Raw genomic sequence first — 72,089 nt, 5'->3', positions numbered from 1 at the left:
ATACCTTTCCAACATGTCTGCCATTCTGCCCGTATAGTCCTTGTTAGATCTGGGGGTCTCTAGTTGGCAGGGTATGTACCACTGTCCAAGTAGGGACCCATGCTTCTAGTCAGGGAAAGGGGGATACACTGTTAAGATAACCCCTGCTCACCCTCTAGGTAGCTTGGCCTGAGCAGTCTAGGCTATCAAAGGCAATGTGTAAAGTATTTGTACCAACACTCACAGTAACACAATGAGAACACCACAGATTTACTCCACACCAGTTTTAGAAAAATAAGGTATCTTTACTAAAATCTTCACAAGACCAAATACTACAGAAAAAACAACATACAATTAAAAAGGGGACGCCTTGCTGCTTTTGTTTCTGCCCGTTTGGAATCGCCTGCTGCCAGCCTACTTCTTGCGGAACCCGCTCCGCGGGTCCCGCTGCGTGAGGAGTGTTGACCGCAGCGTCTTGAAGGGGACACCGAGGGAAGTACTTGCACGGGGCTGCGAGCGAGTGCGTGAGCTCCTTGGGACTGCATTTCCCAGGAGCACCCGCCAGCCCTGATCAGCTACACCTGGGCCGCTCTCCCCGACCCCTCCTACCCTTCCACCGAGCCCTTATCATCTGCTCTCGCTGAGACGGCGAGTGGGACGCCTTGCTGCTTTTGTTTCTGCCCGTTTGGAATCGCCTGCTGCCAGCCTACTTCTTGCGGAACCCGCTCCGCGGGTCCCGCTGCGTGAGGAGTGTTGACCGCAGCGTCTTGAAGGGGACACCGAGGGAAGTACTTGCACGGGGCTGCGAGCGAGTGCGTGAGCTCCTTGGGACTGCATTTCCCAGGAGCACCCGCCAGCCCTGATCAGCTACACCTGGGCCGCTCTCCCCGACCCCTCCTACCCTTCCACCGAGCCCTTATCATTTGCTCTCGCTGAGACGGTGAGTGGGACGCCTTGCTGCTTTTGTTTCTGCCCGTTTGGAATCGCCTGCTGCCAGCCTACTTCTTGCGGAACCCGCTCCGCGGGTCCCGCTGCGTGAGGAGTGTTGACCGCAGCGTCTTGAAGGGGACACCGAGGGAAGTACTTGCACGGGGCTGCGAGCGAGTGCGTGAGCTCCTTGGGACTGCATTTCCCAGGAGCACCCGCCAGCCCTGATCAGCTACACCTGGGCCGCTCTCCCCGACCCCTCCTACCATTCCACCGAGCCCTTATCATCTGCTCTCGCTGAGACGGCGAGTGGGACGCCTTGCTGCTTTTGTTTCTGCCCGTTTGGAATCGCCTGCTGCCAGCCTACTTCTTGCGGAACCCGCTCCGCGGGTCCCGCTGCGTGAGGAGTGTTGACCGCAGCGTCTTGAAGGGGACACCGAGGGAAGTACTTGCACGGGGCTGCGAGCGAGTGCGTGAGCTCCTTGGGACTGCATTTCCCAGGAGCACCCGCCAGCCCTGATCAGCTACACCTGGGCCGCTCTCCCCGACCCCTCCTACCCTTCCACCGAGCCCTTATCATCTGCTCTCGCTGAGACGGCGAGTGGGACGCCTTGCTGCTTTTGTTTCTGCCCGTTTGGAATCGCCTGCTGCCAGCCTACTTCTTGCGGAACCCGCTCCGCGGGTCCCGCTGCGTGAGGAGTGTTGACCGCAGCGTCTTGAAGGGGACACCGAGGGAAGTACTTGCACGGGGCTGCGAGCGAGTGCGTGAGCTCCTTGGGACTGCATTTCCCAGGAGCACCCGCTTGCCCTGATCAGCTACACCTGGGCCGCTCTCCCCGACCCCTCCTACCCTTCCACCGAGCCCTTATCATCTGCTCTCGCTGAGACGGCGAGTGGGACGCCTTGCTGCTTTTGTTTCTGCCCGTTTGGAATCGCCTGCTGCCAGCCTACTTCTTGCGGAACCCGCTCCGCGGGTCCCGCTGCGTGAGGAGTGTTGACCGCAGCGTCTTGAAGGGGACACCGAGGGAAGTACTTGCACGGGGCTGCGAGCGAGTGCGTGAGCTCCTTGGGACTGCATTTCCCAGGAGCACCCGCCAGCCCTGATCAGCTACACCTGGGCCGCTCTCCCCGACCCCTCCTACCCTTCCACCGAGCCCTTATCATCTGCTCTCGCTGAGACGGCGAGTGGGACGCCTTGCTGCTTTTGTTTCTGCCCGTTTGGAATCGCCTGCTGCCAGCCTACTTCTTGCGGAACCCGCTCCGCGGGTCCCGCTGCGTGAGGAGTGTTGACCGCAGCGTCTTGAAGGGGACACCGAGGGAAGTACTTGCACGGGGCTGCGAGCGAGTGCGTGAGCTCCTTGGGACTGCATTTCCCAGGAGCACCCGCCAGCCCTGATCAGCTACACCTGGGCCGCTCTCCCCGACCCCTCCTACCCTTCCACCGAGCCCTTATCATCTGCTCTCGCTGAGACGGCGAGTGGGACGCCTTGCTGCTTTTGTTTCTGCCCGTTTGGAATCGCCTGCTGCCAGCCTACTTCTTGCGGAACCCGCTCCGCGGGTCCCGCTGCGTGAGGAGTGTTGACCGCAGCGTCTTGAAGGGGACACCGAGGGAAGTACTTGCACGGGGCTGCGAGCGAGTGCGTGAGCTCCTTGGGACTGCATTTCCCAGGAGCACCCGCCAGCCCTGATCAGCTACACCTGGGCCGCTCTCCCCGACCCCTCCTACCCTTCCACCGAGCCCTTATCATCTGCTCTCGCTGAGACGGCGAGTGGGACGCCTTGCTGCTTTTGTTTCTGCCCGTTTGGAATCGCCTGCTGCCAGCCTACTTCTTGCGGAACCCGCTCCGCGGGTCCCGCTGCGTGAGGAGTGTTGACCGCAGCGTCTTGAAGGGGACACCGAGGGAAGTACTTGCACGGGGCTGCGAGCGAGTGCGTGAGCTCCTTGGGACTGCATTTCCCAGGAGCACCCGCCAGCCCTGATCAGCTACACCTGGGCCGCTCTCCCCGACCCCTCCTACCCTTCCACCGAGCCCTTATCATCTGCTCTCGCTGAGACGGCGAGTGGGACGCCTTGCTGCTTTTGTTTCTGCCCGTTTGGAATCGCCTGCTGCCAGCCTACTTCTTGCGGAACCCGCTCCGCGGGTCCCGCTGCGTGAGGAGTGTTGACCGCAGCGTCTTGAAGGGGACACCGAGGGAAGTACTTGCACGGGGCTGCGAGCGAGTGCGTGAGCTCCTTGGCACTGCATTTCCCAGGAGCACCCGCCAGCCCTGATCAGCTACACCTGGGCCGCTCTCCCCGACCCCTCCTACCCTTCCACCGAGCCCTTATCATCTGCTCTCGCTGAGACGGCGAGTGGGACGCCTTGCTGCTTTTGTTTCTGCCCGTTTGGAATCGCCTGCTGCCAGCCTACTTCGTGCGGAACCCGCTCCGCGGGTCCCGCTGCGTGAGGAGTGTTGACCGCAGCGTCTTGAAGGGGACACCGAGGGAAGTACTTGCACGGGGCTGCGAGCGAGTGCGTGAGCTCCTTGGGACTGCATTTCCCAGGAGCACCCGCCAGCCCTGATCAGCTACACCTGGGCCGCTCTCCCCGACCCCTCCTACCCTTCCACTGAGCCCTTATCATCTGCTCTCGCTGAGACGGCGAGTGGGACGCCTTGCTGCTTTTGTTTCTGCCCGTTTGGAATCGCCTGCTGCCAGCCTACTTCTTGCGGAACCCGCTCCGCGGGTCCCGCTGCGTGAGGAGTGTTGACCGCAGCGTCTTGAAGGGGACACCGAGGGAAGTACTTGCACGGGGCTGCGAGCGAGTGCGTGAGCTCCTTGGGACTGCATTTCCCAGGAGCACCCGCCAGCCCTGATCAGCTACACCTGGGCCGCTCTCCCCGACCCCTCCTACCCTTCCACCGAGCCCTTATCATCTGCTCTCGCTGAGACAGCGAGTGGGACGCCTTGCTGCTTTTGTTTCTGCCCGTTTGGAATCGCCTGCTGCCAGCCTACTTCTTGCGGAACCCGCTCCGCGGGTCCCGCTGCGTGAGGAGTGTTGACCGCAGCGTCTTGAAGTGGACACCGAGGGAAGTACTTGCACGGGGCTGCGAGCGAGTGCGTGAGCTCCTTGGGACTGCATTTCCCAGGAGCACCCGCCAGCCCTGATCAGCTACACCTGGGCCGCTCTCCCCGACCCCTCCTACCCTTCCACCGAGCCCTTATCATCTGCTCTCGCTGAGACGGCGAGTGGGACGCCTTGCTGCTTTTGTTTCTGCCCGTTTGGAATCGCCTGCTGCCAGCCTACTTCTTGCGGAACCCGCTCCGCGGGTCCCGCTGCGTGAGGAGTGTTGACCGCAGCGTCTTGAAGGGGACACCGAGGGAAGTACTTGCACGGGGCTGCGAGCGAGTGCGTGAGCTCCTTGGGACTGCATTTCCCAGGAGCACCCGCCAGCCCTGATCAGCTACACCTGGGCCGCTCTCCCCGACCCCTCCTACCCTTCCACCGAGCCCTTATCATCTGCTCTCGCTGAGACGGCGAGTGGGACGCCTTGCTGCTTTTGTTTCTGCCCGTTTGGAATCGCCTGCTGCCAGCCTACTTCTTGCGGAACCCGCTCCGCGGGTCCCGCTGCGTGAGGAGTGTTGACCGCAGCGTCTTGAAGGGGACACCGAGGGAAGTACTTGCACGGGGCTGCGAGCGAGTGCGTGAGCTCCTTGGGACTGCATTTCCCAGGAGCACCCGCCAGCCCTGATCAGCTACACCTGGGCCGCTCTCCCCGACCCCTCCTACCCTTCCACCGAGCCCTTATCATCTGCTCTCGCTGAGACGGCGAGTGGGACGCCTTGCTGCTTTTGTTTCTGCCCGTTTGGAATCGCCTGCTGCCAGCCTACTTCTTGCGGAACCCGCTCCGCGGGTCCCGCTGCGTGAGGAGTGTTGACCGCAGCGTCTTGAAGGGGACACCGAGGGAAGTACTTGCACGGGGCTGCGAGCGAGTGCGTGAGCTCCTTGGGACTGCATTTCCCAGGAGCACCCGCCAGCCCTGATCAGCTACACCTGGGCCGCTCTCCCCGACCCCTCCTACTCCTTCCACCTATTGTGTTCATACTCCTTATTAAGCCACAAGTACTCCCGCAGCGCGGGAGAGCGCACGGGAGAAGCCCGGGACAAGGGCGGGACCGTCTGTGGCCGTCCGGGGCCGAAGGAGGCCGGGCTGGGCCACCCCCCTTACCAGTGACATATAGTATTACCTCCAGTAAGTGGCTTAGAAAAGTTGGATTTGTTTAGTGTTTAACATGGCAACGTCTACATCAACAAACTCTGTAAATAGCCATCAAATAACTCCTCCTGTAGAGTCTGGTCCACTGGCAATTGGCCCCTTAGATAAATTTTTCTTTAATCGTTCACTGGTAATAGACAAAGAGTTGACCTTGGCAGAGAAGCGCGCAGAGCGTAGGCTGTCAATCGAAATACTTAAGAATGCAACGGATAAGTTTTCAAATCTAGCTTACCCCACCCTGGTAACTCCTCTGTCATCAGTGAACCTGCCAGTTGTAAACGACCATTTTGAGGTCCAGGCCCAAAAACCAAACAAGGATGTTGTGATAGAACTAAATAATCCTTGTGGCGGCAAAATCCTACCAGCACCGCTCACTGATTCTGGCGCCCAGGTTATATTGGCCCAACCCAAAATTGGGTCCAAACGGAAACGACCAGCATCTGTAAGAAAATGTAAAAGGGTGGTCAAACCCCCTCAAAAACTCAGGAAGTTACATAAACTCGTGAACACAGGAGAGGTAGCTACTAACGAAACTCAAAGCACAGAAAGTGTTACACCTACTAATCTTGTCTCCTTGAACAGCCAGGACGGAGATGACAATCCTTGTACCGACTCCACTGTACCATGTAAAGATAAGGAGCAATCACTTGTAATTGTTCTCCCTGAACTGGAAAAATTGTTTAGATCACTACTCACCCCCATTGAGGATAGAATTGCAAAGCTTGTAGATAGGCTAAACCATTTTGAACAGACTACCTTAGACAATTTTTATTCCACAAAATCACTGATTAAAGCGAATAGGGTGGAAGTAAGCACAAACTCTCAGGTCCTAAACAACCCTGGTATTCAGGATAAGGGAAGAAATCCCTGAAATAGCTCTCCTTTACCTCCCAAACTGAGCAAACCTACAGTTAAAGCCATTACAAAATCCCCAGACAGAACAGAGAGAGCAAACGTTGGCCCTGATTTACCTCAGTCGACCATAATACACCCTACACAGCCCACAATCCCCCCGACACAAAATCCACCAATCGCAATGAGTGCTGAGGCTACAGTGCGTCACCAAGCGGGAATAGTACCAACAAACGCAAACGTAACTAATAGCACGCAGAAAGCTCAGAATATTCCGGTGGGAGGGAATAGGGCTAACACAGGTTTGTTGGTAGGTAAAACTTCAGTACCGTCCCTAATAAATAACAAACAACAGGCGCTGAAGCCTGTCCCCCAATATGTCCCCCAAGTTCCCAAATCTATCCCACCGCCCGTGGCAAAACAACCCTACAGAAAACCACCAATTAATCTCACCCCAGACTCCTTTCCCTATGTAGCAGTTCTTATAAACGTCCCACCATTACCCCCAGGACAGAGAGAAACTTTCCAGATGCTCAAAAACAAGATCATGCACTGGCTAAAGGAAAACCGTCCTCTGCCTGGTGACATCGACGGGCTAATCATAGGGGTAAGGAGAATAGATTGGATGGGATATACATCGAAAACCTTGGGTGGGGATTGCATAGTGGTCAATTTCCAAGACCCAAGGGTGGCGGGATGGATAACAAGGCAGGGATGGGGAACAAATAAGGGAGGTATCGGAATTGTAGACCTTACCTTTTTTTACCCCCGACCGACTAGTGTAACGGCTAGTTTACTCAATGAACCCCTTATTCCCCCTACTGTATCATGGCCAGTCAATCCCTTACCACCTCCTCCTGTAGGTCATAATCATACCACTTACACATATTACAACCCTCATGTAGGATGGCAGGAGCTGGGATGGGGATATTGACAAAACAGTACTGACAGTTTAGGAGGGAACACTAACGAGCCAGAAGGGCAATGTGATGTTCATGGTAATACAACTGTTACAAACTCATTGGTCAATTACATCGAGACGGGGGGTTTGGTCGAAGAAGGTGGTTTTAGACTGGGAACCCTAAATACAAATGCCAAGATAACATACCCAGCCAATACGACAGTGGATCCGACAGATGACCAAGAAAGGCAGACTAATTCTACTGAAAGCCCTATGTTAGCCCAAGTATTTCCATTGACTAACACCCGAGATGGGCTAGATGCTAGCATTGGTATGCTTTTATCTTGGAATGTCGCTGGGCTGGCAAGTAAATTGGATTCCCAATCCTGGGTGGATTTTATAAGTGGGTATGACATCTGTTGCTTCCAAGAAACCTGGGCTTGTGATCCCCTTTTCTGTCTTGGTTATTTGAACTATTGTATACCAGCATCAAAAGGGGGAAGAGGGCGGCCCAAGGGAGGCTTAACTGTTTGGGTTAGACAGGACCTGCAGGTCAACATCAAAATGTTGGACCTGGGAAATTGTGATTTGCAATTATTAAGAATCTCCGTAGCAAAGGGTCAACTAATAGATTTGTACAATGTCTACGTGAGAGGTAGCAACGTAACCAATTTACCCACCATTGAGCTGTTGTCTACTGCCATTGAGACCAAGTCCCAGGAAAGTGTAACGATAATTGTAGGGGACCTCAACAGGACTTTTGAACCTCTGGACTGTACAAATGACCTCTTGGAGAGCGAAGAGGACAATCTCTGGGGAGTACCACCTCTATGCCTAAAACCTGTAAGGAGATGGACAAAAGAGATCTTATCACTGAATGGAATTTGTATGGAACATGGCTTAAGAGCACTGAACGGGAGGACACCTGGGGACAAGGAGGGCAGCTACACTTTTGACAATGGCATCAACAGGAGCCGAATCGATTACATTTTGTGCAGTCTCCAACTGTGGAAAGGGGTTGTTGACATGACAGTTAGGCCCCGGGTTGAAAGTGACCACAACCCCCTCTGTGTGACTCATAGGTGGTGGAATACTGGTGCGGGTAACCCTCTAGTGATATACGATGAAACCCCTGTTATGAGTAATGATGAACGCAGGTTAAAATGGCCCAAGGTACTGGCAAACTAGGCCACTATGACTTACATCAATAATGCTGTTGATTGTGCAATTTCCGCGATGGAAACAGCGGTTCCAGTGGTTCCAGGGGATAGTGGAATCACCGAAATCCACAATAAGTTATTCTCCCTCCTGAGACCATGCTTCTTCATTAAAAAAAGGAAAGGGAAGAAATCTAAAGAAGTGGGAAGGTGGTTTGATAGTCATTGTAGATCAGCACGATTAGCCCTGGGACAAGCCATAAGGAATAGGGACCGCGCCGCTGTGACAAAGAATAGGGAACTGTACAAGATGGCCATCTATCGTGCAAAAAAGAATTGGGATGAAGGCCACTGGGCCGAACTAAAAGAGGCCTCTGATAGTAAAGACTCCAGGGCATTCTGGAAAATCATCAAGTGGGGTAGTGGAGCCGGTCCTGCGAAGCCAGACAACAATGTAGCAGAGGAAGCTTGGGTTGATTACTTCAGACCTCAGTACGCGGAAGTTAACCATCCTGTGGCAGCTGATAGTATAACACCGGTTTATGCAACCGATGATTTGTTCTCCCTTAGAGAAGTGGAAATTGCCATTGGTTCCGCGAAATGTGGGAGGGCGCCAGGTCCAGATGGCATTCCACCTGATATTTTTAAACACGATATGACCAGATGGGCGAGATATATCCTCCTTGTAGCGAATGCCCTAGCCAAGGGGGAAGTGGTCCCAGACCTCTGGAAAGGCGCAACCATTATCCCCATCCACAAGAAGGGAGATCGATCACTGCCTGCAAACTATAGGCCCATAAGCTTAATAGCCACCATACAGAAAGTAGTTGGGAGAATGGTAACAAACCAGCTTATGGACTGGGTTGAAGTCAACAACGCCCTTTCTCCATACCAAGCGGGATTCAGGCGAGCAACCAGTACCATCGATCAGGTCTTCCGCTTTACCATATTAAGGTGGAAGACCGTTGTACTGGGAAGGGGCTGCCTGTACGTCGCGTTCGTCGACCTGCGGACGGCGTTCGACCTAGTCCCCCGGTTTAAGTTATGGTTGGTTTTGCAAAAGTTGGGGATCCCTGCTGATCTGCTAACATTAATTATGCGACTGCACGAATCCAAATTCGCTAGAGTCCAGTGGGGTGGAAGCGGAGAGACAACAGAGGATTTCCCAGTGGAAAGGGGTGTTCGACAGGGCTGTTCCATGGCCCCTTTACTTTTCTCGTTATTCATTAACGGAATCGTTGAGAGGATGCTGAAGGCTAGTGTTGATGCCCCATCGTTAGCGGACACCAGGGTTCCGATCCTGATGTTCGCTGACGACACTCTTATCTTGTCTAAGACCCCCATGGGGCTGCAACGTGCATTAAACATTTTTGATGCTTTTTGCACTGAGCATGGGCTAGAGGTAAATGTGGGAAAAACAAAACTAATGGCTTTTTCCCCCGGACGCAGGAACTACCCCAAGGTAACCTTAAACAGCAGTAGGTTAGACATTGTCAAAGAATTTATGTACCTGGGTGTACAGATCGCAGAGGGCATTGGCTGGACGCATCATGTAGATAAAGTGGTCTTAAAGCACCAGCAGCTTTCTGGTGCTTTAAGGGGGGAACACCGCAAATCCAAAACAAAACCCATAAAACCCGCATTAATAGTGTATGACGCGAAGGGTGCCACATTATATGGTGCGGAGCTATGGGCCTGGGATGGTTTAGCGGCTCTTCAGACTTCAGAGAACAAGTTTATGCGAGGGATTACAAGACTCCCACAGAGTACCCCCTTAACCCCACTGTTTTTGGAGTTAGGTAGACGCACCATTGTAGATAGAGCCCGATTGCGCCCAGTCCTTTACTGGAGACGTCTCTGGACGACTCCAGAAATAAGACAATATGCGGAGGGTTTTCAATGGATTATCAAGGAAGATACCTTCCATAAGATAAAATGGCTAAAACATCTGAAGTCCATGTTAGTAAACTTAGGGTTTTCAAATCTTTGGAATAACCCTGAGGGAGAGATCTTCCCTAGCAAAGAAGCCCTTAAAGAACAATACTGGGATTGGGTTGGCGGTAAGATGCTGAATGACACCAGGGCCGACTCTATGACTGGTCGCTTCCTGGAGATAAAATTTTGTCCTGCCCTGGAAAATTACTGGGACAACATCACGGTACCAATGGACAGGAAACTTGTATTTCAGCTAAGATCAGGATCTATCCCCCTCAAGAAACTGACATCTGACTGGCACAGACCCACCAATAACTTATGTCCAGCATGCGAAAATGCCGAGGAGAGCATAGGCCATTTTCTTTTCGTATGCCACGCTTATGTGAATCCGAGGAGAAAATGGCTCTCGCCGGTATGCAAAAACTTGGGGACACGAGACAGCACAGTGGCTCTAAGAATCCTACGTACAACAACTCAGGATTCGATAGTCATAGGGGTAGCTAAATACCTGGGTTGGGCATGGGCAATTAGAAGACGGTCCCTGGGGGGAAGCAGGTAACAAGGTATTCCTTTCAACAATGATTAATGTAATACTATTTGTAAATATGGTTTTTATATGCAAATGTTGTATGAGCTGTACTCTATGTTTAATGAATTTTTTATTATTGTATAACTGTTGATTTTATGTGCTTTTATGAGAATTGTCTCGAATAAAGCTTAAAAAAATAAAAAAAAAAGGTTACTTTAAAGATAGTTCAAGAGTTTGCAGAAAGTACTCCAGGATGTAAAAATTAGTGTCCTGCACAATGCGACTCTCAATGCACGAAATGCAACACTCTTGTGCCCAACAGTACCTGTAGTTGCATTAAGGTTCCCAAAAGCTATAACAATGAAGATGGAAAAGGCGATGCGATACTCCTGAGACCTTGGGAAAGCTTTGCAGCAGCCCTGCTTCACACAGCAGAGGTGGATGTGCCGGCTCCGATCTGTAGGGGGAGGATGCGATGACTTTGGCTTTCGTTGCATAGGTTTCTTAGGGAAAAGCTTCACGCACAGGTACGATGCGACGATCTTCGGTGCGGCGCGATGCGCAGCGCAGCGCTGACTTCTGGTGCCGCAACCCTCAATGCATCACGGGACGGGATTCTGCGTCGACACACGCAGCGACTGGATACTTTCACGCACCGGCAGTGGTGCGGCCCGCAAACTGGTTCTGCAACGACCCTCGCAGTGTCAGGAATCTTCACGCACCGGGACAATGTTCGACGCACTCGGCGAAGGGGGGACTCCGGGTGCTGCGATGACGCTGCGATGAAATTCTCCTCGCACTCTCGCTCTTGCGACTCGCAACCGGATGATGCGTCCCTCAAATGGATGATGCGATGGGTACCAGTTACTCTTGTTCACGCTTCTGATTTCCAGCTCCCAAGCACAGCAAAACGACCTCCTGAGGCCCCAAGACTAGGCAAGCACTCCAAGGCAGGTCAGAACTCCCTCAGCAGAGTTCCAGGGGAGCTGGTGGTGAAGTCCTTTTGTTCCTGGGACTTCTTAACAGGGAGCCAGCTCTCCTCAGGCCCTTGGAGATCAGAATCAAAAGAAGCAGACACAGCAAAGTCCTTCCCCTCTCCTTGGCATCAAAGCAAAACAGCAAGCAGGCAGTCTTCTCCTCTTCAGTTCCTGCAAGCTTTCTCCTTGGCAGAGGTTCCTTCTTAGTTCCACAGTGATCTAAAGTTTAGGTGTCTGGGGTCCTCTTCTTATACCCCTCCAAGTCTTTGTCTCTCTTTGTTTCAGTGGGGGGATCCCCCTGCTCAAACCGGTTCCTGGGTGTGCTCTGCCCTGGAGCACCTGGTTCCTTTCAGAGTGAGGGGCAGGGTCGTTAGACGCTCAGCAGGAGGTGGAGCCTTCTTTGTGCTGGCAGAGGCAGAGTTCTTAGCCTGGCCAGCAGGGGGTGGAGCCGGCATTGTGCTGGCAGAGGCAGCCCTACTCAAATCCAGGGGCTACTCCTCCCACCCATTTAGAGCAGATCTCCCAATTCACCCTGCTGCTGACTCATCCAGACTCCTGGAGCCACCTAGCCCATCACATGACACCAGTCAGCCAATCTGCACACAGGCACACAGGAAGGTTAAACAGGAGAATAGCTACTTTCTAAAAAGTGCTATTCTCACAAAGTGAATTTAAAAACCATCTTGCTAAAAAGATGTATAATTAAATTCTGAACCCAAAGATACCAAACCTGGATTTTTTGACTTGCCTTTAGGGGAAGATAGGCATGTAAACAGCCTCCCCCATTCTGTCCTATAGGCAAGATAGCCTCTCAGCAGTGAAAAACGAAAATGGCTGAAATTCACTACCAGGGCATGTTACACACCTCAGTAAATGCCCTACCTTTCAGATACACTGCACCCAGCCCAGGGGGGTACCTAGGGCCACCATAGGGATGCCTGACATGTACAGAAAGGGAAGGATCAGGCCTGGTCAGTGGTTGCACTGGCCAGGTCGACATGGCAGTCCTGGACTGCACATAGGCACTGCAAGCAGGCCTAAGACATCATTTTAGCGCTACTCCTGTGGGTGGCACAATCAGTGCTGCAGCCCACTAGTAGCATTTGTACTACCAGCCCTGGCACTCTCAGTGCACTTTAGTAGGGCCTTGCAGGTAGAACAAATATGCCAAACATGTATAGCCAATTACATCACAATTTCCCTAGGGAGCACTTGCACCTTGACACTGATCAGCAGTGGCAAAGTGCCCAAAGCATCTATACCAGTAAAAACGACATCCAGCATAGCATCAAAAATACAGGAGGTAGAGGCAAAAAGTCAGGGGTAACCACGTCAAAACATGCCAGGTCTAACACGTGTCCCCTCCAGCTGAAATGTGGGGAGAACTACCCACCCTCTTGGGAGTTCTCCTCACGAAGGTGGAAAAACCTGGACAGACCGTCAGCGTTGGCGTGGTCTGTACCGGGACGGTGTTCCACCGTGAAGTCCATCCCCTGTAGGGAAATGGACCACCTCAACAGCTTAGGATTCTCACCCCTCATTTGCATCAACCATCCAAGGGGCCTGTGGTCTGTCTGAACCCGGAAGTGAGTCCCAAACAAGTAGGGTCTCAGCTTCTTCAGAGCCCAGACCACAGCAAAAGCTTCCCTCTCAATAGCACTCCACCTCTGTTCCCTGGGAAGTAGCCTCCTGCTAAGGAAAGCTACAGGTTGGTCCAAGTCCTCATCATTTAGTTGTGAGAGCACTGCTCCCACTCCATGCACAGAAGCGTCTGTCTGCACTATGAATTCCTTGGAGAAGTCAGTCGCCTTGAGTACAGGTGCTGTACACATGGCTTCCTTCAGGGCATCAAAAGCTTCTTGGCAGGCACTGGTCCAAATCACTCTTTTGGGTAACTTCTTGGAAGTTAGTTCTGTCAAGGGAGCAACAATGGTGCCATACCCCTTGACAAAACGGCGATTGTACCCGGTGAGTCTTAAGAAGGCTCTCACCTCTGTCTGGGTCTTGGTGGGTTCCCAAGCAGGGATGGTATCTATCTTGGCTTGTAGGTGCGCCACCTGGCCGCTTCCTACCTAGTGTCCCAAATACACCACCGAACCCTGCCCTATCTGGCACTTACTGGCCTTGATAGTGAGGTCTGCACTGTGCAGAGCCTTCAACACTGCGCAAAGGTGTTGCAAGTGTTCTTCCCAAGTGGAGCTGAACACAGCAATGTCATCCAGATATGCGGCGCTGAATTGCTCCAGCCCGGACAGTACCTGGTTGACCAGTCTCTGGAATGTGGCAGGGGCGTTCTTCAACCCAAAGGGCATGACACGGAACTGGAAGTGCCCCTCTGGCGTTGAAAACGCAGACCTCTCTTTGACCCCATCAGTTAAGGCAATCTGCCAGTACCCAGAAGTTAAATCAAATGTACTGAGGTAGTTGGCAGCTCCCAACTGATCCACAAGCTCATCAACTCTGGGGATGGGGTGTGCGTCAGTCTTCGTGACCGCATTGAGCCCACGGCAGTCCACACAAAACCTAAGCTCTGGAGTGGCACCTGGCGCAGCAGCTTTTGGTACAAGTACCAATGGGCTAGCCCAGGGGCTGCTGGAGGGCTCAATTACCCCTAGTTCCAACATCTTAGAAACCTCCTTCTTGATGCTGGCCCTGACCTTGTCAGCCACCCGGTAAAACTTTTGTTTCACAGGCATGCTATCTCCCGTGTCCACATCATGGACACACCAGTTGGTAATACCGGGGGTCAGGGAGAACAGAGATGCAAACAGACCCAACACATGGCGACAGTCCCTCTGCTGTTCTGGGGTCAGGGTGGGCGAGAGGACCACTCCATCCACTGACCCATCTTGCTCCCTAGCTTCCAGGAGGTCAGGAAGAGGATCGCTATCCTCCTCCATCCCTGCATCTGTAGCAAGTAGCATTGTTATTTCAGACCTCTCAAAATGGGGTTTAAGGCGGTTCACATGTAGGACCCTCATGGGGTTCCTGGGAGACCGCAAGTTGACCAGGTAGGTCACTTCACTCTTGCGCTCCACCACCTCATATGGCCCAGTCCACTTGTCTTGGAGCGCGCAAGGCTCCACTGGTGCCATCACCCACACCATCTGCCCAGGTTGAAATTCCACCAGAGTGGTATGCTGGTCATACCACCTCTTCATCTCATCCTGGCTGGCTTCCAGGTTCGCCTGAGCGAGTGTCCTGAAGCGCTGTGTCTGGTTGCGGATGGACGGCACATAGCTGAACACCTCCTGGGGGGTTTTCTCAGGGGATTTCTCCCAACCCTCATTCACCAGACTGAGAGGTCCTCTAACAGGGTGCCCGTACAAAAGCTCAAAGGGACTGAACCCTATAGACTTTTGTGGTACCTCCCTGTAGGCAAATAATAGGCATGGCAAAAAAACGTCCCACTTCCGTCTCATGGGCTCTGTCAGCCCCATGATCATGCCCTTCAGGGTCCGGTTGAACCTTTCAACCAACCCATCTCCTTGAGGGTGGTAAGGAGTGGTGAACTTACAAGTTACCCCACACTCCTCCCACAGAGACTTCATATACCTGGAGATGAAGTTGGTTCCCCCGGTCAGATACCACCTCTCTGGGGAAACCCACACGGGAAAAGATCCCCATCAACGCACGGCCAACCACCGGGGCTGTGTTTCTCCTAAGAGGGATAGCCTCTCGGTACCGGGTGGCATGATCCACCAGGACCAGGATGAACCTGTTGCCCAAGGCTGTCCTGGGGTCCAGTAGCCCCACAATATCTATCCCCACCCGCTCCAAAGGGGTGCTCACTACAGGAAAAGGCTGGAAAGCGCCTTTGCACTTCCCTCCAGCCTTGCCACTTGCCTGGCAAGTCTGGCATGATCTACAAAAGGAATCGACGTCCGTCTTCATCCCGGGCCAGTAAAAGTGGGTGGCAAGCCTTTGTCGGGTCTTGTCCTGCCCGAGATGTCCTGCAAGAGGCACGGCGTGAGCCAGACCCAGTAGGAAGTCTCTGAACCCTGCGGGTACCACCAGGGTATGTGATCCACTGGGCTCAGCAAACCTAGGCTCGCTGTACAACAAGTCATTCTCCCAGTAGAGAAAAAAGTTCTTTGGATCAGCACATGCTGCCTGGTCTGCAGCCTGGTGCCGCAGACCTTCAAGAGTAGGGCATGTCTTCTGCGCTCGGCAGAACTCCTCTCTGGAGGGACCACCCTCTTGCTGCCAATGGGTCAGCTCAGGTATGTCTCCCAGCTCAGCTACCTGTTCCCCTGTAGGCTCCAGGGCATCCCCCTCAGGGTCTGCTCCTTCCTGGACCGTGGGAACAGCGGGGGTGGACGCACCACACCCCTTGCCCTTCTTCTTTCTGGCAGGGACCTGGGCCACTGTTTCAGGCTCCAGGTCTGCTTCACAACCCTGTCTGGCTGCCATGGACTGGGTGGTCACACAGACCCACTCAGGCAAACCCAACATCTCCAAATGAGCCTGGCATTCCACCTCCTTCCATGGGGAACTCTCCAGGTCATTACCTAGCAGACAGTCTACTGGCATGGATTGACTCACAACGACTCTGAGAGGCCCTGAGACCCCCCCCCACTCAAAGGGAACATGTGCTACCTTGCAAAGGCACACGGAGTTGTCAGCTGACACTACAGGGTGAAGTACATCGGGAATGATCAGCTCCACAATGACCCACTGACACCTGACCGAAGTCACACTGGCTCCAGTGTCCCTGAGAGCCTCCACCCTCTTCCCATTGATGGTCACCCACTGCCTGTACTTCTTAGTATTACCAGGGACAGGGGTTTCCTGGACCATCTCTGTGACTCCTAAAGAGACAAGGGACATAACTGCTAATCCCTCCAAATCACTAGAAATTAAATCCCCACCAAAAGCTACACTAGCTATACCCGGTGATGGAGCACCAGAGGGTGCCTGGGATTTCTTGGGACACACAGGGGATTTGTGACCCAATTCCTGACAGTGATAACACTGAATGGGACCCCTGTTATCCGACCTGCTCTTAGGGGGCCAGGTTGGTTTGGGTTGTGACTTGAAGGGCTGGGACTAGTTACGCTGGGAACTGTTTTGGGGCCCTTGTGAGAACTCCTTTTGGTTACCCTTGTCCCCCCCACCCTTCTGCTGGGGACCCTGCCCACCTTTGGCTGTGGTACCCACAAAACCCCTATGGACCCTGGTACTGACCCAGCGGTCCACCTCCTGTGCAAGCTCAAGGGGATCAGTAAGCTTGCGGTCTAAAAGATGCGGGCGCAGCTCTGGAACACATATACTACTCAAGTGCTCCCAAATGATCAAATTCAACAACCCCTTATAATCATTCACCTTGCTGCCCTTTATCCAACCTTCCAGTGCATGTGAGAACAGATTCACACATTCCACCCAAGTCTGGGACCCCTCCCTCCTGGAGTTCCTGAACTGTACCCTGTACTGTTCTGGGGTTAACCCAAACCTGAGGCATAAGGCCTCCTTCATATGGGGATAGGTCAGGTTACCGGCTGCTTCCAAGGGCTCTAGAGCACTCCTCCCTGAGGCCTCAAGATGCTTCCACAGACCTGCACCCCAATCTTCTTCAGGCACTCTATGCATCTTACAAGAAATCTCATAGGCAGAAAACCACCCATAGATATCATCACTCACTCTGCAACTCTGAACCACATCCTTGGGGATATATACCTTACCCCCTTTCACTGGCTGTTTGCTGCCAACATTTGAGCCGGTCTCCACCTCTCTGGCTTTGATCTCCAGCTCCTGCATGCTCAACTCAAGAGCCAAAAGCAATTTTCTTTCCTCAAAAGCAAGGGCTTTCTTCTTCTCCTCCTTTGCCATTTCCATGTTCATTTTCAGTTTCATTACTTCCAGCTCATGTTCTCTGATTCTTTGATTCTCTTGTAACTCCTCTGCTGGGGAGAGACCCCTGCTGGAATGGTGGCTCCCCGCTCCGCTGGTGGGGTTGCCCACTGGCAAATCATTTGCCCCAAACCCATTCCCTTCATTATCATCATCTGCTCCCTCAGCCTCTTTAGCCTCCCATCAGGCTTTCAGAGCCTTCTGCAATTCCTCCTTTCTGAAGTTGCTTTTTATGGGACAACCAAAATCCTTGCAGAACCGCTTGAGCTCCTCCATCTTGTATGAATACAAATCCTCAATGGTGAACTCTAGCTCTCCTTCTACACTGGCTGCTTTCTCACTTGGAGCCATGATAATTCAAGAGTTACCTCAAAAATAGAACCAAAAATCAACAATCAGCAGTATGTGGCTGTGTAATGGTCTGCTCTCCTAGTGATGTACACCAATTACTGTGGGTCAAGTAAAAATACAAGTTCAATCCTCACCGCTGACCACCAATGTTAGATCTGGGGGTCTCTAGTTGGCAGGGTATGTACCACTGTCCAAGTAGGGATGCTTGCTTCTAGTCAGGGAAAGGGGGATACACTGTTAAGATAACCCCTGCTCACCCTCTAGGTAGCTTGGCCTGAGCAGTCTAGGCTATCAAAGGCAATGTGTAAAGTATTTGTACCAACACTCACAGTAACACAGTGAGAACACCACAGATTTACTCCACACCAGTTTTAGAAAAATAAGGTATCTTTACTAAAAACTTCACAAGACCAAATACTACAGAAAAACCAACATACAATTAAAAAGGTTACTTTAAAGATAGTTCAAGAGTTTGCAGAAAGTACTCCAGGATGTAAAAATCAGTGTCCTGCACAATGCGACTCTCAATGCACAAAATGCGACACTCTCGTGCCCAACAGTACCTGTAGTTGCGTTAAGGTTCCCAAAAGCTATAACAATGAAGATGGCAAAGGCGATGCGATACTCCTGAGACCTTGGGGAGGCTTTGCAGCAGCCCTGCTTCACGCAGCAGAGGTGGATGCGCTAGCTCCGATCTGTAAGGGGAGGATGCGATGACTTCGGCTTTCGTTGCGTAGGTTTCTTAGGGGGAAGCTTCACGCACAAGTACGATGCGACGATCTTCGGTGCGGCGCGATGCACGGCGCAGTGCTGACTTCTGGCGCCGCAACCATCGATGCGTCACTGGATGGGACTCTGCGTTGACACACGCAGCGACTGGATACTTTCACGCACCAGCAGTGGTGCGGCCCACAAACTGGTTTTGCGACGACCCTCGCAGCGTCAGGAATCTACACGGACCGGACGATGCTCGACGCACTCGGCGATGCGGGGACTCCACAATGAAATTCTCCTCGCACTCTCGCTCTTGCGACTCGCAACCGGATGATGCGTCCCTCAAATGGATGATGCGATGGGTACCAGCTACTCTTGTTCACGCTTCTGCTTTCCAGCTCCCAAACACAGCAAAATGACCTCCTGAGGCCCCAAAACTAGGCAAGCACTCCAAGGCAGGTCAGAAATCCCTCAGCAGAGTTCCAGGGAAGCTGGTGGTAAAGTCCTTTTGTTGCTGGGACTTCTTAACAGGGAGCCAGCTCTCCTCAGGCCTTCGGAGATCAGAATCAAAAGAAGCAGACACAGCAAAGTCCTTCCCCTCTCCTTGGCAGCAAAGCAAAACAGCAAGCAGGCAGTCTTCTCCTCTTCAGTTCCTTCCAGCTTTCTCCTTGGCAGAGGTTCCTTCTTAGTTCCACAGTGATTTAAAGCTTAGGTGTCTGGGGTCCTCTTCTTGTACCCCTCCAAGTCTTTGTCTCTCTTTGTTTCAGTGGGGGGATCCCCCTGCTCAAACCGGTTCCTGGGTGTGCTCTGCCCTGGAGCACCTGGTTCCTTTCAGAGTGAGGGGCAGGGTCGTTAGACGCTCAGCAGGAGGTGGAGCCTTCTTTGTCCTGGCAGAGGCAGAGTCCTCAGCCTAGCCAGACAGGGGTGGAGCTGGCATTGTGCTGGCAGAGGAAGCCCTACTCAAACCCAGGGGCTACTCCTTCCACCCATTTAGAGCAGCTTTCCCTTTTCACCCTGCTGCTGACTCATCCAGACTCCTGGAGCCACCTAGCCCATCACATGACACCAGTCAGCCAATCTGCACACAGGAAGGTTAAACAGGAGAATAGCTACTTTCTAAAAAGTGCTATTCTCACACAGTGAATTTAAAAACCATCTTGCTAAAAAGATGTATAATTAAATTCTGAACACAAAGATACCAAACTTGGATTTTCTATCTTGCCTTTAGGGGAAGATAGGCATGTAAACAGCCTCCCCCGTTCTGTCCTATGGGCAAAATAGCCTCTCAGCAGTGAAAAACGAAAAGACATCATTTTAGCGCTACTCCTGTGGGTGGCACAATTAGTGCTGCAGCCCACTAGTAGCATTTGTACTACCAGCACTGGCACTCTCAGTGCACTTTACTAGGGCCTTGCAGGTAGAACAAATATGCCAAACATGTATAACCAATTACATCACAATTTCCCTAGGGAGCACTTGCACCTTGACACTGATCAACAGTGGCAAAGTGCCCAAAGCATCTATACCAGTAAAAACCACATCCAGTATAGCCTCAAAAATACAGGAGGTAGAGGCAAAAAGTCAGGGGTAAACACGCCAAAAGATGCCAGGTCTAACAGTCCTCTTTGATGTGGATTACCATGACAACTATAAGTACGGCCGTCATTTGTTTCACAGGTTCACGTGATCAAGCTTTTTTGTAAGTGAAACGCGTTGTGAATAAACAGGGGTGGTGAATTATTTACACGGAGTCTTCTTTTTCTGAGAGAGCGCTTAGGAGTAACTTTGCTAAGGATTGATATGCCGGTATACTACGCCGGCGTGCGCGCCACTCTTCATGGGTCCCAAGTTGTCCGGAAGGAGTGCAAACAAGTTTGATATATATATATATATATATAACTACACAGTGGAAAAATTATATCTCTTTTTAGATTGAATAATTTTTTCCCGTCCCTTGAATATTTGTCGGATTTTGAAATGGCCATACCATCATGGTAAATACATGGCGCAAGTGTTTTGCCCCTGGCAATAAAAATCCTCAGTAATGAGGATGGGCAGTACAAAATAGAAGGGCTCCAGAGGTGCAGCCAATTTAAGGAATATTTTGCAGGTCTAAAAAGCTGCACCATTATAAGCATCATCTGAATTTAAGTGAGTGACCACATGTATATTCATAAAACATCTGTTTCCTTCTCAATGGCTGTCAGAGAGTTGATTGTTAAGTCAAGTGGGTAGATTGGCTGCAATCTTGATATGAGCTGTGGCTTAGCTTTAAGAAATCAGAACTATCTGTCCATGTTAGGCATACTTTTATGATGATGTTAAGATTATTCTGTTCTATTTATGCAACATCTTCTTGTTTCAGTGACTGACCATTCAGACTTGTTAATTTGTTAATTGGATATCATATTCACTGACAAGCTATCTCGCTGTTTCTGTATATAACGATATGGTCTTATAAGCTGAGTTTTATTATAGATGTGGTATTTTTTGTGAATTTGATACTGTTGTTTGCACTTGCACTTTATGATCATTTAGGCTTAAAAGATACAGGTTTTTTTCCAAAGCTGCTAGTAAATCAGTATTTTGCACAGCACTATTTTGCACTTTTTTCACTTTGCACTGATTTTTATGGACTATTTATCATATTCAGAGTAATTTATTTCATTAGGCTGTTTTATTATATTTGACTTTTTTAATTCAGATTGGTTTTTAGCAGCAGGTTAGAGTAAACTTGGCCTGATGAGTCCTCTTACACTTGCACTTTATTGTTGAATGATATTTCATTCTAGGACTCCTGTTTAAATTTTTTTGAACAAGCTATATTAACTGGACCAATGTCTAATATAGCATTCATGGCCCATTGGAAGACTGTTTGGTCTGGATAGCTGCTAATTGGATGTGTGGGTTATCTATAGCCCAATTTTTCTTGATCTGAATTTTTGGTTCAATATTGCTTTGGAGTTCCGATTCTTGCCTAAAGTTTGCATTTTATTTCTTAGATGCAATACGTTTTCATGATATGATTAATAGAGAGGTGTTATTCCAAGCAACAATCACTAGAGGCACTTGTCTCTTTCGTCGAGAATGCATTATTAAATGGTATCGATGTTGGTGAAGTAATGAGTGGTTGTAATACACAGAGCTCGAAAATATTGTCATTATAATAATATACTAAGAACAAGTAGGATTTATATTTTTACTTGCTTGATTTTTAACACCTCACCACAATATTTATTCGTATTAGATTAGATGCATTTATTTATATCTTTTATATGTATGTATGTTTCTATTTATTACTAGGAATATTTTATAGCCTGTTTTCTATACACTTGAGTCGGATGTTCTTGTTTCGTCAGGCAATTGTGCACATTTTTACTTTTTATTGAGTTCCCTTGGAGGAGACGCATCATGTGATCAAGCTCCCAGAGAGGAGTGAAACGCGTCATGGCAGGCATTATGCCTGTTTAATTTGTGGATTTTTAATTCAATAAAGGGACTCGTGCCTTTTTTTTCATAAGAGGAAGCTATGTGCTAAAGTGTGGTTTAGAGGGATAACCCTTGTGAGTAGGATTCTAGTAGGACCTGAGTGGGTCACTATGTTGTGGAATCGATGTGGTCAAGGGTATAGTACCCATGGCATGCATTCATTAATGAGTAGGAGTAAAGGTGGAGGATCCGCCGATAAACTCCGGTGCTCGTAATCCTATCACAGGTGTGAAGTTCAAGGTGGTTCAGTGTGGTGTCCCTGTGTAAATCAGAATACAGAATTGGTTAGCAACATAGCATATCACAATCAATATTGCAAATGTTCACAGCACTTATTCACTCTAACTAGTTACATATGATTACAGTGCTAAACGGATAACATTAAACCTGTGTGTTACTTTAAAAGAAAAAAAAAAAAATACAGTGGATTAAAATTTGAAAATGTAGAGGTGTAGGTCGGGCGTGAGTAGTCCTCCAAGGCCTTGGTATTTCTGTGGTTGGCTGTATCTAACTATAGGTGGGAATACAATTCCTCATCCTGATTCAGGCCATCTGGGAATTTAGTACCTGCTAGAAGGATGAAACGTGACTCAAGTTTGCGTAAAGCAGCTACGCAGTTACCTCCTCTCGGGTGGGGTTTGACTGTATCCAGTCCAAAGAATTTGGCTTTGGTCCAGTCAGCTCCATGTTCCCTTGAGAAGTGTCTCGCTGTGCTGTAGCTTTGGTCGCAATTTGTAATTGCTCCCCAGTGTTCTAAGATGCGTTTTTTTATTGGGAAGGTAGTAGACCCAATATACCACAACTGGCAAGGACATACTATTGCATATACCGCGAAGGCTGTGTTACATGTAATAAGTTTGGGAATTTTCCAGGTAGTTTTGGTTCTGTCTAGTGTAACTTCAAATACATTACTGTTGTTTTTACATGCTTTGCAGTTCCTGCATTTGCGGAAACCCTTAGCTTGCTTGAGCCAGCTACCTTCCTTAGTTTGGAGATGGCTATGCACTAGCATATCTCTCAAAGATGGGCTCCTCATGTATGTTACCGACGGTGTACCACCTATCTCATTTCTTAGGATTGGGTCCTGTCTCAGGATATCCCACCTGTTTCTAAGAATGCTACGTATCTGGTTCGATTGACTGCAGTATTTGGTAATGAATCTCACTGTTTTCTTGGGAGTTATCTCATTGATCTTGGCATGCTTGGCTTTATTGAGAATCTCATCCCTTGACTGGCTTTCAACTCTTTTCTCAGCCTGAGCTAATGCTTTCCTGGAGTACCTTCTTTCCCTGAATCTCATCTCATCTGAATCTCATCTTCATTTCCTTCTTTGTGCTTTCATACGCTATGGTAGTGCTGCAATTGCGTTTCGCCCTTAAAAATTCACTGTAGGGGATACCCCATCTGAAACTAGGTATTTCCTGGCATTCGTTTTTGGCACTGCCTCAGTCTTGTAAATCTGGGGCAGTGTCAAACAGCAATGGGGGCTGCGCTTGATCGCCCGCAGCAACACCCATTGCACACCCCTTTGCCACATAGGACTGAGGAGGAAAGGGGCATATTTATGAAGTGGCGTTAAGTGGCATAGCACCAACTTGCAAATATGGAACTGGGCGCTAAGCCACCAGAGTGTCCAAAAAAGTGACCCTCTGATGCCAATTGGGGTTTGTAAATATGCCCCTTTGAGTCTCACTAAGAGCTTAAATGTAGCTTGAGTGGACATCTTTCTGCGAAGCTGGGCACCGAAGTTGTAATTTTTATACAAAGACCCATGACGTATTTTCTGTTTGTGCAAACATCTTCAAATTTCCAAGAAAGCATTTGTGGACACCCAGTCCATGAGTTCAAATTGCATTCCCCACACTCCCAGAGAAGGTCCACAACAGTGGTGTGTCCAAAAAAACCCTCTTCACCTTTCAGGTGTGATGGTTTCCTCCTTTCTTAGGGGGAGCAACTCTACTACTCTGAAATATGAATCCATGCAAAACGAAATTTAGAGTTGTGGGTTACATTTGACAAGGAAATGTGACCTGTGTGTTTTCCCGTTAGCGAGTCTCTCCCTCTTTCTGCTTCCTTTCTGTGGCTGACCACTCAAGCCAGACAGATGGCCACCTCAGTCCTAGGGGAGAATAGAAGTGAAAATTAACAAGGAAGTGCAACTAGAAGAAGAACACTCGAATGTGCTACCATTGCTGCTAAGTTTCATGCAGGCAATATTGCAAACTGTATTGCATGTATAATGGTATAGATATTAGAAATCCAATGGTGCAATTGAATATTACATTACGAAAAAAGTTAGCCAATTTGATTTTACTTCAGCAATGTTGCACCTTTTAAAAATAGGCCTTTTGATCCGGGTGCAGAAACTTGAGCATTTAAGCACGTGATGTCTTGGAGAGGCAAATAGGAAAATATTTCCTTTATTCTCCCATCCCATCATTAATTCCAATTGTAGAAACATTTTGGCTAAAATACAGCTGTGTCATCAAAGTATTATTTACTGCAACATTATAGCGTACTAAATATTTTTATTTTTGAGACACAGCTTGTGTAACTTTTTCGTGTCTGATAGGCTTCAGCTAACCCATATGCTAAATATCAACTGTCCACACTAAAGAAAATGAAAGAGATGGAGTGACTTGCAATTAATTCTATAGTACCATAACTAATGATTTAACTTATCACATCAAACACTGCCATCTCCAGAGTCCCACACATGCACCTTTTCATTCTTTCAGCCTACAAGTTTATATAAAAAATTACCTAAAATTACCATGTTTGTACATGTTTCATTTATTTATCTGACAATAATCAATAATACTACTACACAAAAATAAATACAACTCCATATAATTAAGTCAAAAGTCAAAGGATAAATATATGGCAGACAGCAATGGAGTACTGGTCGGATACAAGAAGTGGATTGGGCCCAGTCTGAGCTTACCTTCGGACTTAAAATATTCTTGAGAAAACTGTTCTGAAAAGGTAAAGTTCAACAGGACAAGGCTGCAGGAGTTGTCTGAGAAAGGAGTGACTTTGTTGGATTGCCTTGGATCAAAGCCGCAGTGAAGATTTTTACATTTGGACTTAGGGCATCATTATGATGCCAGAAGGTAGGACCACCGACCTCTATTGCAGGAGTCAGGAGACAGCTAACATGCAAGTGGGTGGTCCAACTGCTGCATTATGATGAGATCATCGGGTTGGGGGTTGGAAACACTACAGAGGCATGCTGCGGACATGTAAAAGGGCTGCAGCATATGCCTCCACTGGACAAAACCTCCTGCATGTCCATGCAACATGTGCCATGCACATGCACATGACACACGGTGCACAGAGATATGTGGAGGCACTACATATGTCCCCAGGGCCACTTCTCAGCTGCCCACAATGGACTGGGGCACAGTTTGGGACCCCATGTCTGTTTCGCAAAACCTGTTCATGGCAGTGTTCCTGCCATGAAAAGCCTGTCGGAAAGGGATATTGTAATCCTGATGGGAGTGTCTACCTCTGCAATGATGCCAATCTGACATAGAACTCCGATGGCCAACCAGCGGTATCTCTAATCCTAGAGGAGGAGGCGGTCTTGCGTTGTATAGAAGTGGGTCCGACCACCAGCATCGGAATGCTGTGGTTGGACCAAAGGGATGTTGCCTGTCAGACCGCCTGTTGGTGGCTCAACCACCCAACATCCAAATTAGGTCCTTAGTTTCTAAAATGGAAGTCAATAATCACCAGTGGGATGAGGTAGAGGGCTGTAGCTGAAAACATTTCCACGGGGTCGGATAGCCCTTTTGCGGTACAGGGTCATTAACCCCTCTGTATGAAGGCAAAGCACAGGCTATTTTGTTGTAAGTGGGGCTGTGCTCATGGCCACACCCCCATCCTGACAGCAGATGGGCCTTAGAATTGAATTGAATTGAATTGAAAATCGATTTGTAGAGCGCAAATTGCTGCCCGGGGGCGTCCAAGCGCTGGGGAATAACAGAGGCACACCTAATCCCCTATTGTGTGATTGTCTGGGAGAAATCCGCAAAGTCTAACTGTAAATTACACCCAGTCATGTGACTCACGCCGGGATATAGGCACCAAAGGGCAAAGGACAGAAAAATGACAACTTTCTAAAATGTTATGGATGTAATTGATTCCCCACTAAAAGAATTTCATTCAATGTGGGGCGAGTTTGAGTTTGACGCTGCATTTCTGTTGTGAGTAAAAATATTTGACAAAACAAGATATGTTTTCATATACAGAAGATCATATACAAAGACTGATTACCACACCATCATTACTTTCCTCAGTTTCTTTTAGGTCTACTGCAAAACAACAAAGCAATTCTGAAAAACTGATTTTATTAAAAAAGAAACACATTTGGACAGAGTTACAAAGACAGTTTTTCTTAGGACATCTGAAAGCTGGTACCATACCTTGGGGATTACAGATACGTGATTTTCCCATGATTTTTAGAGAGGATCCATCATATAAAAAACGATATAGTTGCATTGGTACAAAATATATTAGGGATCTGATGGTGTTGACCATTGGAATGGCACAAAGGTTGTCCACACAACTTGAACGGATTTTGAGCCTGCAACAAGAGATTAAAGATAATCAATTGATAACTGATGCAAAATACTTGTTGAGCAAACCTGAAAAAGAGATTGCAGAGTTAAAAAATGTCACTATGAATCAAAAAATCTCTAAATTTGTAAAGGATAAAAAGAATTTCAATTTAGAAACAGTGTATCCCTACTTACAAACCAATATATACTCTCGACCTGACTCAAGAAGATTCCTGCCAGAGTATCAGGCAAGCTCAAGGAGACAATTCATTTCTTTCAGAAACTTCTTCCTCATCAACAGGGGAATCGGGCACAGGAGAAGGTATTTCGAACCAGAATCAACAGAAATGGATAAACCATCATCCTCTTCTTTTTTATGGAGAGGCCCCCCAAGGAGGACTTGGAAAACACAGGTACATAAATCGACAACAACTTCACAAAAAAACAGTAACCTCCTCCATTTTTAGTCTTTCAAACAGACCATTGTCAAAGGCTGAAGAAAGTGTTTTGGAGAAAGGCTTCTCCTTTGTACCAATGAGATATACTAATTTTGTAAAAATGAAGACAGATGTTTTAGAATTCTGCAGAAAATTTTGATTTAAAATTATTTTATGTTCACAATGATTGCCCACCTTAAAATGAAGTACCAAGCCTGAGAAATAAATCATTGTTTTTTCCGCCCTCAAGTACATTTCCCAAAGAGGTGATAACGTTTGAACATACAGGGTTATCAGCAATTCAGGGCATGGAAAAGAAAAGAAACTATGTAAAATATAATATTTCTAAAATACAAAGGGAAGTGTTGGCTTCATTAAAAAATGATTCTTCAATTGATATTAAGCCATGGGACAGAAGTGGGTCTATCATTGTTTGGTCCATAGAAGATTACAAAAGAGAAGGGGACAGACAAGTATTAAATGAGGAATTTTACAGAAAAATTCAAGCAGGCCCCTGGAAAATAATCCAGGGAGAAATTGCAGAAATTGTTAAACAAGGTTTTGATCAAGGCTTTATTGGACCAAAGGAGTAAGCGTTTTTGAAATACATAAATCCACATATATAATAGTACTATATTTACATCCTAAAGTGCACACACATCAAACAGCTCCCCCAAGACACCAAATAGTTTCAGGATGTGACTCTATGCTTGAAACAATTGCCAAGTACGTAGATGTGTTTCTTAAACCATTTTTAGAAGAAGACCCTTTATATTTAGGAGAAACCATGGATTTCCTCAACAAGTTGGAAGGCCTAGAGTTCTGTAGCAAAAACCGGAGGCTTGTCACTTTTGACGTGTTCTCTTTGTATACTCAGATACCACAAGAAGATGGCTTGGTGGCGAAATAATCTTTTTTGGACACCAGACCTAGACCACATCAGGTTCCCACATAGTTCATCATGGACTTAGCCAGATTTGCACTTAAAAAATAATTATTTTAAATTTGGAAAATACTTGCGCCAGAGCTTGCCATGTTGTACATGGCTAAATTTGATTTTTTTTTCCATGCTTCAGAATATCCTTTTCAACATCAGATTTCTAAATGGGTAAGATTCATCGATTATATTTTTTTCATTTGGACAAGAAGAGATACTCCAGCAATTTAATTGTTGGCTTAATGAGAGGGCACCTGATATTAAGTTCACTTTACATCAGAATTCCTCCAATATCACATTTTTGGATGTGGAAGTGATTACAATACATGGACAACTAAGGACTACATTACATTCCAAGCCAACTGACAGAAATAAGGCCTTACACCATTCTAGCCACCTCCATGATAATTTGCCCTTTGGCCAATTTTTAAGGATTACATGCAATTGTTCCAATAAATCAGATGTTTTTTGCCATGCCAAGGATCTGATTGAGAAGTTGAAAGATCGAGGATATCCCAAGAAATTGTTGAAGCATTCAATGAAGAGATCTTCATTGCTGACAAGAGGAATTATTATACAAAAAAGATCATCCAAAGTCAGAACGTCTAGTGTTCGTATCAACATTTTGTACTGAAACTAACCATGTTAAATGGATTGTCAATCAAACTTGGCATTTGATTTCTAATCTGGATCAATCCTTCACAAAACCAATATTTGCACTAAAAAAGGAGCACTAAAAGTCAAATGGTCCGAGCATCCATCCTGCTATGATCATTAAAAAATACTTTTGTCCAAGCTTGGAATCTTCCACCGATTGAAGGACATCACAAATGTGGAACGTGCATTTGTTGCAATCAGATGATGGGGGGCTCTAAATTTACACACAAAAATGTAATTTGGAAACACAATGGGCCTACTTACAATGTGGGTTGGTGAGCCTCCTTAACATCCCAGACTGTGCAGGGATGTTTGAAAACTTCCATTGTTCAATGACACCTTGTGCTGCTGCTGGTTTTGGCACACTGCACAAGTTCCCATTGAAAAATGTAAGCTTGCTGCTGCACTGTGTAATGTTGCATCCTAATTACGGTGTCAGAACCAACGACCTGAGGTTGATCAGTTCCCCATCCGCAGCAATGTCGGTCTGAGGCAACTCCGACCGACACGGTAATCAGGGCCAATATGTTCAAGAATTGTAAAACCAAAAATGTCATGTTCTGGGTAATTTGTCCTTGTGACAAATTATATCTTGGAAAACAAATCAAATAAAGCGCCAAGAGATAACCCAACATAAATCAAGAATTCGAAAGAAAGTGCTTACAGCTCTATTGGTTAATCATTAGATTACCCAAAAACACTCAGAAAATGAGTTACGTTGGACTGTTTTGTCATTATTTTGTCCAAATCCTGGTTGTATTTGAAATAGTATTGTTTATTCTCGTCAAAAATCAACATATGATAAGGGTCTGCCATAAAAACAAGAATGTCAGAATGCCATGAGTGAATAACAATCATATACACACCATCATATATGGATTTTTAAACACCACTTTTTTCTGTATAAATTAAAAAAAAGAAACAAAACTATAAATCCCAGAAGGCCATGCGTATGAAGTATTGTACATGGATTTATTAGCAGCACTAAATTTGAAGCAAATGCATTTTTAGTCGGTTGTTAGGATGTTCCCAACAAAGTTGCACAGACTGTGCAATGTTTAAAGATGATTAATGAATGTACATGACCTTTTTCACATTTAAGATGACCATACTCTTGTTTCCGGTGAATTGGCCAATAAGAGATACTGTTGTAGGGGGCGTGGTCACGGTGCCAACAAAGATGGCCGCCTGACTCGGGACCTCCGGCGCACCGGAGCTTTCACTTCATCCCGGTCCCGACTTCATCCGCATGCCGAGCACACTGGAGGATGGATTCCGTTAGCGGAAGGCAGCACGCTTCTGGTGAGCACTATTTTTTCTGTTTTTAGGGCCAGAATGACCCTATTTTGGCTGCGCTCGCTCTCCCCTCAGAGCGGCCGCCATTTTGTCTAGCGCGCGTTGCTCGTGTTTGCTACTGGCTTACACCACTTATTTCCTTCCTCCTCAAACTCGCCTTTTTTTTGATGCATTTTTGTTACCTGGAAACTGAGTTTTCAATCTTTTTTGCTGCTGACACACCTCTATGGCTGCCTTGTCGTTTATATTCCTCCACACTACAGGATTGAGGTAATTTTCATATTGTGGCTTTCATAATATGACTCTATGGATTTCATCCAGTTACATTCAACCATATCTTGGCTTGGACAGTCCTTAAGATGTTGACACCAATTTTTGCGGACTTCCTTTTAATATACACCTACACTTGTTTGCCCTCCAGTGGTTATTTAATTTTATTTAAGTTTTTGGACATTTTTCCTCATCAATCTTCTTCACAATAGACGTCGCCATTTCTTTTCCTAGTGTACATGGACTGCCTTGTCTGTTCTGGAGTTGTCTTTCTAGCCACTCTCACTGCTCTCCTATGGACATTGCTACTGAGTTGCATGTGAGTGGGCTCCTTCATATCCTGGACTTCCTTGCTCTACAGTCTCCTTACCTACTCCATGGTTGCAAGCATCTAGTTTTCTATGGGCAAGTTACGCAATCCAAAATTCATCTTTATTCCTTCGGGAAGCACTCCGGTGACAACAGCTTCACTTCCTTCAACAGTGGACTCTCCTCCCAAGGCAGCCCTAATGGCGGGAGTGTCTCTCCCTTGCACCTCCTCGGCACAGCCGCTTTCCAATAAATCCTCACCTCCATCAACTTCTTCTAAGCGTCTGAAACACGACTCCTCCTCACCAGACAAATCGCCATCCCCTATTTCCATGGAGATGCTTTTAGAGGGTATTTTTGCTCTTCGCCCGTTTGTAGAGGAAACAAATAATAAAATGCAGTTTCTTGAAGAGAAATGGTCGTCCATGGATAATAGACTGACGTCTGTGGAGCGACAGATTTCGGATCTTCAGTCTACATCTCAACGGGTTTCCTCTTTGGAAAAGTCTGTTTTGGCGCTCCAGCAACATACTGAGGAATTGGAAAACAGAAATAGGAGGAATAACCTACGTATTTATGGTTTGCCGGAATCTTTGGAAGGGGATGATCCTGTGCTCTTTTTCTCCTCCTTTCTTCCGAAGCTTTTGGATATGCCGTCCACCACCTCTCTTAATATTCAGAGAGCTCATAGACTCAGCGCTCGTTCATCCACATCAACCAAGCCAAGGGGAGTCATTATTCTTTTTTTGAAATTCACGGATCTTCTTTCCGTTCTTTCAGCGGCTAGATCCAAACGTCAAGTCTCCTGGTTGGGGCAGAGAGTGTTTCTTTCTCAGGATGTTTCGAATGCTACTGCCTCTCGACGGAAGGAATTTTTGTCTCTGCGATCTCTAAGATCTCTTGGTGCTAGATATGGTTTGTTTCATCCATGTACTTTCAAGGTCACTCACCAAAATCAGACATGGACTTTTCAAGACCCTGCTGAACTCAAAAACTTCATTCATATTCATTCTAATCCTGCTATGGAGACTTCCTCCTCTTCTTGTGGCTGATTGTTTGACTTTTTCTTCCTTGCAGGTTTCCTGATTATGTCTAACTTTTTCTTCCCCTACAGGTTATCTGTTTATGTTTCTATCGTTGTTTCAACATGTTCGTCTTCTAATATCAGTCTGTAAAGTCACACATTTCCCTATTTCTCGTCTCGCTATAATTTACTTCATTCCCTTGTTTAATAATAGTGTATGCTTTTTGTTCTTCATTGACCCCTTTTCGACCTCTTTGTTCCCAACTTCCTCATTTCTTTGCATTGTGTGTCGTACTTGAATTCTCATCCTTTGTTCCTCTTTGTATGTTTCTTTGATCTCAAATGTTACTTATTTATTTATCTAGATGGATGGATGTCCTCTCCATTTGGTTTTCGGACATGTCCTTTGTCCGGGTGCGGTCCGGTCTGGTCTCCCGTTTTGGGTGGTCTGTCTCGTTGAGTGTCGCCACTTCCCCGTTGTCCTATTTCGTATTCCCCTCAGGTATGTTTACTTCAGTCATCCCTCTGGGATATGTACTGTCTCTTCTTGTAACTTCTTCCCTTTTTTCCTGGTTCCTTCTTCCTTTTCTTTTCCTTTTACTTGTTGATCAAGCCCGGTTTTTCCTCATTTCTCTTTGTCCTCGATTTCTCTACTCTAGCCTATTTTCTCGATATTTTTCCTATCTTTCTCTTTCTCAGCTTTTTTTGCACATGCATCTTTTTTACTTTTTCTGTCCTATTTGATTCTATGTTCTTTGTAAATTCAAAGTTGTTACTTGGAATGTAAAAGGTTTTATTAATCCTATTAAGCGGCAGAGAGTTCTTTCCCATTTAGCTTCTTATAACCCAGATATGGTTCTTTTGCAAGAAACCCACCTTAATGATGTTGAGTCTCTTAAGTTAAAAAGGAGTTGGGTGGGTACAGTCTTATTTTCACCTTGCAACAATAAAAAGAATGGAGTTGCTATCCTTTTTCACAAAAGGCTTAAGTGTACGGTTCTGTCTCAGGAGACGGACACTGATGGACGATGGATATTAGCCAAATTATTACTTAACTCTATTCCTTTAACTGTCTTCAATGTTTATGGTCCTGTGCAACTGGATTGTTCCTTTTGGCCTCTAATTACAAAGAAATGTATCCAATATAAGGATGATTCATTTATTTTAGGTGGGGATTGTAACCAAATTGTTGACCCATTCCTCGACCGTAAATCCACAGTTCGTTTCACATCACACAAATCTCACAAACAATTTCTTAACACCATTTCACAATCACATCTTATTGATTCTTGGCGTCTTGCACACCCTGACACGCTGGACTATTCTTTCTTCTCTCCTACCCACTCATCTTTTTCTCGCCTTGACTATATCTTTCTTTCTAAACCTTTATCTCAGAATGTACTGTCTTCCTCTGTTGAACCTATTGTCATTTCTGACCATGCTCCCATTGTAACAGATCTTGATCTGCTCCCACCACGTCCCAAGCCCTCCCGTTGGCGCTTTAGCGCTCTTCTCACCGATCCCAATTTCTCCTCCTCTTTTCGTTCTTTTGTTGAGGAATTCTTTCTCCTTAACTCTGACCCTAGTATTTCTCCTCATACTCTTTGGAACTCCTTTAAAGCCACTGCGAGGGGATTCGTTATTGACTTTGTCTCTCGGAAAAAACAACTATATCTTCAAAAGCGGAAAACCTCTCTGGCACATATTAAATTTTTGGAACATCAGTTTTACACCTCCTCAGACAAATTTATGTCACCGGATCTATTGCGAGCAAAGCTGGAGTTCAATAAATTAACTACAGATAATGCCTCTTCGATTCTTCTTCGTAGTAGTGCACGGTATTATGGGGGTCGCAATAAGTCGGGTAAACTCTTAGCTAATTATCTTAATTCCCGTAAAGAACGCACTCTCATTGACTCTATCTACTCTTCTGACGGTGCTCTTCTTCATAAAGATAAAGAAATACTTGATCAATTTCAATTATTTTATCAGCAGCTCTACACCCCAGAAAGTCCTCCCACTCCTTCTCTTATTCAGAAGTATTTTGAGAAACTTCCTAAACCGTCTAACTCTCATCTTAACTTTCCGGATCTTGAACTTGACCTTTCACTGCATGAGTTTCTATAGCTTTGACCTCTCTTACTAAAGGTAAGACCCCCGGCCCTGATGGCTTTCCTTTGGAATTTTATTTGCACTTCTCAGATATTTTATTGCCTAAACTTTTAACCCTTTTTCAATCATTTTATTCATCTGGAAAAGCAGAAGTTACTTTTCAGGATGCTACCATTTGTCTGATCCCCAAAGAAGGTCGCGACCATCAACAATGTAACAATTACCGCCTGATCTCTTTAGTTAATGTGGACTATAACATTTTTGCCAAATTACTTGCGATGCGCTTAGATCCCCTTATGCCTCATCTCATTGGCAAAGAACAATGTGGCTTCGTTAAAGGTAGACTTACATCGGACAATTCTCGTCTTTTTCTTAATGTTCTAAATAAAGCTTCCTCACTTTCAACCCCTCTTGCTGCTATTTCTGTTGATGCGGAAAAAGCCTTTGACAGGGTTGATTAGTCTTTTTTGTTTGCTTCATTACATTGGCATGGCTTTGGCCCCAAATTTATATCCCTGATCTCTCTGTTATACTCTGTTCCCAAGGCCTCGGTGCTTGTGAATGGACAACTTTCTTCACCTATTACTCTTCGGAGAGGTGTCTTGACTCTTGAACCCTTTTTATCTTCATTCGCAATAACACTTCTATTTCTGGTTTCCCATACGGTAATAATCAATTGAAGCTTTCTGCCTATGCAGATGATATCTTATTGTTTATTTCTGATCCAGAATCATCTATACTCCCCTTACTATCCGAATTTAACTCCTTTTCTTTGGTATCAGGCTATAAGATTAACTCAAATAAGACTGAAATTCTCCCTCTCACCTCGTCCTGTCTCCCTCATTTTTTTTCCTCTACCGGTTTTGCTTGGAATAGTTCAAAGATTAAATATCTTGGTATTTGGTTTTCCAACTCTATTTCATCCTCAGTTAAATTAAATATGTCTGCAGTTGTTTCTAGGATTGATCAATTGTTTTCATCCTGGAATCCTCTTTTTCTCTCCTGGTGGGGTCGACTGGATTCAATTAAAATGATGATAGCTCCTATTCTAATTTACCTTCTCCATGTTACCAGTTCATATTCCGGCATTTTACTTTAAGCAAATTGATTCTCTCCTTTTGCGATTTCTCTGGAAGAATAAGAAACCCAGAATTTCTCTTGCAACTCTTCGTAACTCAAATCTAATGGTGGAGTTAACTTTCCAGACTTCCGTCTTTATCATGGGTCCTTTTCTTTACGACAAGCTTCGAGATGGATCTCATCAACTTTTTCCCCTTTTACTCCTCTTTGGCTCCTCATTGAGAACTCATTAATATTACCTTTCTCCTTCGCCAAAGTGGTACGTTTTTCTGCCAGAAATCCCTACTCCCTGTTTCCCTTATTCAAACACACCTTTTCTCTTTTAAATTCTTTGGTTCTTCCTTCTGTTAATACACGTACATCTTTTTTAAAAACCCCTATTTGGTATAATTCACTTATCCTTTTAAAGAATAGACCCATTTTTTGGAAATCTTGGAGAGTGAGGGGTGTAATGTGGGTCAACCAACTCTTTGATGGTACTTCACCTTGTTCCTTTCCCCAATTTCAACTTTTATTTCATTGCCCTCGGTCCTTTTTGCAGAAATTTACAACCCTCATGGCGATTATCCTTGACCGCTTCTATTCTCTCCCTTCTTCGTCCTCATTGATACCTCCCTCTCCTCTTCTTACTATTCTTGCTACACTCCCTAAAGCATCTCTCATCTATAAATTTTTCGTATCTCCTAATCCAAACCGTGTCAAAACTAAAGTGGAGCTTTCTTGGGAAGCAGATTATGTTGTACTTGGTCTGTTCCTCTTTGGGATAAGCTTTGGTCCAGATCTTTACAAATTTCCCGTTCTGCTTCTCTTACTCAATCCTTATTTTATCTATATCATAGACTCTATCTCTCTCCTCTTTCTTTGTCTCGATTTTCACCCTCTTCTGATCCTAAATGCTGGACTTGTGGTGCTCCTAATGCTGACCTTTTTCATCTGCTCTTTCTGTGCCCTGTAGTTTCTACCTTTTGGGGAAGGTTTGGTCATGCCTTTCTCGCATCTTCCCTCTTCCTGCTTCTTTCTCAAATTCTTTTCTCTTCTTGGATAGTCTTTCTGAATCTCTAAACTTATCCGTGCACCTAAATGGTCTCTTTGACCTGACGTTTGCTCTTGCTTTCCATCACATATCTTCTAACTGGAAATCTCTAACAAACATTTCCTTACAAGGCTGGTGGAACTCCTTATGTCATTTTCATAGACTGGATGTTTCCTTTGCCTCCGCTTGCAAACCTGTTCGTAATGTTGATCTTTTTTGGTTACCCCTCACCACGTATCTTGATCGTCTGGCCTTGAAGAAGCCTATACCTCTCAATGCAGAAAATTTAAACCCCCTTGAATGGCTTGAACTCTCTCCTTCTTGTTATCTCTTCTAGATTTATCTAAATTTTATTGTTTGTTTATGCTGGTTATTTTGTATTGCTGACTTATATAACTCGATTGTGTGCCGTAATTATCTGATAGTTTATGGTCTGTATTATTATCTTAATCCCTCCCCCTTTCTTTCCCTTCCTATCTCTTTCCTTCTCTTCTTTCCTTTAGCTTTAAAATCCTCTTAAAATGCTTTTTGGTTTTCTTGCATTGATGTTAGCAGTATTAAGATTTCTTATTGGATTTATGTATGGTTTCTGTGTATGCTAATATCTCCATTTGTTATCAAATTCTTCAATAAAGCTTTCAAACATAAAAGAGATACTGTTGTAAAGCTGTGTAGTAGCAAGCAAGCCAGCTGTGCGGAACGGAAACACTGCCGAGAACGCTGACGGCACGGAAAATTCAAGAGAAGGTACAGTCCGTTGTTGAAGGTTTTGTGTTTGTTAATGCAAAACCACTTTATATGTTTCTCACACCTGAAACTATGATAGATATTTTTGGATCGTGCTCTGATTTCTGTTTAAATTAACCAGTGGTTCAACGGTCATAAAATCTTGTATACATGAACATGTTCGGGTGTTTGATTAAGAGAGGAGCCTTTTTCGACTATGCACATTTTTTTTGATTGTTAGATCTAGATTTGGGAATAGTTTACAAACTGATAATGGTTGTTATTGGACTATTTCAGGTGGATTACAAAGGTCATTTTCGATTGGTTCTCTCTTCCCCTGTAGATGCCTCTTTGGAAGAAATTATCCTGGTAATAAAAGTGAGTTGTTTTGCAATTGATAGAGGAGCTTTTTACCCAGTGATTTTAAGTTTAACTTAATATAATTTGGTACCATTTACGTTGTTGCAGGATGAACCCTAGCTGGTCAATGGGTTTAGCATAACCTTGAGTAACTTTTTTGCCCTGCAGTGCAAGTTGGCATGCAAATGAGACAAATCACAAGAGGTAATATGATGTGTGGTTGCATGGTCTGTGTTGTTTCACATATTGGTGTGTGCAGATAAAAGTTTTATTTTAATATTTCACAGTGCTCAAATGTTCTGAGTCCTGAAACGAACCCCAAAAAAGGAAAGGGTTGAAAGGTGTAGACAGTTGTTCCAGCAAACAAGCACATAAAAAAAAAGAAACTGGTTCTTAGAGCCTCTAGAATTTTCAGTTGTTCAAGAGGATAATTGAATTAAATAATTCTGCTGGTTCACCATCTGGCCCTAGTGCATTATTTTTAGACATGCCAGCGATAGGCATCTTGACTTCATCTAACTGAAAGACCAGGGTTGCGTTACTCCCCATTAGCATCACAGTTGACCCTAGCTCTTCAACCGAGAGGCACCCATAGATGTCCTTAAAATGCTCAAACCAAGCCTCATGAGAAATACGAGATTCAGTGGAAATATTGTCAGCTTCCTAACAAAAGGGGTGATTAACTAATTTCCAGAATTGGGTACTATTTTCTAAAACATCAACGTGATGGAGTTGGGCCCATTCATCATGTTGGATCAACTTCTTCCTGGTAGATACTGCGAATGTATACAGTTTCCTACAAGGAATCACTTATTTGGTGTTGCAAGGTCTTTTTTTGAGAGATACCCACAAATCACGATGGGCTTGAGAACATGTGTGGTCAAACCATCGGAATTCCGCAGCCATACCCCCCTTCCTGGTTTAGTATTCCCTAAATTTAAATACCCCCAGATAAACTAACAAATATTATGGAATCCTTTCAAAGTACTATCAGGTGCAGAAGGAGCATCCACACAGATAAAAATATCCTGGCGACAAGTTGCATCAAGATTTGTCATGAGGTTCAAAGACCCTATTTTAGACCGCTGAGTCAACTGGCTTAAGCCCCTGCCCCACCCAACCCTTGTCAGTTTGGTTAGTCATCCGTAAATCACAAAGGTCAAACAGAGGGGGTTGTGATTGCTGAGATGACTCCCTACAGCTCCATACTGGGCAACAAAGTGAATCAAATTAGGGGAAAGCAAAATGAAATACACAGTAGAGTTAAAACCCCGCCCAACAAAGGGTGGAACAATCAAACCCAGTCTAGTGCCATCATTGAAATGATTTTAACACTTGAAAATTATCATCCAAAATATTACCCAAGAGTTAACCTGACCCATATGTTCAAAATGACAAGAACCCTCCACAGACAATTCATCATTCGTGGTACAAGACCCCAAACATAGGTGGATGTTAAAATCTCTCAGCACAATCATAACTAATGGGGCTCATTGATTAGCCAAAAAATCAGCTAAGAACCAATTAAGTGCCTTCAAGTGTTCATTCTGAGTTTTCTGGGAATGAAAGTTATACAAATGAATAACTAGAAGGCTAAGTGAAGATGTAGTAATAGAAGAACAGCGAGAAGCAACTGAGAGCTAGAATGAACCTGGGCCCTTTTACAAGGGATGTCTAAAGAAATCAAAGTGACAAGCCCACCCTTTGCTCATCCTATGACTGATGGAATAGCCGACATAAAAAAAGAGCAATATCCATCAAGATAAAGGGCCATACCGTTGTTCCACCTCTCTAGAAGACCTACAATTTGATATTCTCTTCAAACATTCAGCCACTTCTCATCTAATAGCCCACTTGCTAAAACTGCCACATTCCAAATCATGACCTAAAAGTGAGGGTCCAATAACGGAGTATGAGTGGAAGGAATTTCAGAAGTAGAGCCCACAGTTGCACCTTGCATATGAGAAGCACAAACAAAAGGACTGTGTAGTCAGTCGTTAGAATCCAAGAGATTTAGGGGGCTAAATATGTTCTGGAGCATGATAAGCTCAACCCCAGAATTACCACCACCCTGTCAATCCCGAGAAGTTACCTTCTCCCTGGTCGGCACTCTATCAGAAGCATTTGGAGGGTAAAAAAATCCCAGTGGATAAACTTCAATACCACATGAGGGGGGATAATCTGCACAGCCTGATGTAAAAACTGTCTAAGCCAATAAGGGTTCTCAAAATGAATGATAATGCAGTCCCCCTCCGAGATTTTTCCACTTGGGCCCACCCACTTCTGAATGTTATAACGTTAAAATAACCCCCCAAACTTTGCTTAGCATTCCACCAGTGAGTAGCTTTATTTCTCAATTCTGCCATGGATTCACTCATGCCCGCTAATAGCTCCAGAAATTATTAGGTCCTGACTAAACATTCGGGGTTCCAGCGATGGCTGAAATTTGTTAACCTTGATAGAGCAAGGATGATCAATAGACCTGGGAGGAGAGAGAGTTAACTGTCTAACTGGCCCTCTACCCATCTTCGTCCCTGTATTAGAGGTGGACGGGTTATGACTCTCAGGGAAATTCTTTGCCAATTTGGACTCAATCAGTGACATTTTCTTATTCATGGAATCTACATCCTCCTTCGCAATAAACTTAATTCTGACAATAAAATGTAATAACAGTACATCCACTTTTGACACAATGCTCTCAGACAGGGTACGTAGATCCTCTTAACCTGTCATCAACCAAGTATCAATGGGGCTCGAATCTTTGTCTAGCCTGGATTTCTTCCCCCCCATTCTGCTCTTTATTTGAACCTATGTCCACTTCTTCTTTTTAGTTGCGGGCTGGACAGAGTCACGGGAGATATACTAGGGTCACGGTGAACATCAATATAGTGACACTTTTATGACCAACTGGGATCGGAAGACCTTCTGAATATCCCCACTCTCGCATACCTGCACCTCTTTAGCAGGACTGGACAACCTTCTGCAGGGCGGATTTTTTGCTCAAGCCTAACTCTTTTTCGGCAGAAAAATTGTATCATTAAGAGTCCCCACCACTATCGTCAAATAGGAAATTATCGATGGGCGAGTCTGGCCCCTTGTGGGAGCACAGCCCTTGCAGATCCCTTGCAGATCAAAGGGATTTTCTTTCCATATAGAATAATGCACAAAAAAGAATGAGCCAAAGGGGTCCTGGACTAGTGAAGGTTTCCAATGTAACCTCACCACAAAAGAAGCACAACATACAACACAGCCCACAAAGCCAATACAGGACAGCAAAAACAAAAAAGCCACTTCTCACAGAAAACAATGGGAAGCAGGGTAACAGGATAACCAAACCTGCTTACACTTTAAAAGGAGAGGCTGGATAAAAGTCAGGTCACATATGACAACTTTATTGTTGGTTAATTAAAGACCCATACAGTCTAAAAGCACTAACATAATTTTCTAAAATGGATACATTTGTTAAAATTGTTAAAAACAATGATTAATTTTTTTATTAAAACTCTACTTGGCTTATTAACTGCTGGAAAAAGTCTCGCTGACCAAATTTGAATCAGCAATTTGTTTATGGACGACAAGCCGTTGATATGGCCAATGGTGGAGTTTCCCAGGGCAATAATGGGGCAGGATTGGCGGCCCGATAACTTCCAACTGGTTTAATGCTTTAATAATACATTTCGTTAACCCGATATTCAGCTTTGTATTGTCCGGGTTAAAGGCTGCTATTATGGCTTGGCGGCAGGATTGGATTCCAAGTCTTATGCATTCTTGTCGCAATAATAATCGTCTGAAAGAGAGCATTGTTGGGCATAGGCAAACTTTATGTTCAACCCCTCGATGTGGTAGCCGCACAACCTGCATTGGGTGTCGCAGTCTTTCCTGCGCCATTCAGGAAGATTTTTCAAAAAAGGACATTCACCCAGCCTCAGCGCCAGGAACTTTCATTTCAAGTAAAGTGCCTAGGTGCTTGATAAATGAAGGGATTCAACTCCTGGATTAAAGTTAGTGATTACTGCCCAGGCATGTTTTCTTTTTGACAGTGTTGCCCTGTCGGAGTGAAAGGACCACAACCTTGCACTCTTCTTGATAACTCGATTTAATGCCGACTGGGGTTTTGTTCCCCAAAATTCCTTAATACCAAGTAATTGTAGACTTTGATCCAAGTGGAGCTGATATTTGTGACTGGCTTGACTTTTCTGAATTTCTTAACAAAGTCTAGCCTCCAGTGAATCTTCTCAGGCTTGATGCAGTCTGTTACAAAGCTTTATAAATGCCCCAGCCTCTACACCATGGTGGTCAAGTAAGCCAAATTCGAGGCGTACTTGTGCCGGTGATGCTGAATTTGGCAGATGGAATGCTCGTTTAAAGATTTTGGTTGTCAGTTTGTTTAGAAGAATGTTTGTGGTTCCCTTCATAATCTCTTGGCCGTACGTCAGAGAGTTCGATGTTTTTGCCTTCATCACTTTTAACAGTGGGATAAAGCTGGGACCTAATTGTTATTTGGACAATATTGTTGCTGCAGCCTCTAAAGCCAGTGCTTTGGTCCTAAGTGCTTCTTTTTGCTTGGCAAATGAGCTTCTGGAGTCTAAAAATATTCCCAGATACCTGTAATGAGGCGTTGAGTTAATTTTTAAGTTATTAAAGTACCACCCTCCACGCAACTTCTTAGGTTTCCCAAAGGTGATTGTTTGTGTTTTTGTTAGGTTCAGCTCTAAGAGGTTGTTTTTGGTATAAGGGAGCAGTTCATCAAGTAGCCTCTGTAAGCCCACCTTCGTATGGCTGAGCAGCACCAGGTCATTGGCGTATAGGAGGTTGCTGATACGTACTCCATCTAATTGGGGGTTTGACAATTGACGCTATCAAGGATTGGCGAAAGGTCCGATATGAACAAGTTAAAAAGAAGTGGAGCCAGCACGCAACCTTGTTTTACTCCCCTGCTGGTCTCGATCTTCTTGGAAACATGGGAACCTTCACCCAGCTTGATTCTTATCCACGTTTTGGAGTGGAGTTGAACTATCGCTAGTAGCAAGGATTGAGGAACTCCCCAGCCCTTTCGTTTTTGCCACAATAGGGCCCGGGGCACCTGGTTGAAGGCAGCTATGAAATCTACAAAGCAACAGTGTAATTGAGTTTGTTGGACGGTTGCTTTCTCTGTTAAGACCGATAATGTTAGTGGATTGGTTGTTGTACCAGATTTGGCCACGAAACCTGTTTGGTTGAATGGGAGGCACTTTGTTTCATTGGCCCAGGTCAGGAGATCTTTCAATAGAGTACTGGCGTAGTATTTGGACTCCACGTCATGGAGGGCTATCATTCGATAATTACTGGGGTTGTTTCTCTTCCCACTTTTGTAAATGGGATGAATGATAGCGCCTCGCCAGGACTCGGGAACTTCGTTGTTTAATCGACATTCCCAAAACAGGGGGGTCAAATGCTCTGACTAAAGTTCAACGTCTGATTTGAACATTGCCTGGGGGAGACCATTTGGACCGGGTGAGCCATCAGCCCTGTCTTTCTTTATTAAGCATAGGATCCTGTGTTTTATTCCTTCTGGTGTAGCTGTTATCTTTTCAGTAAGTGAATCGATGTTGTTCCTACTTGTGTGTACAGGCTCTTCAAATATGCTAATGGGTAAAGGGCTGGGGCACAGCCCTGTTAGATACGTGGCCACCGGTAAGAGTATCATTGCTTTATTTATGCTTGGTGAAGTAGGGCAGTTATCTTTGTGATGAGTAATCTTAAAGTGGGAGGATAAAAAGTGAGTCCATTCGTCAGCACCGATGTTTGCACTGCCATGGCCATTTCATCCTCGCTGGCTCCTGTTCACCAGGGACCAGAATTGTTTTGAGTTTAATTTCCTGCTTTCATGGAAGATCTTCAGCCAAAATTGATCAGAGGCCTCTCGTTTTTCCCTGCGTACAGCGGACTTGAAGGCTGCTTGAGCTTGCTTATTGTTGAGAAATGTAGTTTTATTGCCTGGGCTCTTCCTTGATTGCCAAAGGACTCGATTTCTGTAAAGCTTTAGTTTTTTTGTTGCAGGTGAAGTGTATGGTTGAAATAGCTGCTGCCCAGTTTTCCTCTTTGGAGGCACTGTGTGGAACAATTGTTTGGTAAAATTTGCCCAGCTGCTAATAGCTGTGGAATCAATGTCTGGATGTTGGCTTAACGGTGCTCTACATTTTACATTAGGGAGGGGGCCTTATCAGCAGACCATTTAAATCTTTCTAAATTCACTGTGTGGGTGCCCAACGTGGGCGTAGGCTGGCTCCTGGTGGCGCGGGACTTTCTCAAGAAGTGTTATTATTTGTGGCCGATGATCGCTCTCGCCTTGTGGTGCAATGTAATAATTCTCAATCAGTGGGAGGATTTCTATGCTCCCTAGTGAAAAATCCAAAAAAGAGAAAGTTCGGCCGTCGGATCGTGTCCAAGCTGGAGGTGTATCCATGGGGAAATGACCATTCAGTACGGTGTAACCAATGCTGCTGAGCTGGGTGACTGCATACTCCCCCAGTTTAGATGGTCTGTTGTGTATGGGAATTGACTGTGTGACTAGATGTGATGGAACCATTTGCAAAGTAGTCTCTGGGTCCGCAAAAAGATTACAGTAAAGGTTGGTGTTAAAATCACCTGAGATTATAATTGATATGCTTCCTTACTCGCTAAGCAAATTACATAGGATGTTGGTCAGGCTATCCAATTTGGACTTTTTCTCTGAGGTACGCGGGGATATGCAGACGTTAAGAAGAAGCAACTGGCTTTCGATCTGTCCGCTTCCCATTAAAATCCTGTGGAGCCAATCTTCCTTGAATTTCAGCTGCTTGGTATGCAGAGATAGTTTGGTTGACACGTAAATAACTAGGCCACCGCTTGGCCTACCGAACTTGTTGCAAATGACGCAAATTCAAGATAGCCTTTTATAGGTATGTTGTCGACTGCCCAGGTTTCCTGCAGTAGAATGATATCGTGCTCCTTTAAGAAGCCACTGATAGCTGCTGATTGAATTTTTTGTCCTAGTCCATTAATGTTCCAAGAACATATTGATATGTCTGGATTGGAAGTATTTCAATCATTCTGGCTTCTAACTAGGACCCCTGGGAGCCAAGACCAATCTACTGTTGCCGAGTTTTCCTGACTTGGTTTGTATTTCTGGGTTGCTTTCGGAGAGCAGCTCCTTGCAGTTTTTAATACTGAGAAGAGGACCAGGCTTACACTGGAAACCTGGTCCTGATTGGTCTCCAAAATTGATGGGTAACAAGGGGCACTAAATGATGATATTATTATGCCCCAATTTTTGAACTGATCTGCATTTGACTGAACCAATTCTCGAATTGCTGGAGTTGCCAGTGTTAGTTGGGTTATTTCCCCCGCATTGGTTCCTAGTGATGGAATGAATTGGATAGCAATTATGCCTTTAGACTGCAGAGTGCTCAAGTCGGGAATAGATTTAAAGAGTCTTAATATGTTTCCGCAATTTAAAATGTCATGGGGGCCTCTTGAGACATACTCTGGGGTTAGCAATAGTATGGTGCCTGGGTTGGTATTTGGCTGCTTAAGAGCTTTATCGTCAGTTAGGGACTTTTTTTTCATTGAGTTTTCAATGGAAACCTGTGTGGTTGTACGTGTGGCAGTGCATAATGAAGATGACACATATTGGTTATTGATTGATGACTGAGCAAGGAATCTTCTGCTTGAAGAGGCTTGCGGGTGGCTACTGGAACTTTTAAAAAGATTTTGATGGACAGGCTGGATAACTATACGTTGCAGAGCGTGAGGGTTGTACTCCACTAATGGTGTACTATTGGGGGTGGTGTCTAAGAGCTGCGTCAAAGGATTTTGGGTTCCCGATTGCGATGTTACTGGTCATCTCCTGTTTGACATTCTTTGATACCTTTTGGTCAAAGTGCTAAAGGTGTCTCCTCACGTGTCCTTTTGATTGTTTGCTCTGCTGGAACTTTACATGTCCCACAAGATGGGCTGAATACCGTGGGTCACCGTTATTATTTTTGTTTTTCCCCATGCTCCCCTATGATTTGTTGCTTTTGATGTACTTCATATGTTCCGTATGATGTTGTACTCATGCTTTTACCTCATTCCACTTATGCTCCTTTGTACAGCGCTCTGATACCCATTTGGTTCATGTTCGCACTTTATAAAACTTTTCAAATGAATAAAAATAAATGAAGCTTACTGGAAGAAAATATTACCTTGTGAAAATCCAGTGTAATGCATTTACTAATTGCAGCTGTGTTGTAGAATATTCTCCAACAGTTTACTCCCAGTTTAATTGTTAAACCTTCAGTTTTAGGCAAATCTAATACAACCTCTCCTACTTTAGTGCAGGCTCACACTGGAGCCACAACTCTCATTCCTATCAGCCTAGTTTCAACATCCAGGGTATGGTGCATTTAGGGAGGGCCCAACACTTTTGTCACCACCCGAAAATAATCTTGTTACTAGCAGTAATACGGATCTAATGTGGCCGGTTCAGGCAAGGCATGCAGTCAGATGACCAAATGGTCAGCTTCTGGAAATGGATGGATTGGCCCAATTTACAAAGCCCCACAAAACCTATTCTACTAGCAATGGAGGTTTAACCCCCCCATAGAAGTGCCTAGTGGAACGTTTAAGGTTTTTTATATGGTCCAGGCCCCTAAACTTGCTCCAGGTGCTCACAAAGAGACAGAATCCCTAGCTAAAAAGGTCATGCATTGGGGTACAACTAAGCATAAATTCTATTGGTGATACATACTGACATTTGTAAATGGAAAACGCTGTTCGCTAGGTTGTACACAATTTGGCTATTAATCTGTGAATTTAAAGGACAAGGCATTGTTTGATGGGCTCATTAGCCTTGAGCTACAAGCTAGGATCATAAATGGGCCCCCCACTGCAGCCAATAGACTTAGGTCAAATCCCCCATTTAGTTCACAAGCATTCCATTATCCAGAATTCTGTTGGTAGTCCTTGGTCCCTGGAAGAGACTCTGGAGTGGTGGGGTCCAGTGTCAACACAAATGACTGACTGAGGGGTCAAGATGATAGATTGCTGCCTACCAGTAATGTCATACCATTTACAATTGCTAGCACAGGTCCCCCGGTAACATGACAAAGTGTTGCTCATAAGGTGGCACCAGAGGTGGGGTACTCTCTCTTAAGCTTCTTAGAGGGCCTGAAGTGCTGAACCATGTAGATCATTCCCATGCAAGTTGTACGGTAGGGGATATGATGAACCGAGAGAGTAGGATACTAAAACGGGTCTAACTATGATTGTGTGTAACTTGGCTAGATTAAATTCCAAACTTTGTGATGCCAAGTAGGGTGGGGAATTTGATATATGTGCATTCAAAGAAACACGGGCTGTGGATAATGTGTATTTCAATGGTTTCACCACTTACAATGTAGAGGCCATACCACCTCAGAAATCTGGCCATGCCTCTTCATTTTGGCTAAGAACGCTGTCCCTTGCACCCTTTTTATTGTGGATGTGGTAAAAGTCTTTTGTCATTTTTCAGCTCAGCGTGGGCGGCAATTGCTAATTCGCTTCTTAAAGACTTTGCTATATAAATGGTAAAAGGCTTAGTCATGTTTTAATCGGCGTGGATGGCACTGTGGAAAACCTACAGCGTTATCTTCTACTTTCATGTTATTCATATTTTTAACTTAATGAGTTTATAAAATGGTTACATTATTAATTTAAAGTGTATATATGTGTATGAATTTTTAAATGTTTTAGTGCAATCTAGTATCTAAAAGATCATAGCCCCAACCTTTGATATCTAGTTGCTTGAGACATGAGGGAAAGCAGAATGTTATGGTCAACCTCAATGGAGTGTGGTCCAGATACAAGAAATGGATTGGGCTTGGTTTCTGCTGATCTTTGGACTTAGAAGAAATTTTGAAGAAAAATTTCTAAAAAGGATGAATTTCAGTAAGGCAAGGCAGCCGGCAGCGTCTTGGAGGATTCTCCATCACCAGGGAGCTGCTGGACAAAGTTGTGGGGAAGATCTCTACATTTGGACTCATTCTCCTTTTTGGAAGTCTAAAATCTCCAGCGGGGTGAAGCCTCAGGTTGTAGCCAACTAGGGTTCCAAGAGGCTGGATGCCCTTCCAAAGACGAGCCACTGAACAGGAATAGCTGTTCTCGGTTCTCAGTAAAGGTTTTGGCAGGAAATGTTTTAAAGTCACAAGTTTTTGATTTAGGCTGTTGGGTGCCATTAGCACCACTTCCAAGGGACTAGGATTGGAGGGACACTATTTGGAGAGTCAGGACTCACTTCATTCTCGTTCAAGGTGCACTTTAAAAGTTATTGGAGGTTTTTGTTTCCCTGTAGCTCTGTACAGTAGCCCAGCAAATTACCCTTTGGAATCACTCTTGTGGTCCTGGGTTCAAGCAGAAAAGCAAGTCTCAAGCAGATTTCTTAGGGCACAGGGCAGGCTTCAGGCTGTAGAGCAGTCCTTTGGAGTAGCAGGACAGTCATCTGAAGTACGCAGCAGGCCCCAAACAGCAGAGGAGTCTTCTGAGAGTCCTCAACAGGTCCAGACATGGCATGAAGAGTGAGCATGAGGGTTCTAATTCTGTACCCAGTTCCAGCTTTGGTGTGGAAGAATCTTCCAGAGTCTCTCCCCAGACAGATGGTGTTGGAATTTCCTTCATCTGTGTACCCCTCCCAGATGTCTGGGGGTACACAATGCTAGTGTGAAGTTCTTTGTATGTGGGCTCAGGAAGCCTCTTTGAAGAATGTGTGGGGCTCTGCCCTGCTCCCAGAGTCCCATCATGCTAGAATGGCCTATCCTACCAACACCCTATCCCCCTTTTGTGTGCCCAGCCGAGAGAAATACAAAGTAGACATCTGCCAACTACACCTAGTCATGTGACCCAGGAAAAAGACTGCAGGCACAAAATAGTTAGGACAAGAAAATGCCAAATTTCTATAAGTGAAAATGTTCTAGTCAGGATATGCACAACCTGTGACACTCAAGAATGAATGTGTATTATCAATTCATCATATCATTTGATTGATTAACAAAACAAGCAAAACAAATTTATACATAAGCATCGTTGTTGATCCATTTCCAGATATACAAGAGAAAATGCTGTAACCAATCATAGTACTTGTTGCAGGTATGCTTCTCTTTTATTATCACATCTGATGCAAATCCGATTACAGGTGTAATTCCATCAATCCATATGGTAAATCAAAGCCAAAAGGAGATAGAGTTCATTTCTTAATCCCAATGCATTTCGGGTGATGTTATCACCCTCCTTCAGGGGATATCTATAAATAAAATGTGCAAATAAGATTTATCACAATACTGTGTTAATTAAAGCTAAAGATGTAAATTATGCTGCTCAAGCAAAAAGAGAAAGTGGCCCTTAATAGCCAGGAGGATGGGGAGCTACATAGTGAGTAGATTGAGATCAATAGTTGATAACAGGGGTACTCTAGTTATTATGGATCATAACTTTTATGAATCCAAAGTCAATGAAATGCTGGCTGATGAATCCACATATCTACCACTCGTTTATGATCCCACTCCTGAATTTCAAGCTACTCTGTCACATATATTAACACATGCCAAAGACATGGGATGGATCAACACTAAGACATTCGATTTTCTGTACACAAAGATTCCACGCAGGCCAACTTTATATATGTTACCTAAAATTCACAAAAATCTTCATGATCCCCCTCTTCACCCCATAGTGTCAGGTTGTAATTCCATTCATGAACCTTTCGGCCACTATTTAGATACCTTTCTGCAATCTTTTGTGCAATCAGGACCCACGTATGTTCAGGACACAACTCACTTTCTAAAGTTACTAGATGGTTTGCATTTACCATCTGATGAAACAATATGGTTGGGCACAGTGGATGTAGTATCTCTTTATACTTCTATACCTCATTCTGAGGACATTGAAGCCATAGAGTGGGCCCTGCTGCAGCAAGGCGACATTCCTGCTAACAAAGTCTTTCTCCTTGAATTATTACAGTTCAGCCTCTTTAACAGTTATTTCACATGGAAGGATAAATATTTCCTTCAAACCAATGGTACATCCATGGGTTTTGCGGGGGCTCCCAGCTACGCTAACATCTTCATGAAGAAAACATATTGAATGATCCATCATGGACTGACCACCTCATCATATACCGTCGGTATATTGATGATTTCTTCATCATGTGGCGTGGAGATAAACAAGACTTAGAGAGCAAGCTCAGGACACTCAATGAATTTAACCCCAGAATTCAGTTTACATTCACTTTAGACAGACGGTCCATATCCTAACTGGATGTAAACATTGAATTACATGAATCCAAAATCACCACTAAAGTTTTCAGAAAATCCACTGACCGCAATAACATATTACTTTACACAAGTTTTCATCCGGGATCCCTCAAGAGACACTTGCCATTATCCCAATTTATGAAAATTAAACGTATTACCTCAGATCCTGTTCATCTGTCTCCAACTTTGGAAATCATTAGACAAGAGTTCTTGGCACGTGGGTATCCGATGGAAATTGTGAATGAATTGGCAGCTAGACTAGATGAGTTTCCTGGATCAGCACTCTTGGATAAGAGAATAAAATCACCCAAGAACAGGGAAGTTTATGTTTCCACTTTCCCGATAACTCTCCTGCCATCAAGAAAATTATCTTAAATAGATGGGATTTACTGCAAGCAGTCAGACTTTGGTGATCTTTTCAAAGATCATCCAATTTTTGCATATAAACGGTCCCGCAATCTCAGATAACTGTTAAAGAAATAAAATACCCCAATTAGACAACAACATAGGGGTATGATGAAGTGCTATAATTGTTCACATTGTAATAACGTGATTCTTGGAACCCACATAGCACATCCTTGGTCAGGCAAGCAGATTAGGCTTAATTTTTCAGTCAACTGCAATACACAGAACGTAATTTACATAATACGGGGCCCATGTGGCCTGTACTATGTAGGGAAGACCGAAAAGTCCTTACGAATTCGAATCACTGAACACAAATGTAGAATTCGCACCAGGACATTAAGTTCCCCTCTGGCAAGCCACTGGATAGACGCCCATCATACAATAGCGCAACTAAGATTGTGGAGAAGTGTGGTTCAATGGTTAGAGCGGCAGACCCTGATGCAGAGGTCTGGCCCGGGACCAGGGTTCAATTCCCACCTTGGCAGGTATTGGGCTCATAATTCCTCGGACCTGATTTCTCGCCTCGGTGCCTATTCTAATCATGGGTCCCACGCTGCAACTCTGGGCAAGAGCTTGCTTAATCTCCACAATGACCCCAACAGCACTGGGATGCCTGGCTTCACCCTGGGGATGCCCAGTAGTGGACATTTCACAGGGAAAAACCAGGAAGGGTTAACTAGCGGTATCAGTACAGCGCCGGGAAACTCAGAAATGGGGTAGCTGTGCGCTATATAAGTACAAACACATTTACATTTACATCTTTCACATGTGAACTGTTGTTACTTATAGGAGCTCTATCACTGTGGGCATTAGGTGGGTGCCAAGTAATTTAATTTATAAGTTTAATACCACAAATGTATTTTTATGCAGTACTGCTTCATTCTTTTGTAGTTATACAAAATGTATGTCTTATGCGAATAATTGTGTTTCCAATGTATTAGATTCAGTTAGTAACTCACAGTAATTACTTTGTTTATTTATGTGACATGTGCAGTACACCTTTTCGAGTCCTGCTGTTTTATTTGTGAAGTAAGGTCACACATTTGTTACTGGTCTACATGGTCAGGATGTGAATCATGTTGCTCTACCAGAAACTTATGCTTGTTACTCGCAATTGTTTTAGACCTTTAATCACACAAACAGAGGTTAGGATCGCATGTTGCTATAGTATAATTCAAGTAGACAGTATACACTGAGCCATTGTTCGTATGTTAGACATCATTTATCCTTTTAGACGCCATTCTGGCGTTCTCACGCCACAGCAGTATAACCATCTTACACATCACGGCGCTCAGTTAGAGCGTGAATAAGTCACTTTTTCGGCATAGTTGCTCTGAATTAAGATACACAAGGCTTTCTAGTTTGCTTTTTCTTTCCCCACTTTCCAATACACTTTGGTTTTCGTACTTTTATCACCCATGGCTAGCCTACAGCTTTTCACTTTCCAACATGGCTGACGTTTTTCAGTAACACTCGCTAGCAATAGTCCGTTTTTATTTCCACCACTTTGACGTGGTACGTCACAAAACAGATCGCTTTACCGCCACCATTCATTCGATGGTTTGATTTTGACGTCTCTAGAGCAGCGACGCTCTTTGAAGACTGGCACAGTAAGTAATTTTTAGTTACTGAACTTTTTTCTACGCGCATAAAGCTGATCGTCAGGAATCTTTATTGACCACGCAGCATTTTGCAGATATCGTTATATGCACCAGAGGTGCCCATGAACACACTGAAGTTGAGTTTTCATTCGTCTTCGTGGCAACACGACATCAGAAAGTTTGTTCCTTGATGCGTTAAAGCACCACAAGCAGGATAATCCCGGCGTCGTCGATGTCTGGTGAGTCACATTTACTCATTTCAGTCTTTAACCCCCGCTTGAGCTTTTTTGATGCTGACTGACACTAGTTTTGATTTTACAGTTCGTCAGCAATTTTTATGGTCTGGAATCCAGGGTACACACCCGGACGGACATCTGGAAAGCCAATAGGTAGATTTAGACGTTTACACTACATGGCTCATGGGTTGCACATAAGTATTTCACTGGGTGAGTTGGCATCTCCCAGTGAGAAGAAAACCAAAATCAAAGCTCCCTGGTTTACCCCCGACTTAGCCTCCGCACATCTGCTCTGCAGGAAAGCAGAACGGAAATGGCGAAGAACCTACGATAATAGCGACCGATGCTCCTATATACTGCAGAGGAAAAGCTACCTCTCTACCATCAAATCGGCCAAAAGAACCTATTACGTAAATGCCATTAAAGAGGCCAGCCAAAAACAAAAAACTTTGTTTTCAATAGTAAGAACCTTCACCAATCCCAAAGCTCTTCAACCAGAAATCCCCCCATCACAAGAGCTATGTGACAAGATTTCGGATTATTTTGACGATAAAATTACCTCCATTCAAAAAAACTTTCCCCCTCCCCCTCCAATACACAACACCCTCGAACCAGACCAACCATGCCTGGCCGCTAACAGCCTCAAAAATTGTACTCCAGTGACCCTGGCGCAGACCAGAGAAGCGATCCTTTCCTGCAAATCGGGCTCCCCCGCTGACCCCTGTCCCCCAAAGATTCTCCACCTTATCATCAACGAAGTCAACCCTATTGTCAACGAAATAATTAACTTATCCCTTAGTACCGGCTCTGTTCCTCTCTCATGGAAGAAAGGCGTGGTTAAGCCTATTATGAAAAAGGCGAACAAATCCCCAACGGACTTGACCAACCTCCGCCCTATCACTCTGCTACCCGCTTTGGGTAAAATAACAGAACAGCTAGTCCACAAAGAGCTGAAGACCTTTCTGGAAACCCACAACTTACTCCATCCCCAGCAATCTGGTTTCCGGTCCAAACATTCTACGGAAACCGCCCTAATCGAGCTGACCGACACCATCAAAACCGTACAAGATCAAAGGAAGAAGGCGATCTTGATCCTTCTTGACCTCACGGCAGCCTTCGATACCATTTCCCACTTCATCCTGATCAACAGACTTATTGATATCGGTATCTCCAACTCAGTCCTATCATGGATTAAATCTTTTCTCAGCGATAGGTCCCAAACCATCACCCTTGGTTCCTTCCAATCAAGCGAGAAAAAGGTATCCTCTGGAGTCCCCCAGGGGTCTATTTTAAGCCCCCTCCTCTTCAACATTTATCTTATCCCTCTTCTCACCCTCATAGAATCTTTCGGCATAACCGTAACTTCCTATGCCGATGATACCCAACTTATCATCCCCCTTGATGACAACTCCAACAAGGCAGAGCTCAATCTCAAACACTGCCTAACGGCAGTTTTCCAATGGATGGACGCCAACCACCTCCGCTGTAACTCAAATAAAACCGAGATCCTCCCCATTGGAAAAAATGTCTCTTTTTGCCCTGCCTTGTGGTGGCCTGACAACTCTGTAGCTCCTCCTCAGATGGTTACCTCGGCCAGAAACCTCGGAGTCCTTTTTGATTCTGACCTCTCATTTGATCTCCACGCCGCTTGCGTAGCAGGTAAATGCTTCGGCATAATCAAATCCTTGCGAAAATTCTTTGACTTTCTCCCCCTTGACTCCAGAAAGACAGTCACAGTGGCCCTCATCCTCTCACGAGTAGACTATTGTAATGGCCTTCTGGCAGGGACCAAGAAATCTACTCTGTCAAAACTCCAAAGTGTCTTACACACCGCTGCCCGCCTTGTTCTAAAACTCCCACGTAAATCTTCTATTTCCGCAGCCCTGAAAACCCTACATTGGCTCCCCCTGCACAAGAGAATACTCTTCAAGATTCTCACTGTCGCATTCCGAGCATTTAACAAATCAGGTCCCTCTTACCTCACCAGACGCTTTCCTCACTACAACCCTAGTCGTTCCCTCCGATCCTCACAAGAAAACTTCATGACCTCTACTAAATTCAACCTGAAATCTAAAGGCGGTAAAACTCTCAGTGCCCTGGCTATTAGAGCCTGGAACAGCATGCCAAGACATCTCAGACTTCAGACGCTCGAGAAACCTTTTAGGAAACTCCTCAAAACTTGGATTTTTAATCTTCCTGATGACTGGACCAAAGCTTCAATCTAGCCCCCCCCACACCACTCTGTGATCTGGTATCAAGGTCTTGTAGCGCCATGATGCTCCTTCTGGAGCGAACGTTGCGCTCTATAAATACACCTCCAAATATCCAAATATCCAAATATCTCCTCTAGTTTCTTGTGGGCTCCAATTTCGACATCTGGCACAGAAATCTCATCTGACATCAACTATTGATCTCAATCTACTCACTATGTAGCTCCCCATTCTCCTGGCTATTAAGGGCCACTTTCTCTTTTCGCTTGAGCAGCATAATTTACATCTTTAGCTTTAATTAACACAGTATTGTGATAAACCTTATTTGCAAATTTTATTTATAGATTACCCCTGAAGAAGGGTGATAACATCACCCGAAATGCATTGTGATTAAGAAATGAACTCTATCTCCTTTTGGCTTTGATTTACCATATGGATTGATGGAATTACACCTGTTATCGGATTTGCATCAGATGTGATAATAAAAGAGAAGCATACCTGCAACAAGGACTCTATGATTGGTTACAGCATTATCTCTTGTATATATGGAAATGGATCAACAACGATGCTTATGTATACATTTGTTTTGCTTGTTTTATCAATCAATCAAATGATATGATGAATTGATAATACACACTCATTCTTGAGTGTCACAGGTTGTGCATATCCTGATTAGAACATTTTTGCTCTAGTTTGTATTTCTCTCACAGATTAGGTGGAAGGGTAGAACCACCTCAGGTACTGCACACCAAGTAAGAAAACACAGCAGTATATATGGTTTAGTGTGTTTGCTAGATTAACTTGAGTGCACGCTTAGCTGTTGTTATTATTTGTACACATTTCTAAAAGTGGCATCTCCGGAATTGTGACTCAAAATCTGACTTTTCTATTAAAAATGGTTTTAGATTAAAATTCCTTTACACACCAAATATGCCATTTCTACCAGTTCTCAAATATTGCCCTATGGGAAAAGCAGGACTCACAGTACTGAATAACGACTGTGTGAGTTGTTAAGCAACCTGAATCTTTGTCTCAGTGGCAACACACCTTTGTTGGCTTGACTTGGCAGGTTAGTCCCAGTCCTCCTGAGGTCTTGGGAGACAAAAAGTTTCTAAGTTCCAGGTGGTAGCAGGAGTACACGTTGACAGAGCCAGGGTCCCAGGACCTTAGAATACGCACTTGGGGGGTAAACAATCACTCCAGCAAAAGCCAATAGTAGGGTCTAGTGCAGGTCCAGTTGGAACTGGTATGCTGCACTCTTTAGGAAAAAGGCGTCTTACAGTTTGTTGGGTCCCTTAAGCTTAACAGCAGGTCAGCCAACTAGCCCTTAGAGTACACTTCTTTGTCCTAGATATAAGTGGCAAATTTCCAGCTTTTCAGTTCCCCACATCTGTCTCAAACTGCAGGTGCAGTACTGCTCTGTCGTTCAAAGGTCCAGCAGTGTTCTGAAGAAGGTATGTAAGGGTGCCACTTGCATGCCTGGCACTAGTCTGTGATTAACATGATGCCTGGCTCCTTCCTAACCCAATATGGAAAAGGTTCCCAGGAGTAACCCTACTCACCTTTGCAACAGTTCAAGTGTGTCCTATTGCAAACAATTACAGAGTACCCCTCTCTACCAAAACCCAGGATCCCAGATCCCTCAGAGGTGTGACCAGGGAAATGTGCAACTGCTCCTCTATGTTTACTTCAACCTAGTTATGGGGGCAGCTCCTTTTCTACCTGAATAACTAGAATGACAATGGAGGACCCTGTTCCAGTGTCAGCTAATATTTGACTGTAACAGGGTAGGCCTCTCTGAGGTTTATTAAGTTCATGGGCACAGACCAGATGATCATCCCACCAGAGGAACAGAACACCTCCCCATAACCAAAGCCTTTGCCACATCACCGGGAGCTATTTAATACTTCATCAAGCAGTTTATTGAGCTCCTGGGTGACAATTGACAACTCATACAAATTGGCTTCTAGTGGCTTTAGGCGGCAAAAAGATATCTTTCTAAAACTACATGTGCCAAAATATTTATCATAAATAAAATTCACTAGTGAATTGGGCTTGTAATAAATATTTTAAAAGTTTAATAATGACATTGTTAGCTGTTTCCTATGGGGATAGAAAATGATTATATGTAGTGTTGTATCCCAATGGTTACCTATGCTAACCCTGCTACAGTGCTGAATAGCTTTTAGGGTCTTGTCACTGTAAGGATATTTTTAACATGAAACTTTTACATGTCCTGATTTTAAATACCATGCCTTATGTTGATTAAGATCTACTTAAAGCTGGCTTATTTAAATTTAACAGGGCAGGGGATTAGGCCTATCAAAAAGGGATTCTACAGTATTAAAGCTGCACAAACTGCCTACACTGGAAGTCCTGTAATCATGTTTGCACTGTCATTGTAGTGGGCGATGCAGTGGGTGCTGTAGTCCACTTGAGACATTTAAACTACAGGCCCTGGGTACACCGTGTACCATATACCAGAGATGTATAGATAAGTTAAATATGCCCATTAGGGGTATAGTACATTTTTACAAGTTTTTGGGGCAAAAGCATATGCAATGGAACTTGTTAGCAGCGCACCAGTGAGCATAGTCAAAACACCTGCAGCATCAGTCCACAAAAAGGGGAGATCATGTGAAAAAGAGGCGTTTTTATACAATTATTAACAAGTAAATGTAAAAGGGATGCTGAGAGAGAGAGAGAGAGAGAGAGAGAGAAAAACATATATGAATGTATAGAAAAGTATCTCTAAAAAAACATATACGGGACTCTGGGGGTACCACCAGATAAAAAAAACGGTCCTTACCACTTCAGTTGTGTGTAAACCTCCTGTGTTGTAATGCCCGCAAGTGTAGGAATGCTCAGTAAAGGGATGCAAGGTATCGACTGATATTCCAGAGGTCCTTTTCCCATTGCACATGCAAGTTTTGTTAATGTTGTCCTTCTGGGTCCGCCATGCTTCACCTGGTGGTCCTTAGGGAAAAAAAAACATGCATTGTAAAGATCTACCCAAAAAAATGATAGGCATTCCGATGGACAAACCCTGCAGACCTTTCACAGATGGGCTGGCCAGTCAAATGTTTCTGATAGCAGAGTCATCTGAGGTTTCACTGTCAAAAACCAGCAGTTCCCTCCACCATTATAAATGAGGGAGATGAACTGTGGCTTTGGCGGAGTAGAACAATAAATACTTAAGAGGGTCCCTGTACTCAAAAGGTATAATGGGGCGGAGTCCCAGGGAAAGTACAATTCAAACAAACGCACAAAACCCCTGTAAGAGAAATAGTCAATCTATCCCACAGAATACAAAAAGTCTACTATAACATTCTTTTTTTTGTATTTTATTATAAAAATATATAGAGTTAGGCATCAATTTTGTCTTTTTAGATAGATCATTTCATTTTTCTATTCAGAAACATAACAGGCCAACTAGCTCATCAAACTAAGAGCGACGATCAATACAATTATTGAAAGACACAACATAACAGCAAGACTCAAACAATTAGTGTTATGTACACAAAAGTGAACAGTTCAGTGAAATCATACAAAACAGGGAATACAATTACAGAAACAATACAGAAAAACATAAGAAGAACACAAATGCGCCGACGCGCGTTTCGGAGTCTTCCTTCCTCAGGGCGCTGATGGCATATCCAACCGGTGAAGACTCAATATAATTTGATATGATAGGCTAAATCAAGACAATCAAGCATTCAATTGAATAGATTTTCTTTATGCCTCGTCAGTCTCATCTGTGGGAATAGTGATAGCTAAATTACATTTTTATCACATGATAATGAGTTAAAAAACAGTAAGAAGAACTTAAAAAGTGCTGAAATGGAGGGAGAGATATCTGGAAAACTTCACCAGGATATACTAATGACAGAGAAAACCAATAAAAAGATATCTTAAGACACAGAAGTCCATAAGTGAAAAGAGCAAAAAGAACCAATTAAGTGCTCCCATAAGTAAGTATAAAAATTCTTGAAAATACACACTTGTAGAGTCAAAAGGCGACTTCGGATAAAATGTGATCCCAAAAGATCAGGATCAATCTCAGTGTAGTATCAACAGCAGGGAGACAAAAATCATCCAGAGGTAATGTACACTCATGTACAAAACGGGACAATGCCGTTAATTCCAGGTCTCTGATCGGATTTCACCAAACTAAATCCAAAGTGCATCTAAAATAGCTGCAGGGAGAGAGTATAATGTCAATTATCTATAGGTTCAGAATTTTGGTCCTGACTACACTTAGAGTAAAAACCCCAATGGTAACATAAGAATTTAACATGAGCACTCGAATAGCTTAGTGCGGTTTAGCTATGGTCGCTGTGGTAACAACTGTATCAAGTCTACAATATATCTACAAAAAATAAGCACCTGTTCTCTTATTTCAAACTGCCAGTGGAACTCATTTGAACGAGTCATGCATGTCCTGAAAACTATAGAGAATTAAAGTACACTTACTAGATGGAGATTAATTTTCATTAAGAGGGTAATTTCTCTCGCTCCCTTTGTGGGGATCATAAAACGGCAGGCGGTCATTATATGGCTTCCATACCCATGGGCATAATCTATAGCAAAAAGGAAGAATAAGCTCTTTATAAAATCTCATAGAGTTTACATGAGGAATAACTCAAAAGAAACCACCGAGCACAAGGAGGCTAGACATAATGGCTTTACTTTAATAGGAGCCGAGATGAAAAATACGAAGCCCCCAGGTAGTTTAAAACTGACCCGCTCGAGAATTACCAGAAGGCTCATAAGGAGGAGGCATATATGGTGCTCAAGAGAACAACTGTAAATAGAGCCTCTACAAAGTGTATAACAACCGCTCGAGAATTACCAGAAGGCTCATAGGGAGGAGGCATATATAGTGCTCAAGAGAACAACTGTAAATAGTGCCTCTACAAAGTGTATTACAGCATAATAACTTACAGAAATAGAGATACTCCTTCTAAGTAATCAGTCAATTGTCTGATAAGCTATAGCCCCAGATACTATTTAACCCTCAATTTAAATCCGAAGCAAATATAAAAACATAGAAAAATACGAAAAATACAACCGTTTAAAGGAAAATGAAGTAGAAAGTAGAAATAGAACCCACATACTCTATCTACCTTCCAAATAATAAATTACGAACAAAGACAGCAAGCTGCTCAACGTACTTACTTCTTCTAACGACACAGGCTCGCATATACTGGAATCTCCTGCAACAAACGCGGAGGCTCGCTGCGTCTGAATAATCGTAAATCTCGATTTAACCCCACTTAAATAGTAGTGGGTTAATTGAAGAAGGGAAGGAAACAAGTCTCACCTGAAAACGGGTAAGAACGTCAAGACGTCGACGCCATCTTTGGATGGGCAATTCGAAGTAAAAATAAAAAAAGGAAATACAAGCTCTGATTCTATGCGGAACTAGTAACGTGACCGGAGGGTTTAGAAAAACGAATCGAGAGAGTACAATACAGTTACCTAATGGAGCATAGAAAAGTCATCGCCATCTTAGAACGGGCCAGGAAGGTAAAGTAACCCGGAGCCATAATAGTAAATAATGAGAGCAGGCTTGCCATCTTAGATAGGGGTGATTTAGCAATCTTAAACACATAGCAGAGAGAAAAATAATAATATCAGATCTAATCAAGCAGCAGGTGACTAATTAATACAAAAGTAGCATATATATGTATATGTAGTCAGACAGTATTACGAAAAAAGTGGCAACACGTCCACAACAAAGAAAGGGAATCAAGTCAGATGAAAAATAACTGGGCCTCAGAGAATCGCATTTTCCCAGGGGAGAGATTCGTTCAGTCCATCATCACAAGTCTTGAGAGTGAACATCCAGAACACTTCTCTTTTCTTTCTAAGTGCATCGATGTTACCATCTTTGGGAGTATGCACGCGTTCCAGGATCAGCCATTCAAGATCTTTACTTGAATGTTGCTTCTCAAGCCAATGTTTAACCAAAGGAGCTCCCACACGTTTATTGTTGATAGAAGATTTGTGTTCGCTGAATCGGACTCGCATCTCTCTACTGGTCTCCCCCACATAGCCTTTGCCACAGGGGCATAAAATCAGATAGATCAAATTTGAGGTCCTACAGTTCGTTATTTCTTAAAGGAAAAAGTCCTTTTCCCCCATTTTAGTATGGGGGTGGTTTTAACGAAGGCACACGCATGGCATCCGCCAAATTTATGTGTACCAACAACAGGTAAGCCGCCAAAAATTGAGCGCTGGACCATAGGGTTTTTAACTGGTAGTATGGATTTGACCAGTCAGCTAACATTTGCCTGTAACATTGTAGGCCTCTCTAAGGTTTATTACGTTGCTGGGCTTAGCCCAGATGATCATCCTGCTAGAGGAACAGAACACCTCCCCACAACCAAAGCCTATGACTTATCACTGAGAACAATTCCATACCTCATCAAGCAGTTTATTGAGCTCCTGGATGACAATTGGCAACTGATGCAAATTGGCTTCTACTAGATATACTTGGGAAAAATGTACTTTTCTAAAACTACATGTGCCAAATGTTTATTATAAATACAACTTTACCAGTAAATAGGGTTTGTAATAAATATTTTAAAAGTTTAATAATTAAATTTCTACCTGTTAATTGGTGGAGATAACATTGTTATATGTAATATTGTATCCAAATGCTTACCTATGGAACAGCTAACCCTGCTACAGTGCTAAATAGCTTTGAATCTTGTCACTGTAAGCACATGTTTAACAAACTTTTACATGTCCTAATTTTAAATACCATGCACCCGCCTTATGAACATTAAGGACTACTTAGGGCTGGGTTATTTATATTTAGCAGGGGATTAGGCCTGTCAAAAGGGGAATTCGCAGTATTAAAGCTGCACAGACTGCTTCAATGACATCATGTTTCCACTGTCACTGTAGTGGGCAGCACAGTGTGTGCTACAGTCCACTTGAGACATTTACCTGACGGCCCTTGGTGCACTGTGTACCATATACTAGAGATGTATAGGTATTTTAAATATGCCCATTAGGAGTATAGCCAATCTTTTCAAGTTTTAGGGGTGGAAGCACATGCAATGGGACTTGTTAGCAGAACCCCGGTGAGCATAATCAAAACACTTTCAGCATCAGTCCACAAAAAAGGGGAGATCCTGTGATAAAGAGGCATTTCCCTACAATTACAAAGGAGTAAATGTAAAAAGGATGCAGAGAGAGAAGAAAACATATATGTGTATGTATAGAAAAGTAACTTTTGAAAACAAAAATTGGGGAAGGGCTCTGGAGGTACCACCAGATTAAAAAAAACTGTCCTTACCACTTCAATTGTGTGTAAACCTCATTCTTGATATTACTATGTATAGCAAAGGTCACTGTATTGTAATACCCGCACGCATAGGCATGCTTAGTTAAGGGGTGCACAGTATCTGCTGATATTCCAGAGGTATTTTTTCCAATACACATGCCAGTATTGTTAATTTTTTCCTCCTGGGTCTGCCATGCCTCACCTGGTGGTCCTGTGGGGAAAAATAACATGCATTGTTAAGAACCACTCAAAAAATGGTGGGCCATCCGATGGACAAACTCTGCATAGCTGTCACAGTTGGGCTGACCAGTAAATGTTTTTAATGGCAGAGCCATCTGAGGCTTCACTGTCAAAAAGCAGCAGTATCCTCCACCACTATAAATAAGGAAGATGCACTGTAGCTTTGGCGGAGTAGAAACCCAATTGATTCACAGCAAGGCTCCCACTTTGCCATACTCTAAATGAAAGCCACAGTCACAAAAGTGAATTCCATTGAGAATCGTTGTAGGATTATCTGTTATAATAGTGCTTATATATTACAATATTTGAGAGCTATATTATCAAGACAGGCGATAAAATTATCGCCACTTTAGCGGCAGAAAACTGCTGCTAAAACAGCGATAATGGGCTTGATACTATGCTCTCAGGTTAGATGTCCTTCACATCTAACATGCTCTTCAATTGGAATTCCATAGAGCATATTATCAAGCCCATTAATGTCGTTTTAGCGCCAGATTTCTGCCGCTAAGGCGGAGATAATTTTATCGCCTGTCTTGATAATATGCCCCAGAGTGTATTTCTGCGACATACTGTATAAGTCGTTTTTTCCAATGATCTACTTTCAACCCACTGCATTAATAAACAAAAACCTATTGCTGTATCTTTCGCAGGTGATTTGATTTCATTGCGAAGAATGCAGTATTTATCATGGTGGTAATACTCATACACATGCAAGTAATAATGTTATACAGTCTTCCCATTCTATTGTGCAGTTGTAGTCACCTGTTTGTTAAATTGACCCATAAAGGTAAAATAAGCATTACTGAATCCATAAATATTACGAAGAGCGTACAAAAGGTACACTAGAAATGTTTCATTGTATTACACCTGATTATAGGCATTAAAAAGAGAAATGCTGTTCTTCACAGCTTAATTTTTTATATCATGTATTCTTTCCAAGTAAATGCCTAAGCCACGGAGGGAACAAGGTATGTTCAATGATGTAAATGCCTGTTACCATGGAAGGTAAGAAGTTGGGTTCCTTTTTGTTTGCAGCAATTAGAAACACTGTTTAGTATAAGCAATGGCTTGAAGAGCTCTACATGAGAGAAATAATAGAAATGACTGTAAAAACAGTGCTTGAGAATAATGCTTTATGCTCTGATTGTTCTCTGTGTGCTATTTAACACTCGGGCACAGTTGGCTCAAGTACAAATCGTATTACCCTAATTTCTCACGTTTGCTTCTAATGCACTAGAATTCAATATTTGGCACCATGTTACAGTTTGTGAGGATGTATTATTTTGCTCTATTTTTGCTTGTTGGAAGAAACCCTTTTTGCAGGTTGCAACCCAACTTTTTGCCTTCCTGCTGTAGCTCTTCTGACCTGTTTTTGTTGGTTTTACGACTCTCGGCACTTTACCGCTGCAAATCAGAGCTAAAGTACATGTGCCCTCTCTTTTAAACTTGGTAAGATTGGTCTGCATCTGTTTGGCATATTTAATTTACCTGTATGTCCCTTTTAAAGTGGTATCTCATATAGCCAGGGCCTATAAATTAAATGCTACAAGTGGGCCTGCAGCGCTGCTTGCACTACCCACCAAAGTAGCCCTTTAAACCTGTCTCAGGCCTCTGCCACTGCTAGGCCTACCTGCACAGTTTACTGCCACAGTGACATGGCACTTAAAGTGTTTGCCACATCTGAAATTCTCCTTTTACTACATATGTCACCCCAAGGTAGGCCCTAGGCAACCATATGGACAGGATGCTCTGTAGGTAAAAGGTAGGACATGTGCCTTAGCTGTGTGGCATGTCCGGTAGTGACAAACAGCCTATTTCATTTCTCACTGCTGTGCAGCTGCCTTCTCATAGGTTTGCATTGGGAATTCCCTGATATCTGCTTCAGTGGTAATTTCGTATATCAAGGGATAGTGGGGCCATGTTCGGTTTGCTTGTAATAGTAGTAATACATCCTGCTTATTGGTGAAAGTGGATTTGTTATTAGAAATTTTAGAAATGCCACTTTTGAAAGTGTGCATCTCTGTGTGCTTCTGACTCTTTCTGCCCTACCTGGTTGGGTATTCACCGTCTGGTTTAGACTGACAGGAGAAGCGGATGTGCTTTTACTTTAGACAATCACAAGGGGGGTTGAGGTGTGTACAGCCTTTCCTGGGTGACCCAACACTGGGCTGAAAATAACTTGGCAGCATTTAGAGAGGTGGGAGGAGTTTCCCTTGCTCCTAAATAGGCCTGGTCTGCATTTAGATTGGTAGGATGAGTTGCACCTGCACCATAAAGGGATGTGCCTGTCTTTCACAAAGCTGTCTCCGCCCCCCTGTATTGTGTCTGGAGGCAGGGCTTGACATTGAATGAGGGTGTTGTGCACTTCTGAAAATTGTATTAAGTGCCCCCAGAACAAAGACGGTTGGACTATAAGTATAGGGGCTGTGATCCTATGTTTCTAGACACTGCGTAGAAATTGTAACTAGATGGTGCTGGCTCTACAGACTGAACAAAGGGAGTAGGTTTTATGCTGCCAGGATAAACTGCCACTTGAGCTTCGCTTTGCTGTGCTGACCTGCTAGAAGGACTGCCTCTTTGTTTCCTGCAAGGCCCTGTGTACTGGCCTGTTGCCTGTTACCTGCCTATGTACTCCAATGATCTCCCAGGAGGGCTGTTTATGCCCCTTGTCCTTGCCAGTAGAGAGCAGGGTGAGTGCGTGGTTCCCTCCTTGTGTGTGAGGAGCACTACATTTCTTGCCCCTCAACTTGCCCCTGAGAGCACGTGGTGAGCTCCCTGCTGTCTCTTCATGATCGGTGTGTGGAGTGCTTTATGCATACACAAAGAGCGTAGTGAACTTTTTTGATATCCTGATCAGAGCAACGTTGAAGGACCGTAGACCGACATGCAAGGAAGGAAACCTGAACGCGGCCCCTGAAGGTTGCCTTAGAAATACAGGAGCCACAAATGAAGCGCCGACCGCAAGGAGGAGACCCCCCGGGTGGGACTCCACCAGCCAGGAGAAGAAGTCAAGAGGGAGCATGGAGGAGTTCCGCTTTTGATCTGCCGAGGGCCGTCAAGGACTGCTGCATTCTCTATCCATGGCCAGCCCCCTATCACCGCGAGGACGAGCAAGCAGAAATCTGGTGAAGCCACTTACTATTGGCAGGAAAGCTTCAAGTGGGAGAAATTCATAATTAGCACCCAAGATAAATGTGCACAGGCTGGATACTTTTGGGGCATTCACTCAATGAAAATGGCTGTATTCTGACTTGGTGACTTTTGTGGAGCTCAGATTCTTCCAACAGGGCAAGGTGTAAGCTGTACCTTAACAGGGCTTCACAATTTCAGCTACCCTCTCTGCAATATCTTCCTAAAAACTAAGGGTAGGTGAAGCTCATGCAGTTGCACTATACAAAATTCCATGGAGTTTCCAAAAAATACCGCAAAAGTCTGCATAGTAAGCTCCGTGTTGCAGAACATAGAAAAGAGTTTTCTTAATGAGTTAAAAAAACTATATGATCCACTATCTGGCAGAAAATAATACAAATAGGTATAACTGCATTTAGAACAGACAACATTTAAAGCCTAACATGTTGGTCATCATTACCCAGCAGTAATACATACATTGGCGCGTGCCAGCCTGTTTGTAAATCAGAGCTGTCCTGGTAAAACTAGTCTACCTAAAAACTATTTCTCCTTGTATCTCATGATTTGGTTGGAACTTACCACTACTGCCAGTCTAGGTAGGATCCTCTGACTCTTGTTGGAGCAGCACTCAGAGAGAACGCTTCAGTGGCTGTGCATGGGGAGGAAGGTGTTCAAGCTGTGTCGACTGGCAGCTCCTCAGAATGAAGATGCGGCAGCCGCACTACACCAGATATCTTGGGCATCATGTAGACTCTTTCTCACTGCTGGTTCTGGGCCTGGGCTGGGGGAAGAATGGGATCCTTCTGTTGCTGCCACACAATGGGCCACAGCCTGCAAGGGGCACAGCTCCAGCTTTGCGCTGGATCCCTGGGATGCTCTAAGGCTCAGCTCGTACAAGTAGTAGTACTTACTACTTACTCATATCTGCAGCAGGGCTCACTACAGGACACCTGGCTCTCTCTGCACTGCTTCCTATTCCCACCAGCCCGCTTGTTGGGGTCTCCCCTGGCCTTGTGGGTGAATACTTTAGCCAGAGTTCATTCCACCCCCTTCCGAAATGCTCCGGTTTCCAGAATGAGGAATCGGACACAGCAGGACAGATTCTTGATGGCCATGGTGGATCCTCCCCTGGGTTCTGTGACCATGTTTGTGAACTACACTAAACTGAAAGAGGCCCAAAACAAGCTGTGCCCACATACCAGGTTGACAAGCAGAGCAAACTATGCAAACTATACTTAATTAATGCTGGCCTGGCGCTGGCCACTGGTGAACTCTGCTCCGCACGCAGTCAGCAGATTCTTTGAAGAACTCCGTACTCTAAGAGGAGCACAGAGTGCTAAAAACTCTGTAAATGCCACCAGTGGGGTAGAGTTCACCACCCACTGTTACTTAAAACAGATTTTCTGCTGCTGAAACGCTCAAAGTGGGAGCAACCTGAATCTTTGACTCAGTGGCAACGCAACTTCGTTGGATTGACTTGGTAGGTTAGTGCCAGTTCTCCTGAGGTCTTGGGAGACATAAATCTTTGAAGTCCCAGGTTTTTCAGGATGTTAGCAGGAGTACACTTTGAGAAAGCCAAAGGTCCCAAGCCCTCAGGAACAGCACTTGGGGGGGTGGGGTAAAAAATCACTCCTGAAAAAGCTACCAGCAGGGTCTAGCGCAGGTCCACTTGGATCTAGTCTGCTGGGGTCTTTTGGAAAAGGCCCTCTTGCAGTTTGTTTTGTCCCTGTATCTTAACAGCAGGTCAGCCAACTAGCCTTTAGAGTACACTTCTTTGTCCTGGATATAAGTGGCAAAATGTCCAGCTTTTCAGATCTCCACATCTGTCTCAACCTGCAGTGCTTCTCTGTCTTTCAAAGATCCAGCAGTGTTCTTTCTGAAGAGGGTGTGCAAGGGTGACACTTGCATGCCTGACACTTAGCTTTGGGTTGACATGATGCCTGGCCCTTCCTAACCCATAGGGAAAATTTTCCCAGGGGTAACCCTACTCACCTTTGCAGCCGTTCCTATGTGCCCTACTTCAAACAATTACACAGTACCCCTCTCTAAGTAACACCAGGATCCCAGAACCTTTCTTTCCCTGTCCCACCTCAGAGGTGTCACCAGGTAAATGAGCAGCCTCTCCTCTGTGATTACATCAAATTAGTTAAAGAGGCAGCTCCTCTTCTACTGGGACTGATGCCTGCCTGACTAGATTAGCAATTGAGAGCCCTACCCCAATGTCAGCTAACATTTGCCTGTAACATTGTAGGCCTCTCTAAGGTTTATTACGTTGCTGGGCTTAGCCCAGATGATCATCCTGCCAGAGGAACAGAACACCTCCCCACAACCAAAGCCTCTGACTTATCACTGAGAACAATTCCATACCTCATCAAGCAGTTTATTGAGCTCCTGGATGACAATTGGCAACTGATGCAAATTGGCTTCTACTAGATATACTTGGGAAAAATGTACTTTTCTAAAACTACATGTGCCAAATGTTTATTATAAATACAACTTTACCAGTAAATAGGGTTTGTAATAAATATTTTAAAAGTTTAAAAATTAAATTTCTACCTGTTTATTGGTGGAGATAACATTGTTATATGTAATATTGTATCCCAATGCTTACCTATGGAACAGCTAACCCTGCTACAGTGCTAAATAGCTTTGAATCTTGTCACTGTAAGCACATGTTTAACAAACTTTTACATGTCCTAATTTTAAATACCATGCACCCGCCTTATGAACATTAAGGACTACTTAGGGCTGGGTTATTTATATTTAGCAGGGGATTAGGCCTGTCAAAAGGGGAATTCACAGTATTAAAGCTGCACAGACTGCTTCAATGACATCATGTTTCCACTGTCACTGTAGTGGGCAGCACAGTGTGTGCTACAGTCCACTTGAGACATTTACCTGACGGCCCTTGGTGCACTGTGTACCATATACTAGAGATGTATAGGTATTTTAAATATGCCCATTAGGAGTATAGCCAATCTTTTCAAGTTTTAGGGGGGGAAGCACATGCAATGGGACTTGTTAGCAGAACCCCGGTGAGCATCATCAAAACACTTTCAGCATCAGTCCACAAAAAAGGGGAGATCCTGTGATAAAGAGGCATTTCCCTACAATTACAAAGGAGTAAATGTAAAAAGGATGCAGAGAGAGAAGAAAAAATATATGTGTATGTATAGAAAAGTAACTTTTGAAAACAAAAATTGGGGGAGGGCTCTGGAGGTACCACCAGATTAAAAAAAACTGTCCTTACCACTTCAATTGTGTGTAAACCTCATTCTTGATATTACTATGTATAGCAAAGGTCACTGTATTGTAATACCCGCAAGCATAGGCATGCTTAGTTAAGGGGTGCACAGTATCTGCTGATATTCCAGAGGTAATTTTTCCAATACACATGCCAGTATTGTTAATTTTTTCCTCCTGGGTCTGCCATGCCTCACCTGGTGGTCCTGTGGGGAAAAAGAACATGCATTGTTAAGAACCACTCAAAAAATGGTGGGCCTTCCGATGGACAAACTCTGCATAGCTGTCACAGTTGGGCTGACCAGTAAATGTTTTTAATGGCAGAGCCATCTGAGGCTTCACTGTCAAAAAGCAGCAGTATCCTCCACCACTATAAATAAGGAAGATGCACTGTAGCTTTGGCAGAGTAGAAACCCAATTGATTTACAACAGGACTCCCACTTTGCCAAACTCTAAATGAAAGCCACAGTCACAAAAGTGAATTCCATTGAGACATGTTATAGGATTATCTGTTATTATAGTACTTATATATCACAGCAATTGAGATCTATGTATAAATACATAGGGGCAGATTTATGAGGTTTTGCCGTAGGACAGCGCAGCAGGCCTTCCTGCTGCGCTTCCCTATGGCAAAAGAAAAGGGCAGGGATGCGCCGTATCTATAAAATGTGGCACATTCCTGTCCTTTTCCCCTGCGCCGTTGCACAATGGGCTGCCTGCGCCAACGCAGGCACCTCTGCACCATGGTGCAAGGTTGCCTGAGTTGCGGAGATGAATATTTTTGTACAGGAAGGGAAACCTTTCTGTACAAAAATAATCACAAGAGGTTTTTCCTTTTTGTATGGGTGCTGCAGAATGCAGCTCACATAGAAAAAGGAAAAACGAGGAGAAATAAAGATATTTCTCCACGTTGCACCTCCCTTACGCCTCGAGGCGTAAGCTTTTGGCGCTGTCTCAGATTTACGATTTCTCGTAAATCTGGGGCAGTGTCAAAAAGCCATGGATGTTGCTGGGAACGCCCCCAGCAACACCCATTGCACGCCCCTTTAACGCAGAACACTGCGTTAAAGGGACTGATATTTATGAGGCAGCATTAAGCCACAAAAAGTGGCTCAGTGCTGCCTGATAAATATCACGCAGGCTTCTGCGCCACGGAACGTCACAAAAAGTGACGTTCCGATGGCGCAACGGGCCTCATAAATCTGCCCCACAGTTTTTTCTGCAAAATACTGTATAAGTCAATTTTCCCAATGATCTACTCTCAACCGACTGCATTAATAAACAAAAACATATTGCTGTATCTTTCGAAGGTTATTTGATTTCATTGCAAAGAATGTTGTATTTATCATGGTGGTAATAGTCCCGCACATGCAAGGTAATAATGTTATACAGTCTCCCATTATGTGGTGCAGTTGTAGTCACCTGCTAAATTGACTTATAAAGGTAAACTATGCATTACTGAATCCATAAATATTACAAAGTGCGTACAAAAGGTACACTAGAATTCTATTTCATTGTATTACACCTTATTATAGGCATTACAAAGTGTAATGCTGTTCATCACACCTTACTTTTTTGAATCATGTATTCTTTCCAAGTAAATGCCTATGCCATGGAATGAACAAGGTATGTTCAATGATGTAAATGCCTATTGCCATGGAAGGTAAGAAGTTGTGTTCCTTTTTTATGCAGCTATTAGGAACAATGCGTAGTATAAGCAATGGCTTGAAGAGCTCCACAGCAGAGAAATAATAGAAAGTAATGTAAAAACAGTGCTTGAGAATAATATTTTATGCTCTGATTGTTCTCTGTGTGCTATTTAACACTCAGGCACAATGGGCTCAAGAATAAATCGTATTACCCAAATTTCTCAGCTGGGCTTCCTTTGCCATAGAGTGCAATATGGTACCATGTTACAGTTTGTGAGGATATACTTTTTTGCTCCATTTTTGCTTGTTGGAAACTGGCCCTTTTTGCAGGGTTATCCCAAAATGTTTTGCCTTCCTTCTGTATTTTCTCTGACCTGTTTTGCTGATTTCATGACTTTGGGTACTTTACCACTGCTAATCAGTGCTAAAGTGCACATGCTCTCTATTGTAAACTTGGTAATCTTGGTCTACACCTGTTTGGCACATTTATTTTAACTGTAATTCCCTTGTACAGTGGTATCTCATATACCCAGGGCCTGTACATTAAATGCTTCTAGTGGGCCTGCAGCGCTGCTTGCGCCACCCCACAAAGTAGCCTTTCAAACCTGTCTCAGGCATCTGCCGTTGCAGGACCTGCCTGTGCAGTTTACTGCTGCAGTGACGTGGCACTTAAAGTGTTTGCCACGTCTGAAGCTTCCCTTTCTCTACATATAAGTCACCCCTAACGTAGGCCCTAGGCAGCCTAACGGGCAGGGTGCTGTGTAGGAAAAATATAGGACATGTGCCTTAGATGTGTGGTATGTCCTGGTAGTGACAAACAGCCTATTTGGTTCCTCACTGCTGTGCGGCTGCCCACCCATAGGTTTGCATTAGGAATTCCCTGATATGTGCTTCAGTGGTAATTTCTCTTATGAAGGGGTAGCGTGGCCATATTTGGTACGTTTGGAATAGTAGTAATAAATCCTGCTTATTGATGAAAGCAGATTTGTTGTTACCGTTTTAGAAATGCCACTTTTAGAAGTGATACTACAAACAAGAGTGGTAGACCCAATAAACCCTTGGAGGCTTGGGCAATCGGAGAATTAGCAGGTAAGTGTGCCTTCAAATGATTCTCTTACTTTCACACAATTCAATAACTAATAAACAAGCAATGGTGGTAGGCTCTAATCAGTAGCTTACATTGAGTTATTTAAAATTTAATTAACTTATTTCAATTTGAATAAATCTATCACAAACTGATTTGACACGTGTATACTTTTTTTCAAAATGTAAATTTATGATGAAAAGCTTGTTGGGGGGTACAAAAAGCAAATACATATAAATATATATCAACACATGGCGACTGAGATTTACACATAATTTATTGTTACACACATGTCGCCCATGTGGACACCTATTCAAAGAAATTTTACAACAGGAAAAAATGACTGATCAGAACAGAAAACAAATCCTAATGTGACTAATTCAAAAAGAAGAAAATAGGTGTAGTTGTCGACGTTTCGGTCCAGGTAGTGAAGACAACAGTTAGACCATCTTCAGGACTGTTGATTCCAATGTTGAATGACAGTTAAGGTACTGCATGAGTGATTTCACAATGCAGTGAAGTTCATTAAAATTCTTTATCCAACTTCAGAAGGAAGCTATTAAATAGCTATCGTGGTTGCAACGAGGTCCCTCAAACAGCTATGGCACACACTCCTGCAACGGTCCACGTGGACCAAACAATTTCCATTTCAGTCAATATCTGAAATGAAAAACGGGCACTGCACACTACTATAGATCGCTGTCACTGCAGTCGGCATTCGTGAACACATCCCTACAAAGCCCTCCACAACGCAGGACCAGCATATGTGAACTACTGCTTCTCATTCCACATACCCACCACACACCTCCGCTCTACCCAACCAGCCCTGGCCACCATCCCATGGATCAAGAAGCATAGGAAGATCCTTTGCCTACCTCGCCACTAAGACCTGGAACACCCTGCCCCTCCACCTCCACCTAATTTAGGAAGGATCTCAAGACCTGGCTCTTCAACTGAACCCCAGTGCCCAGATGGATCAGCAGTTTCCCTCCCTTAGCCTTGAGATTCTCATGGGTGGGTAGCTGTGCTTTAAAAGGCCCTGATTGATTAATTGATTGATTGAGTGGCTCTGCTTCTTTTGAAGTACATACAACTCGTCTCCATCTTTCTCTTAAAAAGTAATCTGTCAAATCAGGAGAATCCATAAAGGTGAAAGCCCTACTGGACAGGTCATGGGATTGCCTATCATTTTCACACCTGGATGCCAGCCACAGTGATGTATGAATCAAAAGGTTAATCTCTGACTCCAAGCCTTACTCTGAATGATCTCCTCATCAGCCTCATCTCCTTCCTGAGATGTGTCCAGGCCCTTTCCTTGTAGATCGATAGATAGGTGTATTTTTATTAAGTTTAGTTATTTAAAACCATCACAATATAAAACAACAGTGCTCCAAAAACAATAACAACGCTGAGAAGACATTATATAGCTTATTCAATTCATACATTTAGCATCTCATAAATCTTTCCTATAAAAGCCATGGTCAGCCGGACGATTGCACTAAGACATAATGTCTCCAATTAGAGCCATGATCTGATAAAGTGCAAGATGCAATGTGATATGACAATAACGTGGTTAAACAGCATTTCTGGCAGGACTAAGAAGGACTTGGTGCTTTGTTAGGGTCCAATGGAGAGCAAATGAGAGGACCTACATCGGGCCAGGCAGATAACATTTTCATTAATGCATCTTCTACAGCCATAACAGGTTCAATGTTATCCTCCAAGGTGGCAATACTGGAACTGGAGAATCCAGTGGATAAGGTGCAAGCAGCAGCCAGATATGGATGCAACAAGTTTGTTAGGCATTCGCGACCCAATGGGATCTTCTTTGGACAGCAAGCAGCTTATCTGCTGAGGGATTCTATGGAAGGGACAGATTGATATTGGTAAAGTGCATAGCGCAGTAAGAAAGAGCAGGCATCACTGCCATGAAACCAGTGACTGGAGTGCAAATTTAAGGTTCGATTAAGGTAAAGTACAAATGGAAAGG

The sequence above is a fragment of the Triturus cristatus genome, chromosome 8 (assembly GCF_964204655.1).
Source record: "Triturus cristatus chromosome 8, aTriCri1.1, whole genome shotgun sequence".
NCBI lineage: Eukaryota > Metazoa > Chordata > Amphibia > Caudata > Salamandridae > Triturus > Triturus cristatus.
Note: the sequence above shows the minus strand (reverse complement) of the source record.